This window comes from Lithobates pipiens, unplaced genomic scaffold (assembly GCF_037356315.1).
Source record: "Lithobates pipiens isolate NorthernLeopardFrog02 unplaced genomic scaffold, aLitPip1_a1.2 Scaffold_13, whole genome shotgun sequence".
NCBI lineage: Eukaryota > Metazoa > Chordata > Amphibia > Anura > Ranidae > Lithobates > Lithobates pipiens.
The window spans coordinates 469,249,493-469,321,581 of record NW_027507718.1 but is presented as its reverse complement, the minus strand read 5'-3'; the positions used below and the strand labels follow the sequence as shown (position 1 = coordinate 469,321,581).

The window sequence follows — 72,089 nt, the reverse complement described above, 5'->3', positions numbered from 1 at the left end:
GTATGGGCCCAGTGAACCCAAACTTTTTAAGGACCTGAACCATATACCCCCAGTGTATCCTGTCGAACGCCTTCTCCGCATCCAAAGAGAGGAGCAGAGAAGGCGTTCGACAGGACTTCGCGTGTTGGAGCAGGTCGACAACCCTTCGGGTCGCATCCGAGGGTTGTCTCCCAGTTGTAAATCCCGACTGGTCAGGGTTGATCAGGGAAGGCAGGGTGTCCAAAAGTCTTAAGGCTAGTATTTTTGCATACAGTTTAACATCAGTATTTAGGAGAGATATAGGGCGGAAATTTGAAGGGGCATCAGGAGTTTTACCAGGCTTGGGGATAGTAACTACATAAGCTCTAAGCATTTCTGGAGGGAAAGAGGCGTTCAAAATTGCTTTAGAAAAAACGTCTTGTAACGTCGGGGATAACACCATTTTAAATACTTTATAGTAATCATTCGGGAGGCCGTCAGGGCCGGGTGACTTGCCTAGAGGTAATGTATGTATGGCTGTTTGTATTTCTTTCACAGATATAGGGGCGTTGAGGGATGTTAACTGTGAATGAGACAAGGTTGGGAGATTAAGGGACTGCAAGAAAGTCTGGATATCATCTTCTAAGGGTTGAACTGTGTCAGGGTCTTTATCTATATTATAGAGAGAGGAGTAGTACTCGGCAAAAGCGTCCGCTATACCTCTAGGATCTGAGATTTTAGCACCGTCAGAAGCTCGCCTGATAAAGGGAATTCTGTTACGGGTTTTATGGTCTTTTAATTTATTAGCGAGAAGTTTCCCAGCCCTATTACCGTGAGCATAGTGGTTGATTTGCAGAGCCTTGATATATTTATCATGAGAATCCAAAAGTAAACCCCTCAGTTCGTAACGGAGGGCTATCAACTTGTCTGCCAAGGGAGCCCCAGGAGTGACCTTATTTTGAGCCTCAATGGTTTTAATTTCTTGAAGCAGAGAATCTAATTTGCTCGATCTCTGTTTCTTAAGCTTGGAGCTGAGTTGTAGCAAAATACCCCTCATATACGCCTTGTGGGCGCACCATAGGGTCATAGGGTCGGAGACAGAGTTTTTGTTGATGTCAAAGAATTCCTGTAGTGTTTTTGTTAAGGAGGTCACGTAACCGGGTATCCGAAGCAGACTCGAGTCAGCCCTCCATACAAAATCTCCCAAAGGGACATCCCTCTCCGCCACCACCACCGAGACCGGCGCATGGTCTGACCAAGTTATGTCATGGATAGCGGAGGAGGATGTTGCCCGCAATAAGCCTCTATCCCCAACAATCATATCTATACGGGAGTAAGTATTGTGCCTAGCCGAGTGAAATGAAAAATCTTTTTCACCAGGGTGTCTACATCTCCAGATGTCATAAAGTTCTGCGGAATGCAAAGTGGATTGGAGTGTGGGTAAAAGCCTTTTGGACTTAGATGTAGTGTCAATAGTGTAGTCCGTGGTGATGTTGAAATCGCCTCCAATAAGTAAAGTACCTTGTTTGACTTCATTAACTTTTTTCAATAGTCGTTTCAAAAATCTCAGCTGATGAGAGTTTGGAGCGTAGAGGCTGACTATTGTATAGAGTTTGTTGTTGATTTCTCCAATAACAATAACATAGCGACCTCCCGGGTCAGTAGTAAAAGATTTGAGAGTGAAGGTTACAGAAGCACTGATGAGAATAGCCACTCCTTTATGTTTACGTGACACCGAGGCTTGGAAAATATGGGGGAATTTTTTATGATGGAGCCTATGCTGGTCCTGCAGTGTGAGATGAGACTCTTGTATGCAAAGGACATCGGCTTTCAGTTTACCGGCCTCCTTCCAGAGGGCAGCTCTTTTAGCTGGGTGGTTAAGCCCGTGTGTATTAAAAGAAACAAACTTTACCATTGGCAACTATTATAGGGAAGAGAGTGTAGTAAGCATACCCAAACGGTCCTGGTCAGACAGATGTCTTTGAGTATCCTGTTGTGGAAGCGAACTTCAGCAGTAAGACGGGGAATCCGAAAAGTAGAACGAGTCCATCCTGTGAAGAAGTGGGGGAGGAGATAGAGCAGAAGGAAGAAAAAAACAGCAAACAGGGGGAAACAAAACCAACATGGTTGCATGTGGGAAAAGAGAAGCAATAAAAAAAATGAACTCGGAGCTTTATCACGCTCCGGACTAAGAAAAGGGCTCTTACCATGAGCCCGTGGCAGAATTTCTGCACTAAATGTCATGGGGTGTAAAAAACACTCAGTGGCATACGTGCTAGGAGAGCCGGGTATTCTCGATTGGGTTGGTAGTGTGTAACGGAGAGATCAAGTGTGTCTCCTAGAGGAGGCATTTTTGTGTTTCCTGGATACAACCTGCCAGGTGTCACCGACATCCATTGAAGCTGGTGGAGAAGGGTGAGGTTCTGATTGAGCTGGAAGGATATCCCAGGCTCGAAGCAGCTTTAGTCCCTCTTCCAGCGAATTTACCACAGACACCCGCTCATCTTTGGTGATGTGTAATTTAGCCGGGTATCCCCAGCGGTACAAGATGGCGTGGTTACGCAGAGCTTTAGTAATAGATAACAGGGCTTTACGTTTCTGCATGGTGTACTGGGACAAATCCGCAAAAAGCTGAATATGTGCATAGCATTCAGGTGGTTGTTTATTTTTGCGGTGAGCAGACATGAAATTTTCCTTAATGTGGTAGAAATGTACTCGCATAAGAACATCCCTAGGAATGTTGTCTGGTAGATGGGACGGTTTGGGGATCCGATGGATCCTGTCAATCACTAAATCAGAGTCAGTAGCGTCCGGCAGGAAGGATCTCATCATAGCTTGAGCATATTGCAATAATTGGCCTGGGGTGATCACTTCGGGGACCCCCCTGATTTTGAGGTTGTTGCGGCGGGATCTGTCCTCAAGGTCAGCGACCTTTGACCTAAGCCAGGACACCTCGTCAGCCTGCTCATTATGGGCATCAACCAGTGAGTTATAAGAGGTAGCATAATCGCCCATTTTTTCCTCCACATGAGACACTCTGTCGCCTAGCTCCCCCATGTCTGCCTTAAAACTCCGCATGCAGTCCATTAGATCCGCGTGGAGGGAGCTGCGAAGGGACACTAGCATGTCTTTCAACGTGGTGTCAGACACCGGCTGGTTGGTGGTGGGAAAGGATTGGAGCGTTTCAGCTAGTTCCCTAGTGTCATCCAAGCCCTCGTGGTCCCCGCTCACCTTGTCGGCGGTCATGTCTTCCGTCAGACGGGGTTTAGATTTCGCCGGGCTCCAGGACAGCGGGGAGGAGACATCCGGAGGGTCTCTGGCCACGTTTGTGCTGTGCCTCGGGCTCGGAGAGGATGTTGCAGAGTCGCTGAAGGTAGGCGGCGAGGCGTCCCCGGCGCCATCTTGGATTAGGCCGCGGTCTTTTTGCGGGAAGAAGTGTTGAAGTTTATGGAGCTGTGAGACTCCTTTCCTCTTTTTGGCCATGTCGAGGGAATGAGGGATAGTTCCCACGCAGGTAGTGATCAGATAGAGTTGAAATCTTCTCCGTAGAGCGTCGTTCCCCGGTCTCTAGCACGGAGCTATCTGCTTACACGTCCATGCAGTAGCTCGGTAGCCCTGGAGAGTGTTCTTGATCTGGCCAACTGTTGTGAAGGGTGTTTTCTTCACCAGGGAAAGAATTCTTTGGTCATCCACCACAGCTGTTTTCCGTGGTCTTCCGGGTCTTTTGGTGTTGCTGTGCTCACCGGTGCGTTCTTTCTTTTTAAGGATGTTCCAAACAGTTGATTTGGCCACACCTAATGTTTTTGCAATCTCTCTGGGTTTTTTTTTTTTTTTCAGCCTAATGATGGCTTGCTTCACTGATGGTGACAGCTCTTTGGATCTCATATTGAGAGTTGACAGCAACAGATTCCAAATGCAAATAGCACACTTGAAATGAACTCAGAACCTTTTATTTTCTCCTTGTAATTGGGATAATGAGGGAATAACACACACCTGGCCATGGAACAGTTGAGCAGCCAATTGTCCCATTACTTTTGGTACCTTAATAAGTGGGAGGCACATATACAAACTGTTGTAATTCCTACACTGTTCACCTGATTTGCATGTAAATACCCTCAAATTAAAGCTGAAAGTATGAAGTTAAAGCACATCTTGTTCATTTCATTTCAAATCCATTGTGGTGGTGTATAGAACCAAAAAGATTAGAATTGTGTTGATGTCCCAATATTGGACCTGACTGTAGGTGCCTCCACAGCAGATCAAGCCACACTCTCCCTGGTCAGAGCCAGCAAGATCAGATACCTGGGCATAGAAATGTCCCGATCTTTAATGGATTATATAGGCCTCAAACTTGAACCCCTATATGACCTAAAAACCAAAACACAGACCTGATCTCGTCTACCCCTTGGAATCATGGGACGTATCAACCTGGTAAAAATGATACTGCTTCCCAATTTACTTTATATTTTCAGGCACAGCCCCTATATGTGGGAAGGCTGGCCGCAGTGGGAGGAGTCTGAGGGACTATTTAACCCTCCTCCTCTGTCAGGGCCAGGGTTGGGTTTTCTAGGTTGCCATTTCTGGGTGGTGGGGGATACGTTAGGGCCTGCTTTGTTCTCCTCCCTTTCTCCCCTCTGCTACATCAGGCCAGCGTGCAGCCCACCCGGGTTCCCGTGGCACTCATGCTAGGGAGGTGGGGGGGCGTCCGCCCGCCTGCTTGCTTTTTCTCAGTCCCCCCTCAGCGCTGTGTGGCCCCGCTTTTCCCGGCTCTCATGCCGGGGGGAGTGGGGGGGCGTTCATCTGGTCATCCATCCGCCTTCTGTCATATCCTCATAGCTCCGTGCTGCCCGCCCGCTCTTCCCGGCGCTCATGCCAGGGGAGTGGGGGGGGGCGTTCGGCCATCCATCCACCTCGTCCCCAGTCAGTTCCCAGCTCCACCTGGCCAGCGTGCACACGGGGGGGGGGGGGGGGGGCGGGTGGTTTGTGATCGGCCGCCTGCTCCTCTCCTCAGGTATGTTAGGTTCATGAGGGGGGCAGGCTGTCGGTTTACTCCTGGTGCTCCCTGGGGATGGGCAGTCTCCTGCCAGTCACTCCTTTCTTCCCCTCAACCGGCGTCTTTGCTGCAGTGTCAGTGGGGATCAGACCACCCACTGCAGCCATGACAACGGCCACACCTGAGGCCAGGTTTGCTGCTTTCACTTGTTCACTTTCTTTGATCAGTGTTTTTATCGCAGCCAGCGGTCTGTCCAGCATTTTTCTGGCATAGCAGCATTTTCTGTTGCAGCGTTTGTCCAGCATTTCCGTTATGGCATTCTGTCCAGCATTTCCGTCATAGCGTTCTGCTCGGCATGTCTGTCGCACCGTTCTGCTCGGCATGTCTGTCGCACCGCTCTACTCGGCATTTCTGTCGCACCGCTCTGCTCGGCATTTCTGTCGCACCGTTCTGCTCTGCATTTCTGTTGCACCGTTCTGCTCTGCATTTCTGTCGCACCGTTCTGCTCGGCATTTCTGTCGCACCGTTCTGCTCGGCATTTCTGTTGCACCGTTCTGCTCAGCATTTCTGTCACACCGTTCTGCTCGGCATTTCTGTCGCACCGTTCTGCTCGGCATTTCTGTCGCACCGTTCAGTCCGGCATTTCTGTCGCACCGTTCAGTCCGGCATTTCTGTCGCACCGTTCAGTCCGGCATTTCTGTCGCACCGTTCAGTCCAGCATTTCTGTCGCACCGTTCAGTCCAGCATTTCTGTTGCACAGTTCAGTCCAGCATTTCTGTCGCACCGTTCAGTCCAGCATTTCTGTCGCACCATTCTGCCCAGCATTTCTGTCACAGCGTTCTGCCCAGCATTTCTGTCACAGCGTTCTGCCCAGCATTTCTGTCACAGCGTTCTGCCCAGCATTTCTGTCACAGCGTTCTGCCCAGCATTTCTGTCACAGCGTTCTGCCCAGCATTTCTGTCACAGCGTTCAGTCCAGCATTTCTGTCACACTGTTCTGCCCAGCATTTCTGTCACAGCGTTCTGCCCAGCATTTCTGTCACAGCGTTCTGCCCAGCATTTCTGTCACAGCGTTCTGCCCAGCATTTCTGTCACAGCGTTCTGCCCAGCATTTCTGTCACAGCGTTCTGCCCAGCATTTCTGTCACAGCGTTCTGCCCAGCATTTCTGTCACAGCGTTCAGTCCAGCATTTCTGTCACATCGTTCAGTCCAGCATTTCTGTCACATCGTTCAGTCCAGCATTTCTGTCACATCGTTCAGTCCAGCATTTCTGTCACAGCGTTTAGTCCAGCATTTCTGTCACAGCGTTCAGTCCAGCATTTCTGTCACAGCGTTCAGTCCAGAATTTCTGGCTCATCGTTCAGTCCAGCATTTCTGACACAGCGTTCTGCCAGCATTTTTCTGTCATAGCGTTCGGTCCAGCATTTTTTCAGTCATAGCGTTCGGTCCAGCATTTCAGTCACAGCGTTCTGTCCAGCAGTTCTTTCTTAGCGTTTCTGCCCTGACATGTCTGTCATAACGTTTCTGCCCCGGCATGTCTGTCATAGCGTTTCTGCCCCTGGATTTCTGTCTTAGCGTCTCTGCCCCTGGATTTCTGCCTTAGCGTTTCCACCCCTGGATGTCTGTCTTAGCGTTTCCGCCCCTGCATATCTGTCTTAGCGTTTCCGCCCCTGGATGTCTGTCTTAGCGTTTCCGCCCCTGGATGTCTGTCTTAGCGTTTCCGCCCCTGGATGTCTGTCTTAGCGTTTCCGCCCCTGGATGTCTGTCTTAGCGTTTCCACCCCTGGAGGTCTGTCTTGGCGTTTCTGCCCCTGGAGGTCTGTCTTGGCGTTTCCGCCCCTGGATTTCTGTCATGGTGTTCTACCCCTGGATTTCTTTCATGGTGTTCTGCCCCTGGATTTCGGTCGTGGTGTTCTGCCCCTGTATTTCATTCATGGTGTTCTGCCCCTGGATTTCGGTCGTGGTGTTCTGCCCCTGGATTTCGGTCATGGTGATCTGCCCCTGGATTTCGTTCGTGGTGATCTCCCCTGGATTTCGGTCGTGGTGTTCTGCCCCTGGATTTCGGTCGTGGTGTTCTGCCCCTGGATTTCGGTCGTGGTGTTCTGCCCCTGGATTTCGGTCGTGGTGTTCTGCCCCTGGATTTCGGTCGTGGTGTTCTGCCCCTGGATTTCTGTTGTGGTGTTCTGCCCCTGGATTTCTGTTGTGGTGTTCTGCCCCTGGATTTCTGTTGTGGTGTTCTGCCCCTGGATTTCTGTCGTAGTATTCTGCCCCTGGATTTCGGTCGTAGTATTCTGCCCCTGGATTTCTGTCGTAGTATTCTGCCCCTGGATTTCTGTCGTAGTGTTTCTGCCTCTGGATTTTGTCTCGGCGTACAGTTTCTGCATTTCTGTCATAGCATTTCCTGCCCCAGTATTTCTGTCAGTGTTCTGTCTAGCATTTCTGGCTCAGCTTTTCTGCCCCAGGATTTTCTGTCATGACATTGCTACCTCAGCGTTTCTGCCCCAGGATTTTCTGTCATGTCATTGCTGCCTCAGCGTTTTTCTGCCCCAGGATTTTCTGTCATGTCATTGCTGCCTCAGCGTTCTCTCATTGCGTTCTGCTCCTGGGTTTCTGTTTGTTTCTGCCTCAGCATTCAGTTTCAGCGTTTCTGTCATGGCGTTGCTTTCTGTCATAGCGTTTCTGCACCAGGATTTATGGTTTTTATTTCTGTCGCAGCTTTCAGTTCAGCATTTCTGTCGCAACATTCTGTCATAGGGTTGCTGTCCTTGCATTTCTGGCCCAGCGTTTCTGTCACTCATGGCATACTACGGTACCTGTTTTCATATTTGTTGTTTGTCATGTCTCATCGTGCCTGTGTTCATGTTTGTACCTAGGGCAGTTAGCTAGGGCTCACACGTCAGGATCTGTCACGTCTACAGATCCATACGGGCTGAGGTTTCGTTATTAATGATTGTTGACCACAATCTTCTCGCCCGTATACCATACGCCATACGTTGCATGTTCATTCACCACACCTGTACGTCTACCCATCACGGTCTGTGGGTACTCAAGGCCTGAGTTTCTGTTAATTACCTGTCTCCGCGCTGTAAGTTTGTCATCAGGTTCATTTATGCGCTGTGGTCTTGACTTTTCTGATAATGTTCTCATTCTTAGGTAGGCAGAGGGGCGTTGTTGTTCTCATGTCTGGTTGTCTGTCTTTCCTTCTAGTTGCGTTCTCAGGTTGGGCCGTCTTGGCTTCCATATCAATATCAACCATGCCTGCACTCACTTACAGATGTCGTTTCGCCACTGGGCTCACCCTCGGGTCGGAAGCAGACGTCAATGTTCTTCAGTTGACATCCTGTTGCATAGAGGCCCTGGTTACTGCTGTTGTGGAAATTTTAGATGTATTTATTATATGTATTGTCATAAGAGTCCTCCTGTGTTCATTCTCCCCCAGCCCGCTCTAAAAGAGCTGACTGGGGCAGAATGACGTTGGTTGAGATCCGTTAGGTAGTGGATAATATCTTGGGGTTGGAAAGAAAGGTGTTTGCGGAGTGGGGGTATGTCCGCCAGCAAAAGGGCCCCTGTACATTGTACAGACGATCGTCTGGGGACATATGCGTGCTCTGCGGGCATTGGTTGTGTGCGGATGTGTGCACATCGTCTCTGCTGTGTCTGATCAGCACATGGAGATAGGCAGTGCACATCTGTAGATGGCTTTCCATTCACAAGAGATGTAGAATTATCCAAGTATACATTGTTCTCTGGAACAATGTATATATTAAGGATTTCTATCAACGGAATTATAGTCATCGTTCATTGGTTTTGTATGGTTTCCATCATTGAAAGCATTTGGTCAGTCTGTGTAACAGACTATTTGAATGTATACATGTCTGTAAATGTACCTTCTATTGTATTGTATTGTCCTTATATGGGCATTAACATCCTGTTACTGCTGTGAGGTCACACCCTTTGTGGGAGGTGTTCAGCTGTTGGAGGCAAACCCTCCAGGGCGTGGCTTCCAGTGGGAAAAGTAAATAAGCTTTGGTCAAGGGCTCTCTGGCTGGGTGGCTGACGATGAAGCAGAAGGAAACACTACTGTTGATGTCTCTTTAATGGGTAACCAGGGCGGCCTGGCTGAGGAGCAGCCAGGCTGAGATGAGGATGTAGGTTGCATTGGGGATGTCTGGTCATTGGGATGAATGTGTTGGAGAAGGTAAGCCTAAAGCATTATATCATTAAGACGGAAATGGGTGCTTATTGGAAGCACAGCGGTAGATGGAGCTGTGTGCATAGCATAGCAGCCAAATTACCACGACACTGCCCAGGGATTTATACTCTCTCAGGGTGTGTCCTAAGACACGGTCCTTAGTTGGTAGGTTGGGGGACATCGTCATGATTCTGGATTCCACTCTCAGCTCCGATCTCTTGTCTAGGAGGTTGCCTGGAGTACTGCTCAGGGACGTCAGTCCAGTCATCTTTGCTGATCCCCGGTCTGTTCCAGGTGGGGAGGGGGGGCTTTAGTCACTTTGGGCATGGCTGGATCATGCCATGGGACTTATTTCCCTGGGTTGGAGTCTGTTTCTCCTTCTTCGGTTCAGGACTCGGTCTCGGTTGGTAGGTCTCAGGCAGTAGCATGACCTGTTTGCATCCGGTGGGACCAGTCTGTCTTGGTGTCTCCATGTTGATGATGCTCATTGCCATGGCACCTACTCCATCACATCAATTGGGCAGCCAGTTTTCTTCTCCTATCACGTATTTTTGGCACTCACCCTCTCACTTCCTCTTGCCAGGTATGGGTAGGCCGGGGGGGGGGGGGGTTCACGGTGCTTTTTCTGGTGTCCGTTGTGGGTTTTTTCAGTCTGCTCAGCCATCTTCTTGCAGGGGTTCCTCAGGTCAGCCCTTGCTCCCTTTTCCCCACGTATCCTCTCATTCACAAGCAGTTCATTCTCATGTCTGGGTTACCTTGGGCATCAGGCTCATCCTATCCTTCATGGGACATTAATTTGGGTTTGCGTAGCTTGCAGGCTCTAAGGGGGTTCCTTCTCATCTCCAGGTCAGGAGTCGGTGGGTTCTACTCTCACAGCGGATACTTACTGGTTACTTACAGTTGGTGTTTGGGCATACGTCATTTTATGGATGGGATCTTTACCTTCCCTTTTCCACCTAAACTTGTGTCTTTTTGCCCTCTTTTCAGGCATACTGACCATCCAGGCCATGGCACACCTCAGGCCTTGTTTCTTAAGTAATATCGCATTTCCCACTTGAAGACTCCGATTACAAGTGGGAAGGCTGGCCCTCCTCCTCTGTCAGGGCCAGGGTTGGGTTTTCTAGGTGCCCACCCACCCGTTTCCCCCAGCTTTGTCACTCATACTCATAGTATTTTTTCTTATTCTTACATTCAGGGTATGCCCTCTTTTCAGGCATACTGACCTTCCAGGCCATGGCACACCTCAGGCCTTGTTTCTTAAGTAATATCGCATTTCCCACTTGAAGACTCCGATTACAAATATATATATATATATATATATATATATATATTTGTAATCGGAGTCTTCAAGTGGGAAATGCAATATTACTTAAGAAACAAGGCCTGAGGTGTGCCATGGCCTGGATGGTCAGTATGCCTGAAAAGAGGGCATACCCTGAATATAAGAATAAGAAAAATACTATGAGTATGAGTGAATAACCTGGGGGAAACGGGTGGGTGGGCACCTAGAAAACCCCAACCCTGGCCCTGACAGAGGAGGAGGGTTATATAGTCTCCGACTCCTCCCACAAATACAGGCTGGCCTACGGCCAGCCTTCCAACTTGTAATCGGAGTCTTCAAGTGGGAAATGCAATATTACTTAAGAAACAAGGCCTGAGGTGTGCCATGGCCTGGATGGTCAGTATGCCTGAAAAGAGGGCAAAAAGACACAAGTTTAGGTGGGAGAGGGAAGGTAGAGATCCCATCCCTAAAATGACCTATGCCCAAACGCCAACCGTAAGTAACCGGTAAGTATCCGCTGTGAGAGTAGAACCCACCGACTCCAGACCTGGAGATGAGAAGGAACCTCCTTAGAGCCTGCAAGCTACGCAAACCCAATTGAACGTCCCGTGAAGGATAGGATGAGCCTGATGCCCAAGGTGACCCGGACATGAGAATGAACTGCTATGAATGAGAGGATACGTGGGGAAAAGAGAGCAAGGGCTGACCCGAAGAACCCCTGCAACAGACACCAGAAGAAGCACCGTGAAAACACCCCTTCCCATACCTGGTAAGAGGATGTGAGAGGGTGAGTGGCAAAAATACCAGTGATAGGAGAGGAAACCTGGCTGCCTGATGGATGCGATGGAGTAGATGCCATGGCAAGCATCATCAACATGGCGACACCAAGACAAACTGGTCCCACCGGATGCGAGCAGGTCATGCTACTGCCCGAGACCTCCCAACCGAGACCGAATCCTGAACCGAGGAAGGAGAAACAGACTCCAACCCAGGGGAATAAGTCCCATAGCATGAACCAGCCATGCCCAAAGTGACTAAAGCACCCCCCTCCCCACCTGGAACAAACCGGGGAGGAGCAAAGATGACTGGACCGACGTCCCTGAGCAGTACTCCAGGCAACCTCCTAGACAAGAGATCTGAGCTGAGACAGGAATCCAGAATGGTGACGACGTCGCCCAACCTACCACCTAAGGACCGTGGCTTGGACACACCCTGAGAGTATGAATCCCAGGGCGGTAACCAGGGCCTCTATGCAACAGGATGTCCACTAAAGAAAATTGACATCTGCTTCCAACCTGAGGGTGCGCCCAGTGGCGAAAAGACATCTGTACGTGAGTGCAGGCATGGTTGATATTGGTATGGATGCCAAGACGGCCCACCTGAAAACGCAACTAGAAAGAAAGACAGACAACCAGACATGAGAACAACAACGCCCCTCTGCCTACCTAAGAATGAGAACATGGCAGAAAAGTCAAGACCACAGCGCATGAATGACCCTAATGATGAACCCCCCCCCCCCCCCCCGTGTGTGAGTTGAGAAATAGTGAGTTAACCCGAGTAACCTGCAGCGCAGAGACAGGTAATTAACAGAAACTCAGGCCTAGAGTACCCACAGACCGTGGTGGGTAGACGTACAGGTGTGGTGAATGAACATGCATCGTATGACGTATGGTATACAGGCGAGAAGATTGTGGTCAACAATCATTAATAACGTAACCTTAGCCCGTATGGACCTGTAGACGTGACAGATCCCGATGTGCGAGCCCTAGCTAACTGACCCCGGTACAAACATGAACACAGATACGATGAGACATGACAATCAATGCAGACAAACCTACCAGAGTATGTCATAAGTGAACAACGCCCTTCTGAGAACTCTGAAGCCAACACAGAGGTTGAAACACCATGACAGAACCGCTGAGCAGAAACGCTATGACAGAAATACTGACAGAAAAAATGTCACGACAATGCCATGACAGAAATACTAAAAGTTAACCTGGGTAGAACGATGACTGAAATCCCGGGGCAGAACGCTATGACAGACATGCTGGCAGAACGCTATGACAGAACTCCAGGGGCAAACCACTATGACCGCCATGCTGGACAGAGCGCTATGATGGAAATACTGGACAGAGCGCTATGACGGAAATACTGGACCGAACGCTATGACGGAAAAGCTAGACTAAATGCTGTGACCGAACCTGGACAAAATGCTATGACAGGAAAGCTGGAAAGAATGCTGTAACCTAGAATGCTGGACCAATCGCTATGACAGAATTTCTGCGCCGAACGTTTATGACAGAAAATGCTGGGCCGAACGTTTATGACAGAAAATGCTGGGCCGAACGTCATGACAGAAAATGCTGGGCCGAACGTTACGACAGAAAATGCTGGGCCGAACGTTATGACAGAAAAATGCTGGGCCGAACGTTATGACAGAAAAACTGGACTAAATGCTATGACTGAAACCTGGACAGAACGCTATGACAGGAAAGCTAGATCGAATGCTATGACAGAAATGCAGGGCCGAACGTTGTGGCAGAAAATGCTGGACCGAACGCTGTGACAGAAATGCTGGACCGAACGCTATGACAGAAAATGCTGGGCAGAACGCTATGACAGAAAATGCTGGGCAGAACGCTATGACAGAAAATGCTGGGCAGAACGCTATGACAGAAAATGCTTAACAGAATGCTATGACCGAAACCTGGACAGAACGCTGTGACAGAAATGCTGGATAGAACGCTATGACAGAAATGCTGGGCCGAACGTTGTGACAGAAAATGCTGGGCCGAATGTTGTGACAGAAAATGCTGGGCAGAAAATGCTGGGCAGAAAATGCTGTGACAGAAACAGCTGGGCAGAACGCTGTGACAGAAACAGCTGGGCAGAACGCTGTGACAGAAACAGCTGGGCAGAACGCTGTGACAGAAACAGCTGGGCAGAACGCTGTGACAGAAACAGCTGGGCAGAACGCTGTGACAGAAATGCTGGGCAGAACGCTGTGACAGAAATGCTGGGCAGAACGCTGAGACAGAAATGCTGGGCAAAACGCTGTGACAGAAATGCTGGGCCGGACGTTGTGACAGAAATGCTGGGCTGAACGTTGTGACAGAAATGCTGGGCCGACTGTTGTGACAGAAATGCTGGGCCGACTGTTGTGACAGAAATGCTGGGCCGAACGTTGTGACAGAAATTGCTGGGCCCAACGCTTGTGACAGAAAATCGCAGGCAGAACGCTGTGACAGAAAATCGCAGGCAGAACGCTGTGACAGAAATGCGCAGGCAGAACGCTATGACAGAAATACGCTGGCAGAACGCTATGACAGAAAACGCTGGCAGAACGTTATGACAGAAAACGCTGGCAGAACGCAGTGACGGAAACGCTGGCAGAACGCTATGACAGAAACCGCTGGCAGGACGCTATGACAGAAAAGCAATGACTAAAGCAGCATCAATGAAAACATGATGCAGCTTGTGATGGAGTGAGGGGCAGAACCAAGCTAAGCTGTCTGTCTATGTGCACGCAGGCAGAGTAGCTTGGAATGGGGTCTGCACGAGTGACCCCATAGGAATTAGCTTCCTATTGAACCAATCGCTGAAGCGAAAATGACCAGCGGGGGAACCCAGAAGGGGAGAATTGGACTGGTATTTACCACACGCTTGTTGATAAAATGCTGAGCAGAACGGTGCGACTGAAATGCTGGACCAAACGCTGTGACCAAAACGCTGACAGAACGCTACCAAAGAATATGAAAACAAGTAAACTGAGAAGGAAAAAAGGAACGACAGGTGGGCAACCACCCATCCCCCCTCAGTGAGCACCGGGACCCACCAGGCGTGCGGATGGTGAAGATCGATGCACATATGGAACATGGACCAATCCCCCCCATATAAAACAAGGGGAGAGGATCTGGCGTGCGACCGAACAACTAGGCAGGCGCCCCCCCCCCTTTTCAGATGTGTGGGGAGCAGAGCCGGCGGCTGGTCACCCCCCCCCCCCCACACACACACACACATGCACCAGAGACTTGCCGGGGTCACCTGCGTGGAGTGCCAGGAGCCTGGGGACAGAGGAGGCGGGTGGCCGGCCCCCTCGTGGAGCTGGACGCATGGGGAGTGGGCGGGCAGGGAGAGTGCAGCCATGCACCAGGAAGGAAGGACGCATCCCGCTGCCTCCGGCATAAGCGCGCCCAGGTGGAGCTGGGAACTGACTGGGGACATGGCAAGGTGGAAGGATGGCCGAACGCCCCCCCCGCTCCCCCGGCCTGAGCGCCAGGAAGAGCGGGCGGGCCGCATGCCAGCCCCACGGAGCTATGGGGATATGATAGCAGGCGGATGGATGGCCGGATGAAACCCCCCCGTTCCCCCGGCATGAGCGCCGGGAACAACGGGCGGGCTGCGCGCCAGCCCCACGGAGCTGTGGGGATATTTGGAAAGGAGGACGGATGGCCAGATGAACGCCCACTCCCCCCGGCATGAGAGCCGGGAAAAGCGTGCTGGGCGCACGCTGGCCACACGGCACTGAGGGGAGACTGAGAAAAGCAAGCGGGCCCCCCCTTCCCTCCCTAGCATGAGTGCCACGGGAACCGGGTGGGCTGCACGCTAGCCTGATGTAGCAGAGGGGAGAAAGGGAGGAGTACAAAGCAGGCCCTAACGTACCCCCCACCACCCAGAAATGGCAACCTAGAAAACCCCAACCCTGGCCCTGACAGAGGAGGAGGGTTATATAGTCTCCGACTCCTCCCACAAATACAGGCTGGCCTACGGCCAGCCTTCCAACATATATATATATCTCCTGGCACGTATATTCAAATGAATGGAATCCATTCTCAACACATTCATTTGGGGTCCCTTCCGTCACAAATTATCATGACGAGCTCTGAAATTTCCTGCCAGCCTGGGTGGCACTGCATTACCCGACCTAGCCCTATATTATATTGCTTCTCAGCTCTCCCATTTCTTCTATTTTAATCAGGAGAATAGTAACAGGTATTCCACTCTTGTATATCCCCCAGCCTCCCGCCCAGTGTCTGTGTTTGTGCCCATTGTGTTTGCATCCTGTATACCTTTTTACTGTACATTGTTATCTTTTTCACATACTTGTAGGCTGTCTACCTACATACCCCCTTTTTCACTTCAATAAACACCTATTACGCATTAGTACATTCAGTAGTGTCATGGTTATGCAGTGATCTTCCTGTGTTTGCTTACCTTCCCTCATGTCTTCAGACTATGAAGCCAGCCACTTCCACCTGGTGGTTTTTATAACCTCTCCTCTAAGCATGGCTCCACCCCAGGCCCTATCAGGGAGTCCTATATTAAACTGTGCACTGCAGGCCTCAGTGCTGATCAACCATTGTGTATTCTTTGTGTGTTAGCTTCGGCTTTCCTGCCGTGTGCTCTGCTACTGGTTTCCGTTACCGACTTTGGCGTGTCTTGACTATCCTTGTTTGCCTGTGATCCTGACCTTTTGGCGTGTACCCGACTATTCTTGTCTGCTTGTGGCCCCGACCTTGGCTTTGTCCCTCATCCCTATCCTCCTGTTGCCTACTGTGGGTGTGAGCTGGGGGACCCTGGGGGTCGTGACCTGGAGCCAGTTGCAGCCAAGTCCATCCTCACCACTGGAGGCTCTGGTGAACACCTGCTGGCTCTTCGACTCCGCGCCCCAGGGAATCTCACGCTCTATCCCCAGTGGGATCTGTCCCCCATCTGCAGCAGTCAGCCGTAGGGTCCACAACCTTGCAGTGCACTCCGGATCCCTATGGTGTGCACCTGTCACCTCGCCTCAAGGTGACCTGACAGTTTGATCAGCCATGGACCCGGCTGACGTGCCGCTTCCTACAGATGATCCATTGCAGAGCTTAGTTCGGCGACTTGAGACCCAAGAATCACATCAGACCCAAATGATGCGATTCCTTCATTATTTGGCATCCTGTTTTGAACAGGTTCAGGCCTCATTAGGACCCCCAGTTCAACAACCTCAACCGCTATCTGCTGCTGCACCTATCGCATCAGTCGCAGCCACACATTCATTACTACTACCAGCTCCAGTCCATTTCTCTGGGGACTCCAAGGCTTGCAGGGGGTTCCTTAGCCAGTGCACTATTCATTTTGAACTTCAGCCCCAAAACTTCCTGTCCGATCGGGCAAAAGTCGCATATATCATATCCCTCCTGTCCGGCGAGGCGTTAGCTTGGGCCGCCCCTCTGTGGGAACTGAATGATCCAGTGGTTTCTAGCCTGTCTGATTTCTTTAAACTTTTTTGGAATATCTTCGAGGAACCGAGTCGTGTCTCCTCAGCAGCTAGCGCTCTTTTACGTCTTCGTCAAGCGTCCGCGTCTGTGGGACAGTATGCTCTTCAGTTCCGTATCCTCACAGCTGAATTGAGCTGGAATAATGAGGCCCTAGTTGCAACCTTTTTACATGGCCTCTCTGACGAGTGAAGGATGAATTAGCAGGAAGATCCCTTCCTGCTGATCTGGACAGTGTCATCTCCTTGTGTAACCAGATCGATATTCGCTTTCAGGAGAGGGCTCTGGAAAAAAGACGCCAGCACTCCCCGTTCTTTAGGCAACCTGAGCCCCCAGTCCCTTCTCTTCGATCCGAGGAGCACCCCCTGCCTACCAAGGAACCTATGCAATTGGGCTGGACTAAGTTATCTCCCGAAGAACGTGCTAGGCGCAGAACTCTGGGCCTATGCCTCTATTGTGGGGCCAAAGGTCATTTCCGTGACACTTGTTCTCTTCGTCTAGAAAAATGCTCAGGGCTAATACATCTGGAAGGTGGAGTATTAGACCCTGAAATATCACCTTCACCTTCTCGTCTTCTCCTTTCTGTGTTGCTTCATGTCGGTGCTTCCTCTCGTTCAGTCTCAGCACATCTGGATTCCGGAGCCACTGCCAATTTCTTGGATTGGGAAACTGCATCCTCCATGAGACTTACCCTTTTGCCCCTTACAACACCATTAGTGGTCTTGGCGATTGATGGCACGGTTCTCCCAGGGGGCCCTATCCGCTTCCAGACTATTCCTGTTAAGATGTCAGTAGGGAAACTCCACCAGGAGTGGATATCCTTCCTTGTCTTACCTAAGGCTTCATCTCCTATCATATTAGGTCTTCCTTGGTTACGGCTCCATTCTCCACATGTTGACTGGTCTGCTGGACAGATCCTGGCTTGGGGTTCCTCCTGTTCCTCTTCCTGCCTACTCAAGGGTACCCCAAAGGAGAGACTTCCTGTTTCCACCATCCCAGTATCTTCTGCTTTTCCTGCTGTATATAGCGATCCCTGCGATACGTCCTGCAATAGTCGGACTGGTGCACTCTCTGGGTTATGTGGTACTCTGGATGAGGAGCCCACCTATGAACCTGAGTCGATCATTCACTCCAGTTCGCATAACCATTTACCGTTGCCTGTCCATAATCACCCTTGGACGCACAGCCAGGCTAACTTGTCTGCAAGTTCCAGAGTCGCTATGCCTTGTGATGCGATTGAGATGGTCGCTACATCTGACAATACTATTCAGTCGGCCTCTGCACCACTTATGCCAATCCAGCCCATGCCCAATGAGCTTCCTGCTTCTTGTTCAGGACCTTCTGTGACCCAGCCTCATCCTACTGCTACTATGTCCGTTCTAACCCATTTAAGAGGCTCAAGCCATCCTTTGAATAGAATACCTCATTCGGCCAGGAGGGGTTTTCAATCTTTTTCTCAGGGTACTCTGCATTCTGTTTCTGTTTCAGCTACCCAGCTTGACTCTTGTGACATGTCACTTACTATCCAACCTGACCTCAGGGATCCACTGACCTCTGCCCAGTCTGGTGGTCCGGTTATGGATGCCCAACTCATCTTTAAGGGTCTGGGGGACCCTGCTCAGACTCCTGATCTTTTCATGCCCTTACCCATTCCTAAAAAGCCTTTAGTCCTCAAGTCCCCTCGTCCTCTCCCTACCTCTGTTTCGGTCTCTGAGGATAATCTAAATACGAGGTTAGTCAAGTTTTGGATTCCCGGCTCCGTAAAGGCATTCTTCAATACCTCGTACTTTGGAAAGGGTTGGGTCCTGAGGAGAGGTCTTGGATCACTGCATCTGAGGTCTTTGCTCCCTGTCTGTTAAGGAGGTTCCATCTGGAGTTTCCCTTTAAGCCTGGATCCAGGCAGGGAAGGGGGAGGCCTTGTAAGAGGGAGGGTACTGTCATGGTTATGCAGTGATCTTCCTGTGTTTGCTTACCTTCCCTCATGTCTTCAGACTATGAAGCCAGCCACTTCCACCTGGTGGTTTTTATAACCTCTCCTCTAAGCATGGCTCCACCCCAGGCCCTATCAGGGAGTCCTATATTAACCTGTGCACTGCAGGCCTCAGTGCTGATCAACCATTGTGTATTCTTTGTGTGTTAGCTTCCGCTTTCCTGCCGTGTGCTCTGCTACTGGTTTCCGTTACCGACTTTGGCGTGTCTTGACTATCCTTGTTTGCCTGTGATCCTGACCTTTTAGCGTGTACCCGACTATTCTTGTCTGCTTGTGGCCCCGACCTTGGCTTTGTCCCTCATCCCTATCCTCCTGTTGCCTACTGTGGGTGTGAGCTGGGGGACCCTGGGGGTTGCGACCTGGAGCCAGTTGCAGCCAAGTCCATCCTCACCACTGGAGGCTCTGGTGAACACCTGCTGGCTCTTCGACTCCGCGCCCCAGGGAATCTCACGCTCTATCCCCAGTGGGATCTGTCCCCCGTCAGCAGCAGTCAGCCGTAGGGTCCACAACCTTGCAGTGCACTCCGGATCCCTACGGTGTGCACCTGTCACCTCGCCTCAAGGTGACCTGACAAGTAGTTGTCTGTTCCCCTAAAAATCCCACTGAGGAATACCTTTGTCTTTACATATAGTTTACCGGGATGTGGGCCAGACCTACTTCAGATCAATCCCAGCACCTATATCCACCCCCAGCCTCCTGCCTGGTAGCTCAACCCTTCTAAATTCTACTCTGTGGTACTCACAAATTGTCTCACATGGGCAATAGAAGTCTTAGTGATGGAATAACATACAATTTGGCAGCTGGCTATGTACATCACCAAGGCTCCTTTATTCCATACCCATATGCCTCTGTGGGACAATCTGCACTTGCCCAAGAAGATGACTGTTCCAGATCACAAACTATGGATTGCTCAAGGGGTTTTATTTCTCTCCCAGGCCTTGGCTAATGGCTCAGTTAAAATGTTGAAAGATAGTTTTGGTGTGCCCAATCACGTGTTCTTTTGTTACCTTCAACTCCATCATGCCCTCAACTCCCAATTCTGTGACTCTATTCCCAGCCTTGAATCACTATATCTGGTGGATATAGTCACGGGTTAAGATCCAAGAAACGTATCCCCCTGTTCTACAACCACCTTATTTTACCAGCAGCCTCTGCCCAGGCTTATCAATTGAAATCCAGGTGGGGGACTTGACAGACGAGGACTGGGAGGAGGTGGTGGCCTCTTGTAAATTAGTGTCCCCTAAGTTGTCTGACCGCCTCACTCATCTCTACATCATCCATAGGTCCTATTTAACACTGATTTGCCTCTCCAAATATAGGCCGGAGTATAGTCCAGCTTGCCTCAAGTGTGGAGATCCAAGGGGCACATTTTATCACCTACTATGGTCCTGTTCCTCTCAAGATATTGGTCACATGTGGTTAAATTCCTCATGACCCCATGGGTTCCCTCCTAACATTATGCCTCTGTTAGTGTCTACTGAGCCTCCTTTCCATCTCTGAAGAGGACAAACACACAAATATATTTTTGCAGGAATCTTTGTTCCTGTCCAGAATGCAAATAGCCAAGACTTGGATCAAAGAGTCGCCCCCCAACTATCCAGCACTGGATTAGGGCCATCAATGTTACCCTCCTTTATAAAAAGGCACTGTATTTGCACAGAGGCTGTCCAAATAAATACTACAAAATATGGGATAGGTGGCTGGAAGACGCCCCTATCTGCACTGCTGAGGAGTGATCCTCACCCAACATTTGAAATTACCCCCACAGTACACTGTGTATACTTTTTCCCATGCGCCTTATTCTCATCCCCCCCCCCCCCCCCACCGAGGACATATGTGGTTATGTTGATATGTACTGGGCTGTTTGATACTCCCCACATGTGTATAATATACTCTGTTATACTCATGTAACGCTGGAATTTTTGCCTTCCAATACCATGTAATGTTAAACAATGGACAAATGGCATAAGTTGGTATTTGCCTCCCTCTTGTGGTATAAACGTGAAATGGACTCTGTTTATTTTCTCATTTCAAGAGCATGGAGAAAGCCTAATAGGAAATGACTTAATCGTTTTTTTTTTAGGAAAGGACTCACTTACCCAGGATGTCCACTCACTTACCCATGAACACTGAGTGGCTGAACTGCATGCTGGGTAGGCAATAAAAGGCTCTGTGCGGCCATTTTCTTTCTCTTCTGGATGTGTGGCCTGCCTGCAAGGAGCTGTGGGTGTGTGTGCTAAAGCACAGCGGCCTACATCGTGCGGAGCGGAACTTGAAGCCAGAGGAGGACTTTACACCACAGCATGCTGGAGCAGCAGTGTGGTCAGATTGAAAAGTATCCAGAGACCCTTAGTGGAGGTAACCGAGGACTCCTGGTTATCTGATGAAACGGAGCAGTGTGACGGCGTGGCCGCAGCAAATAGACTGAGATCTTGTGGCGCGGAGGCATCCATTTTTCCGGGCCTGGTGTGGTGAGAGGGCTGTTGTCCACAGTTCATTAATGCACTTTACACACCTAGACTCATACCACAGTGTCACTGGGACCTGTAGTTCCACAAAGGAGTCACACTCAATTAGACTGAATTCAAGCAGGCCTCAACCCTATGTTTCACTGAGACACCAACACTGTGCGGTTCAGAGACAAATATACCGGAGGCAGTCATAAGTGTGTCACACCACTGGAACAGTTTAATTTGTCAGCTTATATTGCCTTTTTCTCTTATTAAAACCCTTGGATTACAATACACTGCAGAATAATAGCTAGCAGAAGACCAAAGACTGCATCTTTCACTGGGAGGCTTTGTGCATAGTTGCTGTAGCAAAGGACTGCACCATACCTAAACGGGAGCTATTGAGCAAATTGTATTGTATTTTTTTAACATTGTATTACTGTGACTAGTCAGCGTGCTGGAAGTGGGAAGGGGACCAGTGTCAGAGCATTGTCTCTCTGGACACTAGTCCCACTTGGAGATTCACTTGCAGGGGTTGACCAAACAAACTTTACATATTAAGAAGTTGTGAATATTTATTGCATTGTCACATTACGTTTTGTAAGGCAGTGTAGTTACTGTAATATACATTCTGGTTAATTACAATTGGTGTGTAATGCTGTTCCTTTTCCTACAGTATCCTACTTGTCTAGATTCACACCAACACCGTTCCACAGCTGTGTCAAGCAGGTTGAGCTAAATCATTGGGGGTGGAAATAGCAGAGTACAGGTCCAATCAAATATCAGCAGCTCCTTCGGGGGTAAGTGCTACATGTGGGGGCTCGTCCGGGATCCTGTCACTCTGCAAGCAAGCCCACCCTCTTGGCACCAGTATGGACCCCGACGCTGCGTTTCGCTGGTGCGAGGAAGAAGGCGCCAACCCAGAGTCAAGCGTAGTGATTGAGCTCCCTGGAAAGGTCTGGACTGATGAGCAGGTCAGTCAGGTAGTGCAGACATTGTCCTTTGGCAAGAAAATATGGGTGATCGATGTCAGACCTGATTGTGAGGCCTCATTCACCCATGTGATACTAGAATGGAAGAAGGGGATTCCTGACCGTTTCCGAGGATCCAGTGTGCAGTTAGCTGACCAGACGGAGTTTTGTATAATCCAGACACCAGGCAGGTGTCGGCAAGTACAAGCCAAGTTAAGGCCATGAAGGAAGAAGTTCCATCCACAGCACCTTCGGCCATGATCGGGCCAGAATTCCTTACAGTTATGGGGGACGTTGTATCCAAATGCCAGAAGGGCAATTCAGTCTGTTCTGGGGCTGACTATCGGAAGCTGCGATTCTTCTCGGGGAGTGTCCCCATCCCCTCAGGCGAGGATGATTTTGACACTTGGTTTGATCAAGCTGTTCAGACAGTTGAAGAATGGGAGGTAGCTGATTAATGAAGAATCTACCTGAAGATTAAGGTAGCTGATCAGGGAAGAGGAGGCCCTCAACACAGCTAAAGACCTAGAGCCTGAGCTTACCAAAAGACCCAAACCTGGTACCTCAGCTTGCGTCGTACAGCCTGAACCTGTTGCTGGAGCCAGAGTGGTCAGCACAGCTGATAGAGATGCAGAGCTTGAGGATCTGAAGGCTCAGGTGTCTAAAATGATGGAGATGATGAACCAATTGATGGCAGAGTAAACTGGGTTGTCTGGCCAGAAGCACATGAATCAAGATGTCTGTCGAAACTGTGGAGGTGTAGGTCACTACCAGCGAGTATGTCCTAGCCCACGAAGGGAGGCAGAAGAGAGGCATGGATCCCAAAGAAGTGACCCAAGGATGGAGAAAAGATCTGGGCCTACAAGAAGAACTTCCTCTGAACCTGCAAGAGAACAATGGGAAAATCCTGCAGTTTATGTTGTCTCGGTGGGAAGTGTTTATACCAGTTCTAGTAAAAATACATTCTGGTTAATTACAATTGGTGTGCAGTGTTGTTCCTTTTCCTACAGGTGGAGCAACAGATACCCAGGTAATGGTAAAGGTATATTGTATACTTTATTGTGGGATTATCCCTTGTTGTCTAGATTCACACCAACACTGTTCCACAACTGTGTCAAGTGGGTTGAGTCAAATCATTGGGGGTGGAAATAGCAGAGTACAGGTCCAATCAAATATCAGCAGCTCCTTCGGGGGTAAGTGCTACACTCATATTCAGGAAATCCTTGTTACTCTGACTTTTAATGTATCACATCCAGTATGAATATGTCAGTGCCTATATTTGTATGTCTCTTTTTTTCAATATGCTCAATAAAACTAAAATTAAATTGCAATGTGTTATTTAAGCATTTCTCTAGAATTTCCAAACTCTTATACCCCTGAAGTAAAAATCTAATAACATGTTATGATTTATGGTATTAAGATTTGAAAATGCACTACAGACACAGATTTAGCCAGTGTTCATTTTGATGTCAAACTTTTGATTTAGTTTTAGTCATAGTCTATTGACTAAAATGCCATTTTAGTTTCAGTCATATTTTAATAATCTGAATTGTTTTACTTTTAGTTGTATTTTAGTAGACTAAAATTGTGTTTATTTTGTTGAAAGAAATATTGACATCAACCAAATTAACACTGCCCGGAAGCCCCTAGGAGTTGCCTGCTAACAAGTATCCTCCCTAATGCTCTTCAGGGCAGTGTCTCTATCTTCCCAGAATTATTAAGGGCAATTTCTTCATCTAATTTCTTCCTCTCCAAGGTTAAGCCTAGTACACACAATGAGATTATCTCATGAATGATTGTCCTTTTTTTTTGCATGCTAGTCTCCATTTCAAAATGAATGGGTTACTAAAGTACGAAAATTCTTGTTCCACAGAAAAAACTTGGGAAGTGATGTAATGTATTTGTATCATATTTTCGGAAGAAAACTGTGCTAATTAAACAAAAATTGTACAATCTGGTATCGTATGAGAAAAATGTTGTGTTTGTCTTTTCAGAAAATTTCAGACGAAAGCTGTATATGAACGATCAGATTATGGTAAAATCACTTCAAAAACTGTATTTTTTTTTGTACAATATTCTGGTCGTGTGTACGGGGCTTTACTCAGGGCAGCGTCTATCCCATTAGATTTATTCAGGGCAGTGTCTCTATCTCCCCAGGGTTTAGCAAGCAATGTATCTCTATGTCTCATGGCTCCTCATGGCAGTGTATCTATATCCCCAGGGCTGCTTGGAGCAGTGTCTCTGTCTCTTCAGGGCTACCTAGGGGAGCCCTGGATTCTGTGAACAATGTCTCTATGTCCTAGGACTCCTCACAGCAGTGTATCTATGTCCCCATGGCTCCTCGTGGCAGTGACTTTATTTCCTCACCTATTGACTTCTTTAACTTCCCACGGCTCCTCAGAGCAGTGTCTTTATCTCTCCAGAGTTTCTAAAGGTTGGGATCTCTCGGACATCTTGGAGCAGTGTCTGTATCTCCCCAGTGTTTCTATCTTTCCAGGACTCACTGAGACAGTTTATCTTCACAGGGCCTTGTTTTTCTCTCCCCAGAGATCCTGAGTGGGCATCTCTGTTTTCTCAGAGCTCCACCAACATGGTTTCTCCATTCCCCCTTAGAGCATTAATTTCCGCAGGATTATTTCAGGCAGGATTCGGTGTTCCTCAAGGCAGTGTGTGTCCTTCTCTGGGCCTCCTAGAGTAGAGTCTGTATCTCCCCAAATTTTCTCAGGGTTCCTATCTCTTCATGCTTCCTCAAGGCACTGTCTCCATCTCCCCAGAGCTTTTTAAAGGGCTGTGCCTTTATCCCCACCAAGCTCTTAAAGGAAGTTATTCTCTTACTCCTGGACAGCCTCTTAGCTTCTCTAGGGCACACTTTGCTAATCACCATGTTTCTGTGTGGAAGTCTTTCTCCAATCTCCACATGGAGGGCTTTGCAGGGCAGTTTTTCTCATGGTCGGCCCACATCTTTCACCATGGCACACTTAGTTTGCTCATCACCCTGAATACAGTCCTGTGGATTGAATACAGGGGTCATCAAAATTTCGTTATGGAAAATCATGATTTGTAGTTATACTCATTATCGGCGTGTACCAGATGCTGAAATTGCAGTTTAGGGTGGAGTAACCCTTTAATACTCAAAGCTGCAAGTAGTTCCTGCTTTCCGTTATTGGTTAGCATTGTGGCAAGCAATCTCTTCCATTTGCCTGATGTGATAGTGAATATAGTTCATGTAATACTGATAGAAAACCTCTCGAATACATTTAGCTGCACTGCATATCCCTGCAACACAGACTTTAATTAACATTCTGACTAGAGAGCTTTCTTTGTGTGTATTTGGTCTCCCTTCCTCTCTCTCTCTCTCTCTCTCTCTCTTTCTATCTCCCTCTCTCCTGCTTGCTTTGGAAAAAAACTGCAATAAAGAACTTAAAAGCTTCTTCCAGAAGCCTGACCCCAAAGACTGTGCAGCGCTTTCATTGCTGAACCCTTTTTTTTTTAAGTGTTTAAAAGCTTTAATATTGAAGGCCTGTCAACTTTGTCCTGATTATTTGGCTTTCAGTTAAAAGGTTTTTGTTGTTGTAGCTTATGCAGTTGCTCTGTTGCTATGGGAACGTGACATCAATATGACGTTTTCCTGTTTAAAAGCTTTTAACTAAATTCCAGCCTGTCAGATGTAGGCCCCATTTTATGCTCTCAGACTTCAAGCTGTTGCAAAAGGGTTTCATATGCTCTGTTGTCATTCAAAGGCATCAGTTCTGCCTGAAGCATTGGGCTGCCTTTACGAGAGAGGGGGGGGTCCTCTACTTAAAAGGTGCCCTGTGCTGGCAGCCCTTTTAAATCCCCTCTCAGCTGGCACTGTGGGCAATGGCTGCGGCTGAGGTACCAGGTTACCTGCTCTCCTCACAGAGCGAGAAGCACAGGAGAGCCCGCAATTGGACGGACGCAGAGATGAGGGGTCTCATGTTGGTCTGGGAAGAATTCTTTGAGGAGCTGAAGCAAACTAAGCGCAATGCAAAAGTTTACGAGCGCATGGCGAACAAGCTTTTCGAAATGACTGGCGAGCACCGCCATGGGGAGGAGATTAAAATCAAAATTACCAACATGACTTTTCAGTACAGGTAAGCTATGTCTTATAGTTATTTTTATGATTAACCTCCTATTTGGCATTGGGTATCGGGAAAATTACGGCGTGCTTGCGTGATCATGGGGGTACCCATTTTAAAGCTAAACTAAATATTAAAAAAATAAATAAATTGCAAACAGGCAGGCTTTTTATTGCAGAAGCGGCATGCAATGTCTTTTCTTTCGTAAAGTACATTTACCTGCCTATTTACAATCCATGCACATTCGCAACTCAGTTCACAATTCTAGCATGTCAGGAAGACTGCACTCCTGCACTGGCCAATCAGAATGGCCAAAGACGGGCACCCGGAAGAATCCAGGGAGAAGATACCAGCACAGATGAGGGACCTTGCGGGTATTGGACTGTTGGAACTAAGCAAGCATTTGTGGCTTTCAGGAGGAGTAACAAGGAGCGGGGCTGAGCCACGCTCAGTGTCTGAACAGACACAGAGCAGCTCAGGTGCCCCCATAGCAAGCTGCTTGCTATAGGGACACTCGGTAGGAGGGAGGAGCCAGGACCGCCGTCAGGGGACCCAAGAAGGAGGATCAAGGCTGGTCTGTGCAAGACCACTGCACAGAGCAAGTAAGTATGGTATGTTTGTTATCTAGGGGGAAAAAATGCCTTTTAAAATCACTTTGTTGTCCTGCTTAATATACAGTGAAACCTTGGTTAAGGAGTAATGCGGTTAACGAGCGTTTTGAAAGACTAGCAACTTTAAAAAAATAAAAATCTGACTCGGTTTGCGAGCGTTGTCTCGTGAAATTTGCAGAATTGAAGCTAATGGGGTGTGCAGTACTGGCCAGAGGTGCAGGGGGCAGTGACACTCGGAATGGTTTGGAGCCATTTGGAAATACTCAAAATCACTCAGAAACACTCCTTTCCCGAGCCTTTCCAAGGCGTTTCGAGTATTTCCGAGGCTCTCCAGTAGAAAAATATAGTACAGGGGTCAGGATTATAAAGTACAAAATAGCAAATGCAGTGCAGGGGTCAGAAGTATATTGTACATGCAACATAGTAAATGCAGTGCAGGGGTCAGTACTATGTAAGATAAAGCTCTATGTACAACTATGTTCTAACTCTGGGGCATATTTTTTCCACTGAGCAGGAGTAATATTGTACCCCTTACTGCTGATAAGTGGGAGAAAATATGCCCCAAATCTATGTAGGAAAGTTAAGTAATAGATCCCCTACCTCCATCCTAAAATGACTAGCCTCCCCCTGGCTCCCTCACTGAGGACCCCCTGTGTCTGAGTACCTGTGTGGGTGCAGAAATGAGGGTGAGCAGCGCTTTTCTTAGCGCTGCTGCAGTTCCAGACCAGGCCAGGTTGCTAAGGAGGCCCGCCATGCCTCCCACCACACAAAAGTACAAACTGAACACTGGGCTGAATTGCCTTTGAGTGAGGGAAGGATTTTCATACGAAAGAGCTGTGGGCACAACCCAACAGGGTAGGGCTGCCTTTGCAAGACAACTGAAAATGTTGAGACTGTCCTGGCAAATCTGGAACAGCTGATAAATATGCAGTGGTGTCACCTCCCTAGAAGGAGTGGCAACACACTCCTAATGCCGCGTACACACGATCGGATTATTTGGGAAGTCTTGACTCAAAATTGTCCTCCGGACCACGGACAATCCGCTCATCTGTGTGCTAGTCTGCAGAACTTTTGAATGAACGGACTTGCCCACACACGGAGTAAAGTCTGTTCATTTTGAACGTGGCACCAGGTAGACGGGACTAGTGAAGGAAGTGAATGTCGCCGCCTCCATCGACGAGATTGACATCTTACTAGCCCCGTCACCTGGTATGGATGTAAAGGGGAACCCCTACGCTGAAAAAACGGCATGGGGGCCCCCCAAAGTCCATACCAGACCGCAGCCCAGCCGGTCAGGAAAGGGGGTGGGGATGAGCGAGCGCCCCCCCCCCAAGCCGTACCAGGCTGCGTGCCCTCAACATGGGGGGTGCTTTGGGGAAGGGGGGGTCCTGCGGCCCCCCCACTCCAAAGCACCTTGTCCCCATGTTGATGAGGACAAGGGCCTCTTCCCGACAACCCTGGCCATTGGTTGTCAGGGTCTGCCCCACGCCTGTCTACCTGGAGCCACATTCAAAATGAACGGACTTTACTCTGTGTGTGGGCAAGTCCGTTCATTTCAAAAAATTCCGGTCGTGTGTGGGCAAATCCGCTCGTTCGGAAAGTCCGGATGTCCAGGTTTTTCACCGGACTAAGTCCGCTGGTAGTCTGATCGTGTGTATGCGGCATTAGTCCTCTACTCTGTCCTCTCTCCTTCCTTCAGCATGCTTCCAGTCAATACCATGTACATGCAGCAGAGCCGGATTGGCTTGTAGTGCCACCCTGCCCTTATCCCAGTCTAGGTGCTGCTGCGCAGACCTTCCTCTGACTGGGTAGGTGCTTGTTCTTGATCACAGACGTACTGGAGTCAGAGGTATTTGGGCAAGTAGCATTTTTAGAAGATTAATATTGTACATTTCCAGTCACCCGGTATGGCCATTAGCCTCACTCACATTGACTGTTCTTTTGTCCACTCGTTTATTTTACATTATAGTGATTTTAGTAGAGAGGAAGAAACACTTTGATGTGCTTTCTGTGTAAGATTTGTCTGTATTCAGGAGTGAGCAAGAATGAACAGGGAAGCATGTCGGTACAAATGGGACCTAAGAGCACTGAAGGGATGCATTTAAACTTAATCCGTATTCTGATGCACTATATATTACTATATATTGTGAGTTACCTTGTAACCATCAAAACATTATATCAAAGACTAATCTTTTTTTTTTTAGTTAAAAAAGCCCATTTAAGTAATAAGTTACATTTTTATAGTATAACGGTATCTGCATTAAAACCCAAGTGAGCTTTGAGACTCATTCCAGGTGCATTAAACCCAAAGATTTGTGACGTTTTAATTTTCTTTATATAATCACTTTTTCTTTATTAAGACAAATTCCAACATACAACAAAAATACACATTGCACAATATATCTATATAAATATTTTCATTAACAAAGACCACACTAAGCTCCCCAACCCCAGGAAAACACTCCGGGTCTTAATTTTTCTTATAAAGCAGCCACATCCTGAGTAGAAAAGCCTGTCCCTTGGCAGCATGCTGTAAAGAAGGATACTTTCTGCTATGAAGCCATAGTCTCTGTGAAGATGCCTGCACACCCCCTGTTGAGTCAAAGCTAGGGCTCGCCAGTCAGTAGGGAGCATGAGCTTTGGGGAGTGCAATGATATATGCAAGAGGGGTGTCGGAACCTCCCCAGAGATACCACTGCTTCAGCACAGAGAGCAAGGCTCCAAAGCATGCTGCCAGGGGTCTGGCTTTTCTACTCAGCATGTGGCTGCTTTATAAATAAATTGAGCTGTGAAACTTTGAACACCTTTAGTTTTGATGCACCTGGAATGTTTGCAAACCGCAATACATATATATACATTGAGGTTTGCAAGTGGTTTACCGGGATTATGCCTGAAGATATCAGCCATAACCCCAGTACCATTTTCTTTTTTCTTTTCAGACTTTCCCATGAAACTATTCCAAGCGGACAGTTTCCGGAGCGGCAGTAGGGGTCGACCCCCCCCCCCTCACTGCCTGCCGGTGCTTCTCGGGCATACAGTTATCGCCCGAGAAACTATCTGGCAGTGCGGCCATCTGCTCCCATAGACGATTAAAGATTTAACACTATTTGATACCATAGTTTGTCAACATTCCAGGAGCATGTGCAATTTTAAAGTATGACATGTTAGGTGTCTATTTATTCAGCGTAACATCATCTTTTTAGATTATACAAAAAAAATTTATTTTTCTAAAGGTTTTTATTGCAATCAAAAGGTCTACAGTACATAATGATATGAGACGCATCTACACATCGAGATAGCTTTTGACGTACATATTAAAACACATCTATCCATTGCATAGTGCCAGTGTCTGGTGTTCAACAGGAAGGAATAAAGTCCATATGAGCTTATCATTGATCTGGCGTATCAAACGGAACTGAAACCTTAAAAAGGTAAAAACATCAACAAAAGCCAAAAATAAAAGCAAATAAAAACATTTTAAAAAAAAGAACAAAACATTCATACTTGAAGACGAAATAAGAACCAAGGGTTCCACTTAAGCCCCATACACGTTATCAGATTTTCTGCTGATTTTGTCCTTTAGATTTACCAAAACCATATAATATGAGGTCAATCCTTAGGAGTTTCAATTTGTATGCAATCAGGCAGGCCCTTGTACTACATGGTTTTGGTGAATCTGAAGACAAAAATCAGCAGAAAATCATGATAGTGTGAATGGGGCTTTAGCGCCATATATAGGGATGGAATCATTCAGGGTATGATATTTTTTTAGATAACATAATTGGATCAACTCGAGAGATAACTTGTGAGAATGGGACTGTATTGGACTTCCAGTTAAGTGTAATTACCCAATGTACCGCCACATAAATCGTGTGTACTAGTTTCATTCGAGGTTTTGGGGTATCTGAGCGTTTTTTTCAAATAAAAGACAGCAAGTATGTGTCAGAGCCATGCGTCTCACCGCTAATTTGTCAATCAACCCCAGGGCCTCTCTCCAGGTAGGTTGTAAAGTCTCACAGTTCCAGAACACGTGCAAAAAGGAACCCGGTGGGCACATCCTCTGAAGCAGGAAGAGGAGGCCTATGGGAATATTTTAGCCAGACGTGAAGGGGTGTAGTACCAGCGAGTAAGCAATTTGATCGCTGTCTCCTTTACCGTAAGGGACTTGGTGCATTTGCGCATATTTTGCCAGCTAGCTTCCCAGCCAAGATCCTCATTACCCAAGTTTAATTCCTGTTCCCACTGGGATCTATATTTCAGTAAGGGGTCATCTCCCACAGATTCTAGTGATTTATACAGCCCTGAGATTAAACCTTTCTTTCGAGGGGCAGTCTGGCATAGGTGTTCATAAAAGGTGTGTGAATCTGAAGGGGCTGAAAGAAATGTTGGATTTGGAGGTAGTGGTAAAATTCTCTAGCGTGGATATATTTTTGGTTTTGGAGCTGGGAAAAAGAAACAAACTTTGTGTCCTGCAGAAAGTCCTCCTGCATGGTCAGACTCTGGTCAATGCGATGCCGGAAAGCCTCCGGGTCCTCAAAGACCGATGAGAGTCTGGGATCACCAAGAAATAAGGCACATGGGGGGACATTTGAAATCCGTTTAAGCTTCTCTTTGTAGAGGTCCTATAGTTTTACTCTGGGGCTACTACTTGGTTCCGAGAGTCTAGTTCATGTGCATGGAGTTTAGAAGACCACAGTAGCCCTGGGAGGTAGAGTGGGGAGATCGAATTTTGTTTGATTCTGACCCAGAGGAGTTTTTAATATTCCATTGGGCCTCTTGTGAGAATCTACTAGCCAAATAATACAGCCATACCTGAGGGACACCCAGACCGTCCCCTTTTAAAAGAGTGATACAGTACATCTCTAGAGAAACGTGGGAGTTTATCATTCCAGATGAATCTGTTAAAGTGGGCTTGGATTCTGAGGAGGTATGATTTAGTAAGCCTAATGGGCAGGGCGCAAAACAAGTATAATAATTAGAGAGGATTGTCATTTTGATTGCTGTCATTTTACCTAAGAAGGAGATTCTGAAGGGGACCAGGATTTAAGTAACTGTTTCAACAAACTATTGTAGTCACCCGGTTTATACCCAAATGGGGGAGGGAAGATCTAAGCCATATGAAAGAAAAGGAGCTTTTAAGATGCTCTATCTCAGCGGGAGTAAATCCCACTGGGAGGGCCACCGTTTTGGTCACATTCACCAAAAGGCCAGACATATTAGCAAATGCTGATAAGGTCTGCAGAAGATTTGGCAATGTGGTCAAGGGGGTTAGTAAGAAATAATAGCACATTGTCTGCATACATGCAGAACTTGTACGTAGAAGACCCTTTGCCATACCCAGAAATATCTGGATGCTGTAGTATCACTACGGCTAGAGGCTCAATTGCCAAAGCGAAAATGAGTGGAGATAGTGGGCACCCTTGCCTAGTGCCTCTGCCTGGCCTGAAAAACACTGAGCTACAACCAGGGATTTTGACACGTGTTCCAGGGTTCTGATATAGAGCTTGAAAGGCCTGTAGGAATTCCCCTTGAAAACCATAGCGCTGTAATAGGAGAGACACATAACTCCAAGACACACTGTCAAAAGCTTTGTGGGTGTCTAGGCTTTACATGAACAGCTACTTTGAGAATAGGTTTGCGTCCTGAATAGTATCTGAGAAGGCCTGGGAGTCAAGGAGGGTGGCGGACTGTATCTGCTTCCAAGAGGCCCAGTTTCACCAAGATCTCTTGACCCTCCAGGACTGTAGTGGCTGCATATGTGGATCCATTGTGTGGTACTACTAACTTGAAAGGGAAGCCCCATCTGTAGTTAGTGGATCTGGGCCATTTGGAGAGCTCCAGTGATCTTTCATACCCCTGTGTCTATCCAATGTGGCTGGTGAGATGTCTGGATAGATTTGGACTGTATAGTTATCCAAGGTGATATGTGGCATGCTGCTCTCAGGATCTCTTCTTTCGTCAGGAAATCCTTCATGCAGAGGATGATGTCTCGTGGAGGTTTGTCAGCTGGGGGTTTTGGTCGGAGGGTTCTATGAATCCTATCGTATGTAAAGGCCGCAAAATCACAGTCAGGAAGAAGGGACTTGAAAAGCCTAATGATGGCAGGAATCAGGTACGTTACCAACGCAGGAATACCCCTTAGGCGCAGATTATTCACCTATTCCTGTTGTCAAGGTACTCAACCTGTGACTTTTCTGATTAAATGCCAATCCTAGCGATTCATTTTCCCTACTGAGGTCACTTTAAGCCAGGGCCAGCTCATTGTGCTTTGGCTCCAGCCTGTCACTCCTAGTACCGAGGGCCGTGATCTCCTGTGACAGGGTATGGGAGGTCCTGTGCAGTTCAGTGTGGAACTTTGTTGCCAGTCTGTTGTACATTGCTTCTAAGCTAGCATCTAGATCAGCCTTAAAGAGGTGTACTCACAGCAGGGTTCTGAGGGTGAGCCAGGTACTTCAGGCAGAGAGTGGGAGGCCAGAGCTAAAGAGCATGACCGGTCCGTGGGCGCCATTTTGGGACATGCTGTACTGCTCCCTGTTGTTGCGGAGAAGATAGTGGGTAAGAGACTTCTGAGCGGGGCCCCTGGCTTTTTTATTTGACGACGGCATGCACTGTGTCTTTGTGTCTTGAGGGGTGTTCAATATGTGGAGATTATTGCAGTTTATAGCCCTACAGAAGTTGTTCATGTCCCGTGATGTGCGGAGCTACTGTGTCAGGCGTCCATCCTGCTCAGTGCATGCGCACCTTCATGTTTATAACTCCAATTCCCAAAAAACTGGCATGCTGTGTAAAATCTAGATAAAAACAAAATGCAATGATTTGTAAATCTCATAAACTCTTATTTTATTCACAATAGAAAATGGAAAACATATCAAGTGTTTTAAACTGAGAAAATGTACCATTGAGGGTAAAAATATTAGAGGTACAGATAAACCTTGGATTGTGCGCATAATTTGTTCCGGAAACATGCTTGTAATCCAAAGCACTTATATGTATATCAAAGTGAATTTCCCCATAAGAAATAATGGAAACTCAGATGATTCGTTCCACAACCATTTATTTATAAGTCCTTCAGTTTATAGTCCATATAAAAAAGATTATAGCAATGTGATAGGTTGTGTAACCATAAAATGTCCATCCACAAATGGCCGCCTCCTCAAAGGGATTAGAAGCAAAATCCATCAAGAGCTACAGAGTATAAAAGAGAAGTGAGGCCCTCTAATGCCGCATACACACGTAGCCGACTATCCGGCGGACTTTCCGAACGGGCTACTTGCCCACACACGGCACTTTTTCAGCGGACTAATACGGTGTACTAAGTCCGCCGGACTATCCGCCATACTTTTGAAATGAACGGACTCGCCTACACAAGTGGAGGAAAGTCTGCTCATTTTTAGTCTCCAGGTAGGGAGGGAGGGAGACATCGGGAAAAGTCCGCTCATTTCAAAAGTACGGCGGACTGGCATACCAACGGCCGGATTGTCCGCCGAAATGCGAGTCCGGCGGGAAGATTGGAGTGCAAAAATACTTTCTAAGTCCGCCGTACTTTCGGGTAAAAAAAAGTCCACCGGAGGCTACACACGGGGGGATTGTACGTCAGACTTGAGTTTGCCGGACTTTTCTACCCGATTGTTTGATCGTGTGTACGTGGCATAAGTGTAGCAATATGGTTCCATTTAATGAAGGTACAACATTTAGCAAATCACATGATTGATGATTAAAAGAGGCACATCTAAGTATGCGGGCATCTGTCCTGTTCCCCCGAGCACAGTCCCGCCACCACCATGACCCTTCCCTAAGGATATAGGGATACTCATCATTTACCAAGTTACTGTCTTTTTGTCCCAGGCTCTCACAGCAGACCCCCTCCCCTCTCTTCAACCCCTTCTGCTTCTACCTTTCTTCCCCCTTTCCCTTTACCTCCTGATCTACTATGGATTGACATAAAATGGACCAAAAACCTATTTATATAACCCTTAGGCACAAGCGTCACTGTAGGCGATAGCCATTTGGCGCTCTTGTTTCCGCTTTATTATAAGTGATATGTCAACTGTATTTCTGTTTTACTTTTTACCATACCAATAAAAACATTTTCAACTCTAAGTATGCAGGCATCTGGGGTAAAGCTGTCCATATAAACCATCCTCCACACCACCGGCTCTCATCACTCTCAATCTGCAATCGTGACCAGAAAGACTACCCTGCAGTAGAGCAATTTGAAAGCAAGGCTTGAAGCGCTCGTGGAAGGAATGACATCGATGGTGGTGCGGAGGATGGTCTATGTGGACAACATTACCACAGATGCCTGCATATTTAGATGTGCCTGTTTAATTTATTAACCATGTGACTTGCTAAATGTTGTACCTTCATTAAATGTAACCATATTGCTACACTTAGAGGTGTCCCTCTTCTCTTTTATACTCACTTTTGTGACATGACGCTACTTGTATATCAAGACATCGCTTGTATATCGAGTCAAAAATTTATTAAAACATTTTGCTTGTCCTGCAAAATGCTCTCAAACTAAGGTTTTACTGTATAAACAACTTGTGGGTTTCATCAATCATGTTCTGCATATTGACTCCTTCCAATCTGCATATTTTGGGGTATGGTAGGGGTGCCCCTCTTTTCCCTCTCAGAAAGTTGGGAGATTTGCTATAAGCTGGTGGCTCAGAAAAGTTGAATAACACATTTACAGGTGCATCTCAAAAAATTTGAATATCATCAAAAGTTAATTTATTTCAGTAATTCAATTCAAAACGTGAAACTCGTATATTATATAGATTCATTACACACAGTGATATATTTCAAGCATTTCTTTTTTCAATTTTGATGATTATGGCTTACAGCTAGTGAAAACCCAAAGTTCAGTATCTCAGAAAATTTGAAAAGAGTGAATGACAGAAGAGAACTGGTAAACAACATAGAACTTTCTACAGACAGCAATGATGTGTCCTTTTTACAGTACACGTTAAACATTGTTAGGTACATAGTTAACCCCCTGATTGCCCCTAAACGTTAACCCCTTTCCTAACCAGTGTCATTAGTAGAGTGACAATGTATATTATTAGCACTGATCACTGTATTAGCGTCACTGGTGAGGTCAGTGTCAGTTCCCCCAGCGCCAGATTGTCTGCAGCACTAACGCAGTCCCACTATAAGTCGCTGATTGCCGTCATTACTAGTATTAAAAAATAAACAAATAAAAATTCCAGTATATATCCGATTGTTTTTAGACGCTATAATGTTCACGCAAACCAATCAATATACAATTACACTATATTACCAAAAGTATTGGGACACCTGCCTTTACACGCACATGAACTTTAATGGCATCTCAGTCTTAGTCCGTAGGGTTCAATATTGAGTTGGCCCACCCTTTACAGCTATTACAGATTCAACTATTCTGGGAAGGCTGTCCATAAGGGTTAGGAGTGTGTCTATGGGAATAGTTGACCATTCTTCCAGAAGCAAATTTGTGGGGTCAGGCCCTGATTGCGGAGGAGAAGGCGTGGCTCATAGACTCTGATCTAATTTGTCCCAAAGGTGTTCTGTCAGGTTGAGGTCAGGACTCTGTACAGGTCAGTCAAGTTCCTCCACCACAAACTCACTCATCCATGTCTTTATGGACCTTTCTTTGTGCACTGGTGTGCAGTCATTTTGGAACAGGAAGGGGCCATCCCCAAACTGTTCCTACGAACTTGGGAGCATGAAATTGTCCAAAATATCTTGGCATGCTCATGCCTTAAGAGTTCCCCTCACTGGAAAAAAGGGCAAAGCCCAACCCTGAAAAACAATCCCACACCATAATCCCCTCTCCACCAAATAATTTGGAGGGGTGACCCAATAATTTTGGAAATATAGTGGGCATGAACGAGTTTGGGGTGGAGGAACTTGATGGATCTACACAGAGCCCTGATGTCAAGAACGGTGTCATTACTGGTTTAACCTGCTGGTAGCACTGTTACGCTCAGCACCAAAAGGTGTAGTTATGGTGGCCACCAGCAGGTGTCTCCCTGCCAAGACTACCAACCAGCACACCTGCTTGAAGTTGAAGCTGTTATAGCTGCAAAGGGTGGGCCAACTCAATATTGAACACTATGGACTAAGACTGGGACGCCATTAAAGTTCAAGGACATGTAGCACAATATGTTTTGGCCTCAATTTACGAAGCAATTAGATTTTCTACATTTTTTTTTATTGGATATGTTTTATAACAGAATTAAAAAATATTGTATTTCTTTTTTAAATTTCCGGTCTTTTTTCATTTATATAATAAAAAAAAAACCCAGTATTAAAAAAAAAAAAAAAAACAGAAGGCTCCATTTGTGTGAATTTTTTTTTAATATAAGTTTAGTTTGGGTACAGTGTTGCATGATTGCGCAATTGCCAGTTAAAGTAGCGCAGTGCTGAATAGAAAAAAAATTGCCTGGTCATGAAGGGGGTAAAATTTTCTGGAGCTGAAGTCGGTTCCATAGAAAGACAGCTTATGCCGCGTACACACGATCGGAATTCTCGTCGGAAAAAGCTTTGATGGTTTTCCCGACGGAATTCCGAAAGAATTCGGCTCAAGCTGTTTTGCCTACACACGGTCACATCAAATTCCGATCATTTATAACGCGGTGACGTACAACACATATGACGAGACTTCATTTCAGTTCAATAGCCAGTAGCCAATAGCTTCTGTCTCGTAGTTGAATCTGAGCATGCGTGATTGTTGGCATGTCAGAATTGCATACACACGATCGGAATTACCGATAGAAAGTTTTTCCGTTGGGAAAATTGAGAACATGCTATCAATTTTTGGCTGGCGGAAATTCGGACAGCTAAATTCCGATGGAGCATACACACGGTTGCATTTTCCGATGAAAAGCTCTCATCGGTCTTTTTCTGGCTGGAATTCCGATCGTGTGTACGCGGCATTATAGTTTATGGGAAATAAATACATGAACATTGAACAACCTTTTTCTTTTGCCAATGTTTATAGAAAGTGCTGCCAAATATAAGCTATTCAACTCAGAAACCAGTGTACAAGTATATTGAGTGAACAAAACATTGCTGCAGTTTGTACCCTGAGACCCAGTTATTTCCTACTGGGTGCTTCAATCTTGTCTTTCACAACATAGAGAAGAATATTTATCACAGCCTGCCATCACCGTCCACCTTCCACCTTCCAGTGACAGTCTGTATACATCAGCAGCCAGGGGAAGAAGCTACGGTTGGCAATGAAAGGCTTAGCTGCTGACATTTGAAATTTGCATATTATTAATGGTGTTAGTTTGCTTAAGGTGTCCATTTGGCGAAAAGAAAGAAAGAGCTTGAAACCACAGATGGTGAGGGTTCTGTAGAGATAGCATGTGTATGTGCTTGGGGAATCGGAAAGTTTGCTTTAGATTAAAAGGAAATAAAGACCGTCCCACAATTCCTTATGGAAGCCACTTGAAAGATGAAACAGTATTTTACCTTCAGCTGACATCAAGGAAGAACTCCGAGAAGTATCATGGGAAGAACTGGAGGACATAAGTGTAATGTGCTCGTTACACTTGCCTCCTTGCTGTCTATTTTCAGATACAGTTTTCCAAAAACCACAATGCCAGAGTAGAAGTATTGCTACTTGACTACCTGTGGTGGCCCCATAGAGATCTATTGTAATAGACGAGAATGCATTTCCTCAGCACTTCCACCCCCAGTAATCACTTAGTCTGCACATTGTAATTTTGCAGCAAGCTACAAGAAGGGAGGCATTTACTTTTATGTTAAAGAAAATGTATAATTAATATAAAGAATTTGAACTGAAAACAAAAGTAAACTGCAGGAACCAAGAGGAACCTGGGTGTACCATGATTTACCTTCCAATGAGCCCTCTTTGGAAAGGCTGCTCTATTATGCAAATAGTACATTTGGATGTTCCATTCCACCTTACTATTGCTCCACTATAAACTGTTATGGATGGCCTCAATTACTTATAGTAAGGATCAAGAACTAAGCAGGGATAGGAAAAATTGCATTTTAGCTTAAAGAGAAGCTTTCATCTGCTATATTTGGCACCTTTTGGGACGAAGGGGTACCTGTTTTTGACAGGTAGCCATCACCACTTCCGGGGATGGGTACCTGCTGCTAGACATGTGCAATTCATTTCAACAAATTAGTTTATTCAGAAATATTCAAATGAAAACCCGTTTAACAGATTTTTTCGCAAATTCGAAAATTTGGAATTTCGTAAATTCGAAAATTCTGAATTTAGTAAATCCGAAAATAAGAATGAAAATCCAAAAGAACAAAAGTCAGAAAATAAGAACGAAAATTCGAAATAATAACTAACTAATAATAACTATTACTAAACTATTAAATTCTAGGTATTGAAATTTCCTTTCAAATTTGGCTGTTAGTGAACGTAACAAATACGAATTTTAATTACCTGAAAAAAGGAATGCCGCATATAAACAAAGGGAACGTAACATATTAATAATAAAACATTTCATTGTTATTATTTATTATTAACTTACTGAAGATACTGAACTTTGGGTTTTCACTAGCTGTAAGCCATAATCATCAAAATTTAAAAAAAAGAAATGCTTGAAATATATCACTGTGTGTAATGAAGCTATATAATATACAAGTTTCACTTTTTGAATTGAATTACTGAAATAAATGAACTTTTGATGATATTCAAATTTTTGGAGATGCACCTGTAAATGTGTTATTCAACTTTTCTGAGCCACCAGCTTATAGCAAATCTCCCAACTTTCTGAGAGGGAAAAGAGGGGCACCCCTACCATACCCCAAAATATGCAGATTGGAAGGACTCAATATGCAGAAAATGATTGATGAAACCCACAAGTTGTTTATACATTAAAACCTTGGTTTGAGAGCATTTTGCAAGACAAGCAAAATGTTTAAATAAATTTTGACTTGGTATACAAGCGATGTCTTGATATACAAGTAGCGTCATGTCACAAAAGTGAGTACAAAAGAGAAGAGAGACAAAAGCTATACGCTACTTTCCCATTTATAGTCCCATTGTACGTGTTTTACGTCACCTCGTTCGGAACGATCAGATTTTCCGACAACTTTGTGCGATCGTGTATATGCAAGAAAAGTTTGGGCCAAAATCCGACGGATTTTGTGTTCGGTATGTCCGACCATGTGTACAGGGCATTAGAGTTGAAAATGTTTTTAATGGTATGGTAAACAGTACAACAGAAATACAGCTGACATATCACATATAATAAAGCGGTAACAAGCGCACCAAATGTCTATCCCCTATAGCGGCACTTGTGCCTAAGGGTTTCATAAATAGGTTTGGGTCCATTTTATGTCAAACCATAGTAGATCAGGAGGTAAAGGGAAAGGGGGAAGAAAGGTAGAAGCAGAAGCATGTTGCCTATGGAGATTTTGAAGGGTAAAAGTTTGACGCCATTCCATGAGCGCTCGCAATTTTGAAGCATGACATGTTGGGTATCAATTTACTCGGCGTAACATTATCTTTCACGATTTAAAAAAAAATTGGGCTAACTTCGCTGTTGTCTTATTTTTTTATTCAAAAAAGTGCGCCTGTAAGAACGCTGCACAAATACAGTGTGACAAAAAAGTATTGCAATGACTGTCATTTTATTCTCTAGGGTGTTAGAAAAATATATATATAATGTTTGGGGGTTCTAAGTAATTTTCTAGCAAAAAAGCATGTTTTTAACTTGTAAACACACAGTCTGAAAAAGAGGCCCGGTCCTTAAGTGGTTAAAAAAATGCAACAAATACATACATACTTACAATAACGTCCTGGACACATTCATGGCAGGAGTGGTTCTTTGGATGTTCAGAATGAATGGGTGCCAGTCACTTTAGTGCAATTTTATATAGACAAAAAGTTTTTTGCAAAGGGCAATATTGGGAGGAGGGTGAGGTACAGAACAGGATATCCCACTCTACATTCAGTGGCTTATCATGCAGTGTGCAAGTGTGTGTAGTGCACAGGGGTCCCAATGGAAAGGGGGCCCACTGGTGCCCTTCCACACACTGCACAACTGGAGTAATTTTTCTGCTGCTCTGCTTGTCCTCTAAAATGCACCCTCCTCTCTGCTTTTATGTGCCCCCTAGCACCGAACCCCCCCCCCCATACCCCACACCTGCAGCACTGGACCCCTGTGGGATCCTAAATGTTACAATGCGGCTGTACATCCTCACTGCAATCTACAAAAAACTATGTAGTTCAGTGATGGTGAACCTTGGCACCCCAGATGTTTTGGAACTACATTTCCCATGATGCTCATGTACCCTGCAGTGTGGTTGAACATCATGGGTAATGTAGTTCCAAAACATCTGGGGTGCCAAGGTTCGCCATCACTGATGTAGTTGAAGGACCTGCTTGCATACAGATTAATTGTCTAGTTCAGGTGAGTGCTCATGACCAGTGAAATATAGCTGTGTCCCAAGACAACCAGTTTAAACTTGTACCGCAGTTCTCAACATCACCAGCAGATGGTGCTACGAGTGAAATCTGGACACTATGTACTGAGAACACCTGGGAGCTGAAAGACTGGGACCCCCTCCATGTCCTGGACAAATAGGGATTTATAGGTTTCCTGGAATACAGTTTACAATTATATTTGCTATAAAGTTAATTGCAGTCATGTGTTCCGTGTTAGCCTCTTACTCTAATGTGAGGGTTTATTGGAGCAATTAGACCTTTTTGTAATTGCGTAACTGGGCAAGTTCTGGAACGGCAGAGCAGTACACTAGAGATAACGTTATATTTAAATGTATGATCAAAGGTATAAAGAAAAGTGGTATAATCAAAAGTATAATCATACATAATCTCTAATGGATTTTCAAACCTATGCCATTGCCTTTACTGTGGGAGTCTTCAGCTACGAGTTTTCAGTCCAGACACAGAACCATTCATAGCAATGGTGTGAAATGGTTTTGTTCTACGAATAAAAAGGAAAATACAAACGTTTTTGTTAAAATGTGTTTCACATTACTTAAAGTTATATAAATAGAGGTTTTATATACTTTATTTATACACAATGTATATTTCACAAGAAAACATGTACAGTAAAATACATGATGCATCTGTGGGCAGGTCAGGGAAACAGGGTGGTTGTCCGCCATTTTTACCCTCCTAGGATGTCAAGAAAGGGTCACATGTGAGGCCTACCGCAGGGTGGGTTCTTCTGGGCTATGCTAGGCACCTTACATTGGGTTATTTTATACAAACATGGTACCTTTTGCTTTGTGCTGTTTTCATCAATGCTCTGGGACAAGGCTGAGGCTGCCATGGGGAATACTCAACCTTATAGCGGGCCTCTATTCTTATAGATGAACGTTTGGTTCCCTGTGACATTGTGCACATTCTCTCCAATCCGCATTTGGGGGGGGGGGGGGGATCAAACAGGAAGCAACCATTTTAGAGTGGTATACATGGAAGGAATTTGAATTGCAGGAACTATTTTAATGGGTTTTAAGACGTTTTAACTGTAAATACTCCTTGGTGCAAGGTGTAGCACCTTCAAATGTGAGTAGGAATACCTAGTTCTGTATAGTAATAAAAGTTAAAGTTTTTACACTATGGTGAATCCTTCTTGTTTTTCATGATTCCTGTAAGTGAAACCTATGAGCGCCCCTTTATTTTGGTGAGAGGAGCGGTGGATAAAGTTGCTGAGGAGGGATGACCACCCTGGTGATATCAATAAAGTTGCTGAGGAGGGATGACCACCCTGGTGATATCAATAAAGTTGCTGAGGAGGGATGACCACCCTGGTGATATCAATAAAGTTGCTGAGGAGGGATAACCCCCCCTACTGATATCAAGTGAACTCCAGAGTTGCTGTGGACCTCTTGATGATAACATGCATTACATGGCTTACCTGTAGCCAGTGGTCATGTATAGTTGGTGAGTTCTCCGGTGTGGCGGTGGTGGATCAATGTAACACTTTGTTGGAGACCTGCAACATGGTTTTGAAGAATATTTGCACAGCGCTATAGCAATTTTTTGGTGTATGTTACGCACTTATAAAAAAACACTATATTGCACGGACAATTTATAGAGCCTTTACATCGTTTTTTTATTTGTGAAATACATATTTGCACTGTTTTTCTCTTGAAGGGCACAGGAAATAGTTAGCAGGTCAGTGCTGTATAACTCGGAGTGTGTTTGAGTAATAGGTATGTGTGACAGAACCCGGCTATTGGCTACTTAGTGCTGCACATTGCATGGGGGCCAAGGAAAGAATGCAGATGTGAGCCATAATCAGAAGCACCAAGTTCTTTAGTGGGATTGCAGCTGATAAAATATGTGGACACTGGGTGCTCACTATGCAGTATGAGGGCAGGAGATTGTATTTGATTGGGGCTTCAAGATTATAAAGCAAATGCATCTATAATGCTAACGATATTAGGCTACATACATGCACCTGGGTCCATTTTTCCATGCATTGTAAAAAAACATGACATGTTTCTGGTGTGTGATGGATGTCCTAGAGCTGCGTGTACAGCTGCCCGTAAATAGGTGAAGGCAGCGGTGCAACGCTATTTGCATAAAGGCGGGCATGTGCACAGACGTAATGCACCGAACGCATCTGTGCGCGTGGCTGCTTCATGCACATAGCTGTGTACAACTGTATTCACCCATTTATGTCTGTTAGTGGCTGAACACAGCTCAGGACACCCAGCACACCAGAAATACACAGTGGGGTTGATTAACTAAAACCGTAGAGTGCAAAATCTGGTGCAGCTCTGCATAGAAACCAATCAACTTCCAGGTTTTTTTGTGTCAAAGCCTAAATGAACAAGCTGAAGTTAGACGCTGATTGGCTACCATACACAGCTACGCCAGATTTTGCACTTTTAGTAAACCAACCCTATTGTCTTTATACTACACAAGCAAATGTGCCCATGTACATGTAGCCTTATTATTATTAATAATAATTTCTATATTGTTACTTCTATTATCGCATTATTATAGGACTGACTGCAAATGAAAATGTTCACAGGTTGGAAGTGCCCTAAATTATTGCTTGAAAACTGGATTTTTACTTTTGTAACCGAAGTTTGCAAATCTGGAAACACTGCATTTTTTAATGTTATTTCTTTATCACTGTGTCTTACTAGAAAGTTAAAATGTATGACGGATGGTGAATCTGTTCCCCCCGACTGGCCTTATTTTAAAACCATTGATCGCATCCTGTCTAAACTGCCAGAACAGACAGATGGGAAGTTGCAGCCTGGGCCTTCCACCTCTCAGACTGAAGCCTCGCAATCTCCTTCGGTCAAATCTACACCCCTCTATCTGCCCTACAACCAGTTCACATATGACGAGGGCTGTTTCCAGGATGACAATTCAGAGAGTTCCACAAGTCTGCAGTCATACAAGCAAAGGTAAAATACTGTACATGTTACTGGTGTGTTTACCCAGGAGTTGGAGGTGCAGCAAGGGATTATTCCAGGCAATATACAATCACGGCCACTTTATTAGGTATACCTTGCTAGTACTGGGATGGACCCCCTTTCTGCCTTCAGAGCTGCCTTAATTCTTTGTGGCATAGATTCAACAAGGTGTTGGAAACATTCTTCAGAGATTTTGGTTCATATTGCCATGGTAGCATCACGCAGTTGCTGCAGATCCATGATGCAAATCTCCTTTTCCACAACATAGTTACATAGTTAGTAAGGTTGAATAAAGACACCAGTCCATCCAGTTCAACCTGAGTGAGTGTCTACAATTGTCCCTATCCCTGTACATTGTGCACTTGCATCAGTCCCTACCCTAAGGGCGCCCACAATCCAAGGTCCCCACTCATATACTAGGCCAATTTTTGGACAGAAGTCAATTAACCTACCTGCATGTCTTTGGAGTGTGGGAGGAAACTGAGGTACCCATAGGAAACCCACGCAGGCACAGGGAGAACATGCAAATTCCAGGCAGGTAGTGTTGTGGTTGGGATTTGAACCAGCAAACCTTTTTACTGCTAGGTGAGAGTGCTACCCACTACACCACTGTGCCACCCCAACATCCCAAAGGTGTTCTATTGGATTGAGATCTGATGACTGTGGAGGTCATTGGAGTACAGTGACCTCATTGTCATGTTCAAGAAACCAGTGGTGAGATGATTTAAGATGTGTGACATGGTGCATTGTCCTGCTGGAAGGAGCCATCAGAAGATAGGTACACTGTAGTCATAAAGGGATGGACATTGTCAGCAACAATAATCAATTAGGCTGTGGCATTTAAATGATGCTCAATTGATACCAAGAGGCCAAAAGTGTGCCAAAAAAATATCCCCCCCACGATTATACCACCACCAGCCTGAACCTTTGATACAAGGCAAGATGGATCCATGCTTTCATGTTGTTTACGCCAAACTCTGACCCTAACATCTGAATGTTGCAGCTGAAATCGAGACTCATCAGACCATTCAATGTTTTTTCAATCTTCTATTATCCAATTTTGGTGAGCCTGTGGGAATTGTAGCCTAGCTGACAAGAGTGGCACCCGGGGTGGTCTTCTGCTGCTGTAGCTCACCTGCTTCAAGGTTTGATGTGTTGTGCATTTAGAGATGATATTCTGCATACATTGGTTGTAACAAATGGTTATTTGAGTTACTGGTGCCTTCCTATCATCTCAAACCAGTACGCCCGTTCACCTCTGACATCAACAAGGCATTTTCGTCCACGCAACTGCAGCTCACTGGTAAGGATGAGCTCTGGTGTGTTCGCACAGCCCACGTGCAGAGCTTGCCAGGAAGTCGGCACTGCGCTGTGCTAATTGCAGGCAGTGAGACATTGTCCCGATGTGTGGCTGCACAGATCGGGAAATGTCTCACTGCCTGTGATTAGTGCAGCGCAGTGCCGACTTCCTGGCAAGCTCTGCACGTGGGCTGTGTGAACACACCAGAGCTCATCCTTACTCACTGGATAGTTTCTCTTTTCTGCCCATTCTCTGTAAACCTTAGGTATGGTTGTGCGTGAAAATCCCAGTAGATGAGAAGTTTTTGAAATACTCAGACCAGCCCGTCTGGCACCAACACCCATGTCACGTTCAAAGTCACATAAATCCCCATTCTGATGCTCGGTTTGAACTTCAGCAAGTCGTCTTTACTACGTCTAGAAGCCTAAATACATTGGGTTGCTGTCATGTGATTGGCTAATTATCAATTTGTGTTACCAAGCAATGGAACGGGTGTACCCAATAAAGTAGCCGGTGAGTGTATGCTCATTCCTGAATAGTTCGATATACTGCAAATAAGATACTGGTTTTATTGGAATCATAGCCAATCATCATATACAAGTAAAAAAGACCGCGGTCTAAACCTCCTGTCCATTTTCTGCCTTGTTTTGTCCCGATGTGTGTACCTTAAAATGTAACTTTTGGCAAAACATGTTTGTTTTAGTTTTTTAAAGAGTATTGAATATTTGGAACCTGTCAGGTTTTAATTGCTGAATAAATATGGATAATAGTGCACTAAAATATATAAAAGATATGTATAATACACTGTGCAGAATAAATCAGTGCAAAATAAATCAGTGCAGCAATCATAAATATATTTATTTGGAGTGCGCTTGTCATCTTCAGTTTGTGAATTGCACATATCCTGCAGTGTAGTGGAGCATTATGGGAAATGTAGTTCCAAAACATCTGGAGTGCCGAGGTTCACCATCACTGACCTAGACAGATCAAGATGTACTGTAGGTGTGTAAAAAAGTGAAACAACTGCGCTAAACCTAACATAAAGGCTTGGTGCACCAAATAAGAAAAGCAGCTACACACAAATAACAAAGAGGGTATTTGAAATAGTAATAATTATATGAACCACAATAGTCCAATGACCAAATGTCCACAAATAAAATGTCCTGAAATGGAGATTTTTCTCTTCAATCTCAAACTGACGTGAAAGACATGCAATCAGAGTAGATAAATTACTGGAGCTGGGCAGCAGAATTGAATAAGAAGTAAAGAAGGACCATTTGCTGCCCCTGAGAACCACGCAGATCCAGTAATGTCTCCTGTCTACTTCCTCCCCACTCACCTCTTCTGGAGAGACGTCAGGAGGAAGTAGACAGGAGACATTACTGGAGCTGGGCAGCAGAATTGAGTAAGAAGTAAAGAAGGACCATTTGCTGCCCCCCGAGATCCAGCGGTTTGGGGCGGTCATCCAACCGCAAGTTGACTGGGATCACAGCCGTGGCATCAGCACCACTCCTGGCACCATTCTACCACTGGGAATCCAGCAGTTTAAGCGCATTAGACGCACTGCCGTATGGTATAGGCATCCATCTGGTGTGGTAAGAGTACCCCATCTATACATTCGAACATTTTTCAGATATACCGTATATACTCGAGTATAGGCCGACCCGAATATAAGCCGAGGCCCCCAATTTACCCCCAAAAAACTGGAAAAAATTATTGACTCGTGTATAAGCCGAGGGTGAGACATGCCTGTCCATCCCTGTGTGTCCGTCCATCCCTGTGGGTCCATCCATCCCTGTGTGTGTGTCCATGCATCCGTGTGTGTGTGTGTGTGTGTCCATGCATCCGTGTGTGTGTGTGTGTGTGTGTGTGTGTGTGTCCATGCATGTGTGTGTGTGTGTGTGTGTGTGTGTGTGTGTGTGTGTGTGTGTGTGTCCGTGCAGCCTACCTGTGTCCAGCCTGCCTGTGTCCGTCCAGCCTGCGTCCCGTCCAGCCTGCGTCCCGTCCAGCCTGCGTCCCGTCCAGCCTGCGTCCCGTCCCGGCCCGGCCCGGCCCGTCCCGTCCCGAGCCGAGCCTCCGTCCTTCAGCTCTTCGTCGGCGGCCATTCTAGGATTCAAAAGCCGCGCCTCCGTCGGTGATAGGCGGAACACTCAATTTCCCACTGACTGCTGTTCCGCCTATCGGATGTCCGTGATAGGCGGAACACTCAATTTCCCAGCAGCCTGTGTTCCGCCTATCACGGGCATCGTCTCATCCTCGTCCGTAGTACGAGGATGAGACGATGCCCGTGATTGGCGGAACACAGGCTGCTGGGAAATTCAGTGTTCCGCCTATCACAGGCGAAGGCGGAGCCGGAGGCGTGGCTTTTGAATTCTAGAATGGCCGCTGTCTGTCTGCTCGACACGCTGATCGAGCGGGCAGACAGCGATGACTCGAGTATAAGCCGAGGGGGGCACTTTCAGCCTCAAAAAAGAGGCTGAAAATCTCGGCTTATACTCGAGTATATACGGTACCCTGTTTCCCCTAAAATAAGACCTAGCGTGATTGTCGGTGTTGGCTGCAATATAAGCCCTACCACCCAAATAAGCCCTACTCTGTTTCCTCAAAAATAAGCCCTACCCTGAAAAGAAGACCTACAAGGACTTTAACTAGGGCTTATTTGGGGGGTAGGGCTTTTATTGCAGCTATCACCGACAATCACACTAGGTATTATTTTAGGGGAAACAGGGTACATGGTTGCATATTTAAACCATCTGCATTTTCAATTTATCTACTCTGATTACATGTCTTTCACGTCAGCTTGAGATTGAAGAGAAAAATCTCCATTTCAGGACATTTTGTCATTGGACTATTGTGGTTCATATAATTATTACTATTTCACATACCCTCTTTTTTTGTTTAGTTGAGGTGATTATATTGCCATTTCATCTTACCACAATTGTTTAGCACTACATTTTTTATTTTATTATTGTACTGTAGATGGGCAGCTTTAGTCACATCAATCATCCAACATCGCTCCTCATAAATGGAATGAATATTTTATATATATATATATATATATATATCTTTATATATTATTTTTTAATACCATGGCTGTTCAAAATTTTGCAGTTTTGTATCGCTCATTTTTTTGTTTTGTTTTCTGTGATGTTTATTTGTCATTTACGCTTGAATGCCATAAACATACTCATATGGTTCAGTAATATTGTGTTATTCAACTCTTGTGCTGCTATTTCTCCTTGTATTCCTTGAATACTTATAGCTAAACTCAATATCCTGCTCATATTACACATACATTCAAATGATAACTGTGAAGATGTATCATGTCCCAGCCAATCCCTGTGTAGCACTGACCCCCGAAGGAGCTGCTAATTTTAGTTGGGCCTGCACTCTTCTGAGAAACCCCCCCTTCTGTGTCACTCTGTCCCCTTGGCACAGCTGTGGTGCAATAATAATACAGTACAATATAAACAGTATAAGGTACCTGTATCGATCCCTCCGGATCCTCTGGGTCCACCTGTTTGGGAAAGACAGTAGACCACACACTTGTACTCTTAACCAGAAATACTTTTACTGAAATTATAACAAATGAGTGATTACAGGGATTGCACTGTCGTCCCAAAGTAGAACATCAGTACAGCATGAATCAATAGTCAGATACAATAAACAATATGCAAGTATGTTATTATCTAGACCTGGGAGCTCCCCTTACTTAAAGTCTACGTGAGGCCTCACTTAAAGTATTTCCTACTTTATCTTCTTTCTTCGCTAGCTTAAATGGTTCCTCAGGTAATTGTAATCCAAAGGGGTAAGTGGAGAAAGGTAACTCCGAATACTCCAGGTATAACTCCAAGAAATTGCAATCACACTTGGGCGCTAAAGCGAACTGGGCCTCAAGCCTACTAAATGTCAGTTGCTCAGTTTCGCTTCCGTGGAACAACGAGTTCCATCGAGGCCTGTGAGTAAGTCTAACTACGTGCAATAGTATTAAACGGTGGGCCATAACCCGCTTACCAACTGGATCAGAGTTCGGGGTGACGACCTTGGTCCGATAACTGCAGCTTGCTCCCGCTTAGGCTGGGCCAGATGCTCTGTGCCGCTCCACTGATTGGATCTGGTGCTCCGCTACTCCAACAAGCGTCTCCGAACCTCGTCAATCCGATCACCAGCTCTCAGGCTCCGTCAAGTCACCTCGCAAATGGTCCGGTTTGCACTCCGCGGTGACTGTTTGCCAATGTGTCCGAGAACCTTCCACACAGTTCCGCACAGGCAGGCAGCAGGTCCCAAGATGCCAAATATGGCCGCTGCAGCTCCTTTTATCCCCTACCCAGCATGCACTGCATATCAGAGTTTTCATGGGTAGGTCACACAAACTCCTGGGTAACAAAGGTCAAACCCCTTATCAAAACAAACATCACTTCCTATGAAAGTATTTTGTGTTTTAAAATAACCCTATCTGTGCATTACCAGAATGTGTCAGTAGCTCCAAACACTGAGCCATCGCAATGTCCACAGATTTAGCATTGATATAAACATAACCACATTAATACACAATTATGTCCCCGCTACACCTGGAAGGTGGTTTCTGGGGAGGTGATAAATGTTTGGGAAGCATTGCCAGAGTGTTTTTTTCCAGCCAGGGAGGGTTCCAGTTTGCTTGGGGCTACTGCCCCTGAAGACAGCTTTATTGAGACAGGAAATTGCATTCTGTGCATCAGCAGCTGTTGGGCTGAGGGCCTGGAGAAGATTGCCAATGTATGTTTGCTGGATGGCACTGCACCGAAGTCCTGGTCTAGAGAAGGACCTTGTTATCTCCCTCATTGGGGGTCTACCTGTGCATGCTGGGTGGCAGACAGTGCTTGGGAAACTGTTAGTAAAGACCTTGCTGTAAGTGCCAGAAGGGAACTAAGTGCCAGAAGTGGCTATACGGACCGTTGCTGTAGGGTTCTAGATACTGTATACTGGCCATTCCCTGATACCTCCAAGAAAAACTTACAATTACAAGATTAGTTAGAAGTTTGTCCTCCTATAATTGCTATTGATTGTTTTGGAGCAGGCCCGGATCTAGGAGGGTGCTAGGGTTAGGGTTGCCACCTCATCCCTTTAAAACCGAACACAGATGTCTCCAAACTTTCTGTGTTTTAACTAGACCTATTCAGATATATGGAACCATTTAAACATTCCAGCATTCTAACACTTTGCTGCGCTATCCAAAGCTCAAAATAACAAGTCTTCACTGTGTTACTGGTTGCTGTACACAGAGTTTGAAAGTGAGTTTTCTCTTGCTAATATTCTACTCTCTGAGCTGAGAAAGTCCGTTAATGCCTTGTTCCCTCACTCTTACATTACAACTCTTTGTTTTAGGTCTGGTGAGAGGTCCATGAAGAAAAGAAAAGTGCACAGTTGTAGTTTTCAGAAGAAGAAGTTGAAGATCATGGAGAACATGCTGGAGGAACAGAAGCGGTTAAGCCGGGCAATGGAGGAAACCTGCCGGGAAGTACGACGGATTCTGGACCAACAGAACATCATCCAAGTACAGAGCTTGCAGCTCCAGGAAAGAATGATGAACCTCCTGGAGAAGATGGTCTCAAAATCGGCACCATAACTGGCTCCACATACTGGTTTTGTAAATCTACAGCTTCCTATGGACAAGCTGCATTTCATCCTGTCATTGTAGCTTCCATTCATATACATTTAGTGTGGAAGGTACTCATTGGATGATGGGATCAAGATCAGATGATTAGACCTCCAATGGACCACATGTAAAACAATGTTCTGAGGATAGAGAATGAAACTACCTGGACATGCAGTGTGTAGGGATTGATTAAATCCCTTCATTACTGCTGCCTTTACTTATTTTGAATTTCTTTTGATGATATCAGTGGATTATTCTTTGACTGCAACTAGCAAAATGAGGCTTGGGAAATTTTTATCTTATCTAGCCAAAGGACTGAGTCACTCATGCACTTAAATGTATACAATTGAAGTGTTCTCTGTATGTAAAAAAAAAAGGCAGTTCAAGAAGTCACTTGCACAATGCTATTTACTTATGTTTTCAGTTTGTGTGCAAAGATGCCCTTGTGTGTGTTCATTTTTAAATTATTTTACAGCTTGCCTATCAATAATTAATCCGGGCTACCATCACCCTTTCAAGGCAAGCTGATATCTGCATAGACAAAAATAGCTGTGATGGAAGATGCAGTTGTAAACTGGATGTGTTATAACCTGTAAGTTACTCTCCAACAACTACAAGGTCATTACTGGAGCCACTATATGACTATATGTGACCCTCGGTGTTCACCCCACTTGCATTAGCTTTCAGAAAATGATGCAAAGTACCAAACTCTCAAGGACAGGCATAGTACATACAGTATATAGGCTAAGGCCAGGACTGATTCCAAACACGCACATTGTGCAGCCCAAAATTAACACATATTGCACAGCTGGTTCTAATCCTGAATAGCCAACTTAATTGACTGCAAATTATTATTTTATGCTAGCATCCATTTCAAGGAGAAGCAGATGCAAGGGACAGAAAATCGGCTGCTTGTTTGTCTTGCTACATATTTTTTGCAGGCTTTTTTTGTTCTTCTGGCCCCTTCACACTTGGGTAGGGGACTGACTGTGGTTACCCATGGGAGACTCAGGGGGTTTTCCTGCAAACAGCTGCAGGCCAGAAGCCCCATTCAAAATTATGGGAGCTTGACAGCACCTGCAGCTATTCGCATGCAATAGAACATACAGTGATTACCTGAGTATGGTTGGCCCAGGACACACATAGCTTGCATTCAGGGCTAATCATCTGCAGGTAATCACTGTGTGACCAATTACATGCGAATGGCTGCAGACACTGTCAACTTTGAATGGAGCTTTCCACTCACAGCTGTATTTGCATTTGGCTTCATACGCAAGTGTTAATGGAGCCTTAAGAGCCCTTTCACACTCAAAGCACGAGGGCATCGGCGATAAAGTGCCGCTTTACCATAGTTTTAGAGGCGCTTTTCGGGCCACTAGCGGGGCGCTTTTAACCCCCGCTAGCAGCTGAATAAAGGGTTATTTGCAGGCGCTGCTCATTGATTTTGATGGGGGAGAGGCGCTTTAGGAGTGGTGTATACACCGCTCCTAAAGTGCCTCAAAGAAGCTGCTTGCAGGACTTTTTTGACGTCTTGCCAGCGCAGTGCCTCAGTGTTCACACTGGGCTTGCAGATGAGGCATTTTTCAGGCGCTTTACAGGTGCTTTTTTTTTGTGCTCAAGTGCCTGAAAAAATGCCTGCAGTGTGAAAGGGGTCTTAAGCAAACCTAATATTTTCCAGAGAGAATTTTCCCATGCAATAAAGGTACGTCTTATAGTGGTTATTTAAAGTGGATGTAAACCCACTCTCATCATTTCTAAATGACTTCCATAGTGCTGATCTATAAGGATGTACATGCCTCCTGCATGTATCCTTACCTGTCGAATATCTCCCCTTTAGCTGTTTGGAGCCCTGCAATACTCTGTATTCTGTGGGTGGGTCTGTTGTCCAGAGCTCAGTGGGTGGAGTCGTGATGTCAGTAGACTTCTCGCCCCCCCTCTATGCTTCCCTTAGCCAGGCATCAATATTTCTTACACTGAACTTCTGCTGGTCTCATGGTTTATGCCCCATGATCACTAACATCCAGTCAAAACCCAGGATAGTCACCACATGCCCAATCATACTGAGGTGTGGAGCAGCCAATCCTGGGAGAGCTGGAGAAGAAAGGAGGGGGGAATGTGAAGTACACAGAATGCCTCTCTCAGGCTCGGTTCACACTGGAACGCCGTGTGTCCCCGTTCTCCATTTCCGGGTCAGATCCTTGCCTGAATTATGCCCTGAAGGAGCCAAAATCGCACAGCGTTTCTGTGCAGTGCACTCTGCAGCCGCAACGGAGATATGTGAACCGACTCCATAGAGAGCCAGTCACATTTTCCTGCTATGCGAATTGGATGCAGTGAAAATCCACATCCAATTTGCATAGGTGTGAACCCAGCCTCACACTCATGCATGATATAAGGAAGTCACCTGTCAATCACAGCAAGGGGGAAGAAACAGACACCTATTTCTCTGTTTTTATCTTACTGAAGAAAGATAAAAGGATTGCTCAGAGCTGGATTAACTCTTTGTGGCAAGACTGGGCTCAGATGTAATGACATCCTCTGCTGTAACAGATATGAGTCTTAATTAAAAAAATAATAATTGGGGGAGTTTAAATCCACTTAAAACTGATAACAGGCAACACAGCTCCTAGTCATGGAAAAAGTAAGTCCTACCCCTACTCACTGAAGTTCACTTTAAGGAGTCTATAAATGTTTGCACATAAGAGTATTACAGCTTTTACACAATTTACTGATTTGATGACATTGGGAAAATGTGTGAATTCTACAGAAAGTTGTGTGAAAACACTTGTAAATAGACCCCCAAGTGTATAGAATTCCACACAAACCCTTTTCCCTTTTTTAAACCTTTTTTAAACCATACAGTGCCTTGAAAAAGTATTCATACCCCTTGAAATTTTTTTTTGACTGGACCATTGTAACACATGAATATGCTTTGATCTCAACCATTCCATTGTAGCTCTGGCTGTATGATTAGGGTCGTTGTCCTGCTGGAAGGTGAACCTTCGCCCCAGTCTTTAACAGGTTTTCTTCTAAGATTGTCCTGTATTTGTCTCCATCCATCTTCCTATCAACTCTGACCAGCCTCCCCACCCCAGCTGAAGAAAAGCATTCCCACATGATGATGCCACCACCATGTTTCATAGTGGGGATGGTGTGTTCAGGGTGATGTGCAGTGTTAGTTTTCCCCCACACAGCTTTTTGCTTTTAGGTCAAAAAGTTTAATTGTGGTTACATCTGACCAGAGCACCTTCTTCTACATGTTTGCTGTGTCCCCCACATGGCTTCTCGCAAACTGCAGATGGGACTTCTTATGGCTTTGTTTCAACAATGGCTTTCTCTTCCCACTCTTCCATAAAGGCCAGATTTGTGGAGTGCACAATTAATAGTTGTCCTGTGGACAGATTCTCCCACCTGAGCTGTGGATCTCTACAGCTCCTCCAGAGTTATCATGGGCCTCTTGGCTGCTTCTCTAATGAATGCTCTCCTTGCCCGGCCTGTCAGTTTAGGTGGACGGCCATGTCTTGGTAGGTTTGCAGTTGTGCCATACTCTTTCCATTTTCGGATGATGGATTGAACAGTGCTCCCTGAGATGTTCAAAGCTTGAAATATTTTTTTTATAACCTAACCCTGCTTTAAAGTTCTCCACACCTTTATCCCTGACCTGTCTGGTGTGTTCCTTGGCCTTCATGATGCTGTTTGTTCACTAAGGTTCTCTAATAAACCTCTGAGGGCTTCACAGAACAGCTGTATTTATACTGAAATTAAATTTCACACAGGTGGACTCTATTTACTAATTAGGTGACTTCTGAAGCCAATTGGTTCCACTAGATTTTAGTTAGGAGTATCAGAGTAAAGGAGGATGAATATAAACGCATGCCACGCTTTTCACATATTTATTTGTAAAAAAAATGTTGAAAACCATTTATAATTTTCCTTCCACTTCACAATTATGTGAACTTTTGTGTTGGTCTATCACATAAAATCCTAATAAAATGCATTTATGTTTTTAGTTGTAACATGACAAAAGGTGGGAAATGTTAAGGGGTATGAATACTTTTTTCAAGACACTGTACAAGTACGATATCATGCAGTGGTAATTAACTAAGGACATCAAAGTTGTAATTTCCGCAAAATATTTGCACAAAAACATGGAGATTTTGATTACATTTTGTTTTGGTTTCATGTCTAATAAAATGCATTGAAGAAGAGGGAGGGTAAAACTGATGATGGTTTTCAAGGGGAAATGGGTTTTAAAGTGTAAGTTCACCTTCAGCAACATTTTCCAAAAATCCCCCTATGCAATTCCATACCTTTTGAAAAGTTTATACAAGCGCTCCTCCTTTTCCAAAGGTTGTACCTTCTCCCATGACACATGCAGCTGTGGGGGGCTTTACCACCCAAAAAAAACATGGCCCCTCGGTCCCCCTTTATCCTGCTGTTTGTTGGATGGGCTTGACACTACAATTGTGCGCCCCCTGGTGGTCCCTTAGGGCCATTCAAACTGCCTGTGTGCACTTTCCAGCTGAACTCTGCAGTTTGAACTCTCTCACTGGGGGGAGAGACATGTATGGAAACAAATTAGTATTTCTCTGCTCTGTGTGGCGATTTTGTAGTTGAATAAATGACCTGCAAGTGTGCAATGTGTCTAAAGCCTCGTACACACGATCAGATTTTCGGACGACCGTTCGTCCGGTTTTTGTTGCATGCTAGTCTCATGTGGAAAGTGAAGAGGTTACTCACTATATGAAAATTCTCGTACGACTTCAACTTCAGAAGTGACATAATGGGGGTTATTTACTAAAGGAAAATCCACTTTGCACTGTAAGTGCACTTGGAAGTAAAGTCGCTGTAGATCCGAGGGGGACATGCAAGGAAAATATGCAAGGAAAATAAAAAACAGCATTTTAGCTTGCACATGATTGGATGATAAAATCAGCAGAGCTTCCCCTCAATTCAGATCTACCCCTTAGATTTAGAGCGACTGCACTTCCAAGGTCACTTTCAGTGCAAAGTGGATTTACCTTTCGTAAACAACCCCCAATGTGTTGACTAGTTTTGTATGTATTCTTTCGTTTCTGAGCATGCGTAGTCTTGCTCTTATGTTTTTTTTTTTGTACGAAAACCATACTAATTAAACGAAAATCGTTCGACAAAAATTTTATAGTCTGCACATCCAGCTTTTGTCAGATGAAAAAAAAAATTCTTCAGATTTTCATATAGTGTGTACGGGCCTTTAACCACTTAAGGATCAGGAGGATTTGTCCCCTTAATGACCAGGCCATTTTTGCGGTAGGGCACTGCGTCGCTTTAACTGATAATTGCGTGGGCGTGTGACTCTGTACCCAAACAAAATTGATGTCCTTTTTTTCCCACCAATAGAGCTTTCTTTTTGTGGTATTTGATCATCTCTGCATTTTGAAAAGAAAAACAATATTTTTAACTTTTTGCTATAATAAATAAAAATAATTTTTTGAAAAAAAAACAAATTTCTTAATCAGTTTAGGCCAATATGTGTTCTACATATTTTTAGTTAAAAAAATTGCAATAAGCGTATACTGATTTGCGCAAAAGTTATGGTGTCTACAAAATAGAGATAGATTTATGGCATTTTTTTTTTTTTTTTTTTTTTTTACTAGTAATGGGGGCGATCTGCAATTTTTAGCGGGACTGAGACATTATGGTGGACACATCGGACACTTTTGACACTTTTTGGGACCAGTGACTTTTATACAGCGATCAGCACTAAAAATAGCCACTGATTACTGTAGAAATGTCACTGGCAGGGAAGGGGTTAACACTAGGGGGCACTCAAGCGGTTAAATGTGTTCCCTAGGGAGGTATTTCTGATTGTGGGGGCAGTGTACTGACTGGAAGAGGAGAGAGATCGCTGTTCCTGATCACTAGGAACAGCAGATCTCTCTCTACTCTCCTTTTAGAACGAGGATCTGTCTGTTTACATTGACAGATCCCCGTTCTGGCTCTCTGAGGAATGATTGTGGGTGGCCGGTGGCCATCGTGGCTGCCGGCCACATGCATCGGCTCTGGCGTCGTGGCATAGGTGCGCACCCTCTATAGCTTCTTAAAGCGGCCGACGTACAAAGACAGCAAATTGTGCAGCCGTGCCAACCTGCCGCAATATAACTGTGACGGCTGGTCGGCAAGAAGTTAAAGCAGTGGCAACTAAAACCAGGCTTTAAGTCCATCGATGCACCACATGGTCATTGATCTGTTGCGATATTTCCCAGTTAGTTGGATAACACTGATTTAAAAATCTGGCTTTTATGCTAAATGAAAACTCAGACACGGGGCGGATCCGGGGGGGCAACTGGTCAATTGCCCCCCCCCCCAGAAAATAATCAGCAGGCTGAGCTGATGTCGACCCCCCCCCATCAGGACACAGGGCAGCGGCGCCAAAACTGAAAGGATCTGTGAAGTGACACAGGCAGAGGATTTCCACCCCTCCTCCTCCTCCTTGAGCCGATCAGCTCTCATTCACCTGGCAATGCCCGCTCCTATTGGCTACATTCAGGGCCAATGGCCGGGAAAGTAACACCAAGAGGATTATTATAGGACATATAGTCCCGGATACCAGGAGGCCCATGACGATTCCCTGAGAGTGCACTGCAGCCCCCAACATGCCGAGTGGGAGGAAGGGAGAGGAGGACCGTGAGAGGAGAAGAGGGACGGGGAGGCTGCCGGGTGGAGGGAGCCAGAGAGAGAGTGCAAGTGATCTGATTCTACTAGATATCCGCCATGTTACCTCCAGGTGAGGGGGGGCGGGGATGCTGGCTTCAATAGAGGTACAGGACCTTATGACTGGCTGCTCCCACCTTGTGCTCCCCTCCACCTGGCTGCTCCCACCCTGTGCTCCTTTCCACTTGGCTGCTCCCACTCTGTCCTCCCCTATACCTGGCTGCTCCCACCCTGTGCTCCCTTCCACCTGGCTGCTCCCACTCTGTCCTCCCTTCCACCTGGCTGCTCCCACTCTGTCCTCCCCTCCAGCTGACTGCAACCACCAATACTTTTTCAAGACACTGTGTATTTATGTGTGTGTGTGTAAATATATAATTGCATTTCTATAGTTGCCCCCCTACTTTTGTCTCTGCCTCCCCCATGTGCCCCCCCTCTGAAAGCTGGATACGCCACTGTCTCTTACTGCCCCCCTGCATCAACGCATTTCTGCATCTAAAAGAAGACTGCCATTACTGTTCAGGCGCAGGCAGCAGAGAGATGACATCATCTCTCACTCCGCGCCTTCTCTCTGGAACAACAGGGACACTGTCACTGGCCACTGGCAGTCACAATCTGCATCTGGTGAAGTGACAGGAAAAACTGTGGCAAGTGACAAGCGGCATCTGAGAGCAGGCGAGTAGCAAGTGACAATCCCCATCTGGTGGCACACGATGGTGGCAAGTGACCCACTCAGGGCTCCCACTGATTCTGCATTATGGTGAGTTGAACTATTTAATTTTATATTACAATGTAATAATAGAAATAATGCGCTTCAATCATCCTGACACCATAACAACCATCATGCTGTGATGATTGAAGCACCAACACCAGCCCTTGCCCCGACGAATTGCCCGCAAGAATTTTGGCAGTGCCCCTCCCTAGACTAGACTCTGAATCCACCCCTGCTCAGACAGCTATTATTCCTATGGTTATTTGTTAATTTGTGCAATTGCAGTGCTGCATCAGATGTTTCACCTCAAAATAAAATATTACTTTTGTACAAAAAGCCTTCTTTTTCAATGTGAAAAACTCTTCTAAATACTGTTGATGGCCTCTAAATCCACTTAGAACATATACAGTAAGGGTCTCCAAACTGTGGCCCTTTGCTTGCCTTTTTCTGTTCCTTGGGGCACTATTCATACCACTGATATGATACACTATTCTGCCCTCTGACAACAAAAATGGGGCATAATTCCTGTCACTGGCACCAACAATGGGGCACTTTTCCTCCCCCTAATATCAAAGATTGGCTGCACTGTTTACTCCCACTGATGTCTGGAAAATGTTCTATTTAGTCTGTCCACAGTCCGGCAGCCCTAAAGTCTGAAGGACAATTACCTGGCTCTTTGTTTAGAAAGTTTAGAGACCCTTGATGTACAGTATAGTTTTTGTAGCTGTATGTGACTTCATTAAAGAAAAACTTTAACTAAATTTAAAAAAAAAGGTTAGCAGGGAGGCTTTTTATTGCATCAGAGACATATTATAAGGATCATTCACTGAAGGAGTTATTTACTTATTTCATATGCACATGATTCGTTAATTAAAATAATTATTCACAGAATTTATTAAATGAAGATTCCTAAATCCTTTATAAAGCAGCCTCATACAGTATGTCTCTTCTGTAGTAAAGGCTTCTTCCCTTCCAGGCCGCCAAATTCTTAATACTGTATTTATCGGCGTATAACACGCACCCCAAGTTTAGGAGGGAAATTTAATGTAGCGGCCATAACCCTTTGCAGGGCGGCCTTAATTGTTTGGGCTTACTGGTTACCTCCGCTTGGCTTGTTCTTCCACGTCTAGGGGTTCCCAGGGTTGATACCCAACAACTTTGGACACTAACACCTGTTGAAAGGTTTTATTATGCAGGGGTAACATTCAACAACACAGTCTCGTATGGGAACAGAGGGCAAGGGTGAAGAACTCAGGCACCTTGAACTGCAGACATAACAAAGTCTCTAATACCAACCAGAGAGTAGCCACTCGCAGCTAGGCGCTTCAAGGCTGAACAAATCTCTAGCCAGAGATTATGGCAGTCAGCACTTTGATTCAGAACTTGTAAAATCTCTGGCCTTGAACAAGTTGTAACTGAAAGTGAACAGGAACCTTTTTCCTCAGTACCCTGAACATTCTCTGTCTCCTTGAGAGTACTGGAAAAAGCGTGGATTCGTCAATGTCCTTCCCAACTCAGTAACCAGGCACTTCCCAGGATGCCAGCTTGTTGGCCCTCCTCCGAAGAGTCCTCCCCCGGTCACTTACACAAGCTGTGGTGCCTCTCCAAGCCGAGAGCACACCCAGACACCTTGAATCCTCCCTCAGTTGCTGCTCCTCCGACCAGCCGATTCTGAGACTCGGGAACAGATGGATCCCTACCCCAGACTAGGCGGATCTATCGGGGGTAACCAACAGAAGCATGTTGCGGAGCGTCAAACGCTCAGTGGCCGGGACCGCTCGCGGGGCTACCCCAGTCCAGGAAACAGGAACAGACCGCTAGGGCCTCACCAACGAACCACCTGTAACAAGTGAACTCAACCTCTTAAGTACCCCTCCCCAGACTCCTCAGCGGGGCCCGGCACACCCACTGATTGGCTCTGAGGAAGCTGATACCCAGAACGTCCAACCAGGCCTGGTTCTGGCCTGTCATGTGCACCTTACCGTACACATGACCAGGCAGAACTCTAACACAGCCCAGCCAAACTGATGTCAAAGTTAACCTACATAATTAACCCTCAGAACCCCATTACCGTTCTGAGTTAAAAACAAAATTTACACTTTGTCCAAAATGTCTTCCGCTACACATCCCCCCAGTTATATAGACAATGTCCCCATTGTCTAGGTAACAACCAGGGTAAAAATCCTATCAAAAAAAAAAACTATGCAGTGCCTGAGTTTTTTTTCTTGGGTGTTGGGGAAGGGAAAGAAGGGAAAACATATTCAAACATTACCGTTTTCACAATGCTGTACATATACCACCCAGCTGACTGACTAAACCCACCCAACCTCCGATGAGCTTAACAGTCGATCTCAGTGCATCCTGAAAGAAAACACAATACAAAAGACAACACTGTACACTATACATTTCGCCTTGAAGAGCGAAATTACATTATTAATACAACGGAACTTCCTCCTTCAAAGATACGTGAAACTTCTCTCTAATATTTTCTAACAGCTGATGAGAGAAAAAGTTCTTGCCTATTACTGCTCCTTTCCTGCCGACTCACGGCACCTAGTGGTCAAAGCCGCTGTAACTACAAGTCTCTCAATGACAGAGCACGGTGGGCTAAAAGCCTGAAGAACTTGACGTGCATCTTCCTGTAGTAACCACCTACCTAACTACCCCAGAGTCCTTGTAACTTGCAGAAAACACCAGAAAAGCTGAAGACACAAAGAATTTCTTCTTCTTTTCTGCAAACATTTTTCAAAGACTTGACTCCAGGAACAGTTCACCAATAAAACCTTGGGTCAGGTGAAGTTTGGTCTTTTCCTTGTGCATCAACGGTGGTGATGAAATAGATGGCACTCTCTTTATCCGGTCTGCATATCACAACTTTGTCACTATAGATGTGCCGACCATAGCTCCAATGTAACAAACAGCCCTCAAATCGGTCATAGAGCTCTGGGGAAAAAGCCTTTTTCTGGTGCGGCCTCTGGTACTTTTAGGTAGCTCCAAACATCATCCTCATATCTTGCCTCACGATTTTCCTCGATAACAGTCATAACATCCCTGGGGACATAGGGAAATTCCAACCCCTACTCAGCAGCCACTCTTTTGTGAAGGAGCCTCTGTGACCTTGTGAGTTTCGGCAATACACGGGATTTTCCCTCCCCAGGCAGTATGCAGGAGTTTAGGGACAGTTGCACCAATGTGGCTGAGTCCCTTTTCAGTGTGGACAATTTCACAGGTTTTGGGAGAGTTACATTTACCGTGATGGGATTTTCCGCATTCAGCGTTCCATCCCCGGAGGTTAGATCCAGTCAATCCGAAACATCTGCACAGGTGGCAACCACATTATCTCCCCCAGCCCACAACAACTCCTCCGACAATACCCCCAAAATGTTCTCATCTTCTAAATCCAACAGTGTCTCTAGTTCTGAATCTCTGTATTCCTCTGCCAAGGATGTACTCACGGTCAGACTCTTTTCCGAAGCAGCCCTCTTCCGCTGATTAGATCCAGCCGGACTCTGTGGCGGAACTTTGCATGACCTCCTTGAAGACTTTGTGCGCTTCCCTTTCTCTAGTGGAGGCATAGTGATTTCCGAAATAGTGGTAGAAACAGTGTCCATCTGCTCCAGAGTGGTTTCCTCAGCAGTCTCTGTAACAGACATAGCAGCATCTCCCTCTGCGATGTCCGTACACATGACCAGGCAGAACTCTAACACAGCCCAGCCAAACTGATGTCAAAGTTAACCTACATAATTAACCCTCAAAACCCCATTACCATTCTGAGGCAATAACTAAATTTACACATAAATGACACTTTGTCCAAAATGTCATCCACTACATTAAGGAAAAAAAGTTTTAGGAGGGAAATTTTAAGTGGGAGTAAACCCGCTGAATTTATTATTTGTTTTCATACCTGCAACGGAAAAGGCTTAATGAGCTAGTATGCACCGCATACTAGCTCATTATGAAATACTTACCTTAGAACGAGGCCCCAACATCTCACCCGATACACGCCGAGGGAGCTGACATGTCTTCTGGATATCGTGGCTCCGGTGCTGTGAGTGGCCGGATCGGCGATATCGTCACTCCCGCGCGTGCACGCGGGAGTTTTCTTTCCAGCAGGGTCCGGCGTCTACTGGACTTCCAGCCGAGAAACCCCTATGAGCATGCGCTGCTGCAATCAATGGCTCATTGCCAGGGGAATATCTCCTAAACCATACAGGTTTAGGAGATTTTTTTTTAACTACAGATAAGTCTTATTCTAGGCTTACCTGTAAGTAAAAGTGAAAAATAGAGTATACAACCGCTTTAAGGAAAAAAACGTACATTTAAATGCCCATCAATGCAGCCTTGTCAGTGTCATTTGCAGCCTTGCATTGCAGCCTTGGCAGTCATTTGCAGCCATGTCAGTCATTTGCAGCCTTGTCAGTCATTTGCAGCCTTGTAAGTGCCGTTGCAGGCTTGCAGTTTAAAAATGACGCCGCCAAGATACAGAGCGGATGTCCTGTGCATCTCGGCAGCGCTCGGTGGCTCTCGGCCGTTCTCGGGGGCTTTCGCCTATTTTCGGCTGCACTCGACAGAAAACCTCACAATCGGCGGGGGATCGGCGTATAACGTGCACCCACGATTTCCCCCTGATTTTAAGGGGAAAAAAGTGCGCGTTATACGCCGATAAATATGGTAATATACATTGAATTGCTCTCAAGGTTCTTTCTGCCAATCCCTTCACTGGCTTCGGATCGCCCAAAAAATTAAATCTAAAATATTAACAACAGCATACAAAGCCTTTCACGACTCCATTCAAATTAATATTCAGACAAATTTTTCATTATTCGGAGATTCGGATATATCTGAATACATCTGATATACCGTATATACTCGAGTATAGGCCGACCCGAATATAAGCCGAGGCCCCCAATTTACCCCCCAAAAAACTGGCAAACTTATTGACTCGTGTATAAGCCGAAGGTGAGACATGCCTGTCCATCCCTGTGTGTGTGTCCGTCCCTGTGTGTCCGTCCATCCCTGTGTGTCCGTCCATCCCTGTGTGTGTGTGTGTGTGTCCATCCATCCATCCATCCCTGTGTGTGTGTGTGTCCATCCATCCATCCATCCCTGTGTGTGTGTGTGTCCATCCATCCATCCATCCCTGTGTGTGTGTGTCTCCATCCATCCATCCATCCCTGTGTGTGTGTGTCTCCATCCATCCATCCATCCATCCCTGTGTGTGTGTGTCTCCATCCATCCATCCATCCCTGTGTGTGTGTGTGTCTCCATCCATCCATCCCTGTGTGTGTGTGTCCATGTGTGTGTGTGTGTGTGTGTGTGTGTGTGTGTGTGTGTCCAGCCTACCTGTGTCCCAAGCCTCCGTCCCGTGCCTTGCCTCCTTGCCTCCGTCCCGTGCCGTGCCTTGCCTCCTTGCCTCCGTCCCGTGCCGTGCCTTGCCTCCTTGCCTCCGTCCCGTGCCGTGCCTTGCCTCCTTGCCTCCGTCCCGTGCCGTGCCTTGCCTCCTTGCCTCCGTCCCGTGTCGTGCCTTGCCTCCGTCCCGTCCCGTGCCGTGCCTTGCCTCCGTCCCGTGCCTTGCCAGGATCGCCGCTCTTCGTCGGCGCCTCGGCGGACATACTACAATTCGAAAGCCGCGCCTCCGCCTCCGCCTTCGCCTGTGATAGGCGGAACACTGAATTTCCCAGCAGCCTGTGTTCCGCCTATCACGGACATCGTCTCATCCTCGTACTACGGACGAGGATGAGACGATGTCAGTGATAGGCGGAACACAGGCTGCTGGGAAATTCAGTGTTCCGCCTATCACAGGCGGAGGCGGAGGCGGAGGCGCGGCTTTCGAATTGTAGTATGTCCGCCGTCTGTCTGCTCGATACGCTGATCGAGCAGTCAGACGGCGATGACTCGAGTATAAGCCGAGGGGGGCACTTTCAGCCTCAAAAAAGAGGCTGAAAATCTCGGCTTATACTCGAGTATATACGGTATCCGAAAAATTTCTCAAATCAAAGACTGTGTGTGTTATTAGTGTACCAATTTGAAATAATGCTGTTTTTGTTAAGCCAAAGGTGATTTAAAGAGTCATTGTAATAATTTGATGAAGATATTTATTTTGCTTGTTCACTTTTGAATTGAAAACATATGCCACGTACACACGATCAGACTATCCACCGGACTTTGCAGCGGAGGTCTGCCGAACTTTCTGCATGAGCGGACTTGCCCACACACGACAGGACTTTTCCAGTGGACTAGGTCCCGCTGACAATCCGCCGGACTTTTGGCGGACTTTTCAAATTAACGGACTAGACCACACATGGAGTAAAGTCCGTTCATTTTGAACGTGACTCCATGTAGACGGGGGCCAACTTCCGTTGGCGAGATTAACACCTTGCTAGCCCCGTCACCTGGTATGGATTTAAAGGGGAAACCCTACACCGAAAAAACGGCTTGGGGTCCCCCCAAAGTCCATACCAGACCCTTATCCAAGCACGCAGCCCAGCCGGTCAGGAAAGTGGGTGGGGACGAGCGAACGCCCCCCCTCTCCTGAGCCGTACCAGGCCGTGTGCACTAAACATGGAAAGGTGGGTGCTTTGGGGAAGGGGGGCCCTGTGACCCCCTCACCCCAAAGCACCTTGTCCCCATGTTGATGAGGACAAGGGCTTCTTCCCGACAACAATGGCCGTTGATTGTCGGGGGCTGCGGGTGGGGGGCTTATTGGAATCCGGGAACCCCCTTAATAAGGGGGCCCCCAGATTCCGGCCTCCCACCCTATGTGAATGAGTATGGGGTACATTGTACCCCTACCCATTCACCTGGGGGAAAAAAGTGTAAATAAAAAAAACACAACACAGGTTTTTAAAGTAGTTTATTAGTCAGCTTCGGAGGTCTTCTTCCGACTTCTCCCGCCCTTCGGTTTGTCTGCCGGGCTCCAACACTATCTTCTTCCAGCTCTTTTACTAGCGTTGGCCCGGTCTTCTCGTTCGTCACTGTCGCTGTCACCGCCTTCTTCTTCTTCTTCCCTTCTTCTTTTCTTCCGATGTTGACACAATGCTCTCTCCGGCTGTAAGGCCAGGGACGCATTGCGTGGCGACTTATATAAGCATAAGGGACGGGGTCACTGGTTGATGTCACATGGTGAACCCGCCCCTTTTGATGTCACAGTCCCAGCATCCGCATAGTCCGATTGTGTGTACGCGGCAATATAGGTTTCAACCAATTTTCTATTTTTATCGATTTGAACGTTTTGATTTGAAAAAAAATCGGTAAACTCGAAAAATTCTGAATAAGTATCCCGAATACGATTTAACCAAATTCTAAAACTAAATAACTAGGTTAACGAAAATTAAACACATTTTTTCATCACGCACATGTCTACTACATCAACAATCTTATCTCCAAATATCACCCAATTGTCCTCTTCGCTCCTTCCAAGACCTCCTGCTCACTAACGCCCTTGTCACCTCCTCCCATGCTCATCCCCAGCACTTCTCCAGACCATCTCCCATCCTTTGGAATGCCCTACCTCAATCTGTCTGGCTATCTCCTACTCTGGCCACATTTGGGCGATTCCTGAAAACTCAATCCTGCCCTCACCTAACATATTACCAACTACAGGTACAGGTTCCCTGAGTGCCTCTCCCTGCAGCAGCTGAAAGCCAGTGGAGAGGAGGAGAAATAAGCTTTCAGCTGTTGCAGAGAGAGACACAGAGGCATGAGTTCCTGTAGTTGCCCTCTAGCTGCACCGATCACCCCCTCTCCTGCTCATCTCATTTCTCTGCTGTCTGGGCCCAGTAAAGGAGGACCAGTGCTACCCTTTCATCAACAGCCCTGGACGCAGACTGCAATAAATAGCTGTCAACAAATCTCTACTTTCTATAAAACGTAGTAAAACATTTGAAGTAGACGTCTAGTTTAATATTATTATTGTTATAACTTCCGACCTTTAAATCCAGGTACACTGAGAGTTGCATCAATAAGGTCTTTCTATTCAGTAAAGTGGAACGGACCATTAAAAGGAAGTAATATTGATTTGCATTTCCTCTACTGGTGAAATATTTCATTCATATTTTTTAAGCACTGTGTTTTATTCAGGTCATTAACTCTAACAAGTTTTTAACTTTCAGTAGAAAGTAGGAACAAAAGTAAAGAATCCAGCAGACTTTTCGAATGGATATATATTTTTTATGTGTTATCACAAATTAACCATTTCTATGAAGAAGCAAAGCTGCTAAGATAGAGACTGGTATAACCAAGGAAACAATCTGGATTGATTTACTGAAAAGGACCTGTTTACAAACGGCAGAATGTTTTGCTTGCTGCTTATCTTTTGCCAAATATTGGCCCATTCTTTCTGTTCAAATTATGGATCCATTACAAATAATAAATCCATGCTACTAGACTATATTGTCAAAAGTATTTGCCTACTTTTGCAAGCACATGAACTTTAATGGCATCCCAGTCTTAGTCCGTAGGGTTCAATATTGAGTTGGCCCACCCTTTGCAGCTATAACAGCTTCAACTCTTCTGGGAAGGCTGCCCACAAGGTTTAGGAGTGTGTCTATGGGAATGTTTGACCATTCTTCCAGAAGAGCATTTGTGAGGTCAGGCACTGATGTTGGACGAGATGGCCTGGCTCACAGTCTCTGCTCTAATTCATTCCAAAGGTGTTCTACGGGGTTGAGGTCAGAACTCTGTGCAGGCCAGTCAAGTTCCTCCACCCCAAACTCGCTCATCCATGTCTTTATGGACGTTGCTTTGTGCACTGATCCAAATCATTTGGTGGAGGGGGGATTATGGTGTGGGGTTGTTTTTCATGGGTTGGGCTTGGCCTCTTAGTTTCCTTTTGTTCCATGGTGCCCTTCTCTCTTAGCCAGATCTCCCCCTCTCTCATTTCTCCTAGTAGAATTCTCTCACTTTCTGTATGTGCAGTCCACCAAATATCGGAGATTATTTTTTTTTCCCAATTATGGATGGGCTGTCTTTTAGTTTTGGTTACTCCATTGTTTCTATTCTCCTTTGCATAATCAACCACCTATTATTGTTTTTCTTTCTTCTTAAAAGTAGGTGGTGCATTATACTCATCATATATGTTCTCCAAAGTGAATCATTACTGGAACGATTATTTAAGAAATGGCCATTTGTAAACAAATTGATTTTTAAATCCATGAAATCCCTTAAATATTTACTATACTCTTTCTCTCTCGCTTTTTTCTTTATGTTCACGGCTCTCCCTCACCTGCCCCCCTGACTGCACATCCCTGAATGATTTCACTAAAGAACAAACAGCATTGTCATCCTGTTAAAAGAAGTGGAAAAATAATGGATCTACAGTTTTGTCAATATCAACCGGTAATATAATTACAGTATGACAAGGGGGTAAAATGATGACCAGTGGCTGACTGCGTCATTCATTTCTTTAATTTTTTTATTATTATTATGCCCATGGTTCCTCTTTAATTATAAAGGGTGTGGAAGGAGGGTAACCAATATATGTACAATACTGTGCCAGCAGCATGCGGTTTGAGTACTTTTCTGTACACTTTATAAATAAGCACTAGAGGGCGCCCATCAATCTGTCTCTCTGCCTCTTACTTGGGATATTTTCTGTCTGGACATCTGGAAATACTGCACATTGCTGTAAACTTCAGCACATGGACAGCACTGTGGTAATGAAGAATTATTATACTGCTTAAACACACTATCTAGACTGCTACGCATGATTGCACTTTATAATGAAACCAAGGCGGATTTACTAGATGTAAGCGACTAATGCATTTATGATGAATTTGTTTGAGATCACAGAACAGTCGGAGCTCCATTACAGAATTTCTTCCTGCAGGAGCTTCACTATGTCATCATATTCCTGGATTTTTGGTAAAATGTGTAGAACTTGGCATCCTATTCATCAATGAGTTTTCTGAAAGTTTTTACTCTACTTTGCAAAAAGCGGATGTTTATCCTTTCTGTAGAAAGAGCTTAGCTGATAGCTTGGCCTTATCCATTATTGGAATCCCTCTCGTGGTGACCTTTTATGTAGGAATCTCATGGCTATGCACAGCCTATTGCTTCAGGTTGTGCACCCCAAAGCTCAAACACACACGCCCGTTATTTTTTTACTATTTTTTTAGAGACCCCATTTCTGAGGCTTTGGTGAAATATCAGAAATCTGAACAGACCCCTGATGCCTCACGTTTGGCACAGAGAAAGGGACTCAGGATAGATATTCCCCAGTCCCTTTTTCTGCAGCCTCAGCTTCACTTGACATTGAATAAATGGGAAATGCTCTGTGCTGAGTGGCTTCCTGTTCATTCACAAACTGAAGCATACTAAACACAGTTTACCATGCTTCAGTTCAGGGTGGATTTTGATTTAAATCATGATTTATATCCCTAGTAAAAAGACTTGATTTAAATCATAATTTTTAAAGAGCAACTGTCAAATTTTCCCACAGCGCCTCCTCTTTTGACCGGCTGTTGACTCACCGACAGTCCCATTCACTTTAATGGGATGGCTGATGATGCGGCTGGAGGTAGAGCTGGAGGTGTGCCTCTGTAAATCCAGGAAGTGAACAAGCAGTAGGTTTCAGGTGCCCACAGTTAGGCCCCTTTCACACGGGCGGCTGTTCTGCCGCTGTTAAAAACATGTTTTGCTATTTTGAAATTCAGAGAATCCTGGCACAGCGTTCACTTGCAGTTGTACATTGCGTTTAGCTGCGTTTAGCTGCGTTTAGCTGCGTCTGCGTTTAGCTGCGTTTGGAAAATTCTTGCCATTTCTGATGTGCTTCCTATTGTTTTTCTTTCCTTGTTGCCGCTGCTATCTGCAGAAGAAATAGTACACTGCGATTACCTGCGGTTATGTGCTTATAGCTGCGCTACATCGCACCTGGACGCATACAATTCTATTTTTTCTATTCGCACCGAACCGCATGTAACGAAATCGCGGCTAAACGCTGTGTGTGAATGGGGCCATAGGAAAGCATTGTGTGCTTTTAGCTGCGGTAGAAAACTAGAAAATCCGCAGCTAAAAGCACCATTCTATCCGCCCGTGTGAAAGGGGCCTTAAAATGGCTGCAGATAGACTTAGTGGAGGGAGATTTCTGCAGCATATTTGGCAAGTACAAATTACTCCCCCCCCCAGCCCTTTTTTCCCCTCCTTCCCCCCCTCCCCTTTTGTTGCCCCACTCTTTTGTTTCTTCCTTTCCTGGTGCAAGTCTTTAAATGTATCCCCCCATGATATTTATATTCATTTTATTTATAGAATTATCCTAGTCTTCTCCTACACACCCCCCCCATGCCCACCCCCAGGGGGAACACCCAGATCTGGGTGTCTCAGCTATGCCGCCTGTTACCTTTTTTGGGCCTTGTTGGTGAGTCGCACTGATTTAACTTAATACTCCAATGTCATGCTACGATCAGCAGTTTACTTGTTTTATGATCCTTTGTTCCTATAATTTTGTATTGTAACTTCTTTAGATGTTTGGGTTGATGCCTACTGAGGAAGCGGCATTTGCCGCAAAACTAGTTGAGGTTTACGTATATACGAACACCAACTGTACCCCTACATACCTGTGGGGGTTACTACCCAAGAATTTTATTGTACTGGTATTTGTAACAATTGTGTTGATGTTGTTGCTGTCATTTATGAATTTTCTGTATATTTTCTAATAAAGGTCATTTTTTACTAATGCTTTTTTGTATTACTTTGTACCGCAATAGTCCAATCAATTTTGAGTGATTAAGGGCAAATATGTTTTCTGGAGTAGCCCTTGTTCAATTCCCCCCCCCCTTTTCAAATTACAGTATATATAAAATAATATGCAAAAGGGTTGGAGGGAAGCTTCAGAATGGCAAAAATGTTTTTAGTACAGATTATGTGAGCAGACTGCAGTTCCTCTTTGAACTGAATATATCAGCTGGGTCCACATAAAAAAAAACTTCAAACACAGTCCTTTCATCATTGCACGTCTTCTCATGATGTTGTTTCATTCGGGCCACCAGGCCTTGCATCTCTTTGTTGCATTTCTTGCATTTGGCACACATACCTGCTTTACCCATAGGTAGAGAAACTTTATTAAAATATTCCCAAACTGGGTCTCTTTTACGGCCTGCTGCCATTTTGCTCCTCAAGGGAGGAAGAAAAGCACTTCAAGCTATGTGCAGAAAGATCACAAGGTTTATAAGCCTCTTAGAAGGTTTCACTTTCATTTTCACTGCTTGTCCTTCCTCCTCACACTTAGAGCCTGGTACAGATGCATTTCTCTTCAAACAATCATACAGTTTGTAGTGTACATAGATTTGCACAACAATGGGATAAAGGAATATTCCTGAACTTTGTTTTCTCTCATGGTTACTGTGAAATTGTGTGAATGCATCAATGCAATGCATGTTATCTCAGCTTGCAGAGCTTGGATTCATTGAATGAGTTTACCAAAAATATAAATATTACAGAATGCCTCATGCTATATAACTAAGCTCCATTCCATGCTGAATGAGCTAAATTATTAATGTATCTCAAACAGGAAAATATCTTTAGATAGATGTTTACTCAAAAAGCATTTTATTAAAATAAATTTTATAAAAATCAATAAAAAAAAATCAGATTTAAATCAAAAAAATCTGATTAAAAAACATAAAAATAAAAATGCTTTAAAAGAAGAATTTGGGACTTTAAATGAGGCTCATATACTAATATGCCTCCATCCCTATTTGTGAGAGGACACAAAGAAAGGTTTTGGACTTTATATGAGGTGTGTACCCAACAGTTGGTATATTACATATACATATGGTATAAATGGATATACAAAAAGGCAAATACATATTAAAAACAATTCTTTTATTGGGTAACCTAATCAGCAGATGGTAATTTATTACAGCATGATTGAAGCAATTCATAAGATAAATTCATACATCAATGGTACAGTTAAGCCATAGCACACTTATAAGGATGTGAAATTTTACCCCCTTCCTGACCATAGCACTTTTTGCGATTCAGCACTGCGTCGCTTTAACTGACAATTGCGTGGTCGTGCGACTTTGCCCCTAAACAAAATCGATGTCCTTTTTTTCCCACAAATAGAGCTTTCTTTTGGTGGTATTTGAGCACCTCTGCGGTTTTTATTTTTTGCACTATAAACAAAAAAAGATCGACAATTTTTAAAAAAAAGAGGTATTTTTTACTTTTTGCTATAAAAATCAGATTTAAATCAAAAAATCAGATTAAAAAAAATAAAAATAAAACTGCTTTAAAAGAAGAATTTGGGACTTTAAATGAGGCTCATATACTAATATGCCTCCATCCCTATTTGTGAGAGGACACAAAGAAAGGTTTTGGACTTTATATGAGGTGTGTACCCAACAGTTGGTATATTACATATACATATGGTATAAATGGATATACAAAAAGGCAAATACATATTAAAAACAATTCTTTTATTGGGTAACCTAATCAGCAGATGGTAATTTATTACTTTTTGCTATAATAAATATCCCCCAAAAATATATAAAAAAACAATTTTTTTCCTCAGTTTAGGCTAATATGTATTCTTCTACATATTTTTGGTAAAAAAAAAAACGCAATAAGCGTATATT

The 72,089-nt window shown here is 45.4% G+C and overlaps 1 protein-coding gene across 1 annotated transcript; it reads left to right on the top strand.

The window, feature by feature from the left end:
* Positions 1-25,750: 25,750 nt before the first annotated feature.
* On the top strand, positions 25,751-55,321 carry MSANTD1 (Myb/SANT DNA binding domain containing 1). The gene is made up of 3 exons (XM_077477872.1): positions 25,751-26,200; positions 43,903-44,169; positions 50,843-55,321. The coding sequence occupies exons 1-3, from the start codon at positions 25,947-25,949 to the stop codon at positions 51,081-51,083; spliced, it is 762 nt and encodes a 253-aa protein (XP_077333998.1). The 5' UTR covers positions 25,751-25,946; the 3' UTR covers positions 51,084-55,321.
* Positions 55,322-72,089: the final 16,768 nt, after the last annotated feature.

What these genes read in the sequence shown, in the direction of transcription:
- MSANTD1 (XM_077477872.1), top strand. Translation starts at nt 25,947, where the DNA reads ATGGCTGCGGCTGAGGTACCAGGTTACCTGCTCTCCTCACAGAGCGAG. An exon ending in AACATGACTTTTCAGTACAG is followed by an intron (nt 26,201 to 43,902) that starts GTAAGCTATGTC and finishes GTGTCTTACTAG; the next exon opens with AAAGTTAAAATGTATGACGG. An exon ending in CTGCAGTCATACAAGCAAAG is followed by an intron (nt 44,170 to 50,842) that starts GTAAAATACTGT and finishes TCTTTGTTTTAG; the next exon opens with GTCTGGTGAGAGGTCCATGA.